Source organism: Lepidothrix coronata, unplaced genomic scaffold (genome assembly GCF_001604755.1).
Source record: "Lepidothrix coronata isolate B3197 unplaced genomic scaffold, Lepidothrix_coronata-1.0 Scaffold18, whole genome shotgun sequence".
NCBI classification, from domain to species: domain Eukaryota; kingdom Metazoa; phylum Chordata; class Aves; order Passeriformes; family Pipridae; genus Lepidothrix; species Lepidothrix coronata.
In genome coordinates, this window is record NW_016690198.1 from 5910795 (window position 1) to 5962160 (window position 51366).

General features: G+C 38.9%; 1 protein-coding gene across 1 annotated transcript; it reads left to right on the top strand.

The window, feature by feature from the left end:
• The first annotated feature begins 10743 nt into the window (after positions 1–10743).
• LOC108493599 (zinc finger protein 474) lies at positions 10744–31346 on the top strand. The gene is made up of 6 exons (XM_017807210.1): positions 10744–10818; positions 10920–11003; positions 20158–20163; positions 20911–21034; positions 27667–27847; positions 31022–31346. The coding sequence occupies exons 1-6, from the start codon at positions 10769–10771 to the stop codon at positions 31171–31173; spliced, it is 597 nt and encodes a 198-aa protein (XP_017662699.1). The 5' UTR covers positions 10744–10768; the 3' UTR covers positions 31174–31346.
• The last annotated feature ends 20020 nt before the right edge of the window (positions 31347–51366 follow it).

Consider the following 51366-nt stretch of genomic DNA (forward strand, 5'->3'; position numbering starts at 1 on the left):
GATGAATCTGCTCTCAAATCCCTTCGCTTGACACTGCTTTGTCAGGGAAGATAATTATGTTTACCACCAGGCTGGAAAGTCCTTCTGTCTCAATAGCTGTCAATGCATTTTGAACAGAGTAGGTTAAGGCTTTCCTTTAAACTTGCCTTCCCCAGTGCTAGGACACTGATGTGACAAGTAGGTAACATTGGTCCAGTCCTTTTCCTGCATCAGGCTGATTTTTACAGGAGTTTCTGATCTCTTAGTCTGACCTTCAGTAACCATTTTCTCTAAAACAAAGGAACCATATGCTGGCATGAGCCCATTCTGCATTACACCACTTTGAAATAGTTCTTAGCAGCAGTACTCTAGCCAAAAATAATTACGGTGAATTCTCCATTACCTGATGGAAAGTAACAAACTTAGCAGGAAAAAATGGATGATGCAAGTACTGGGAGCAGTCATGGAACCAGTTCTCATAAGACTAGCCAGACCTAGGAGTATTGCTGCACTGCATCCCCCTGACACTCCAAACCGGAGGAGGACTTATTCAGACACAGCACTCGAGCTGAACTGCTCTCTGAGTGCACCATATTTCATCAGAGCTAATGAGCTTTCTAGGAATCCAGAGTGCTCTGTAGCATAGTAGGAGCCAGATCATGCTTGATATGGCATGAACACAAGTACCTAAAATCTGCTGGCGTCGAACTGGCAAAGAAGGGCCTATTGGATGCTGCTCCAGAGGGTTCCACAGTATTGATTCAGTGTGTGCAGTGCAGAGACAACAAATTTGGCTGTCCACTGAGTTAATCCCAATCCAAGCCTGTGCTGTATTCTGCTTTAAAACTGCCACACTACTTTTTCATTCTGCCCCAAGGTAGCAATTCAAGGAGAATATATAGGTTCTTGCAGAGTCAGCACTGTCTTGTCTTCTGTGGCACAGTTAATCAGCTGTACAGATCCATTACATGACAAGTAGCCATGTGAGGAAAATATGGAGAATATAGAGAATGTGTTATGCTTATTCTACTTGGCTTCTTGATGTTCACTGTCTTGCCATCTGTGAGGAGGATATGAGAGTCAAACAGCCCTGTGCTGTCTGTGAAACCTTGATACAATGTTGTTGCTCTCTTATTACCTTGTACAACCTACTCAAGCATTTTAAAGACAAATCTGCAAGAGTCTGCCTCTAGCAATCCATGCAAATAGAAATAGGGGAGATGAGAAGGAAAAAACAAATGTGAAAGGATGATAAAAGTAATCTACCTTGATCACATATCCAAAACTGCCCAACTTATTGGTCAAGTTCTCTGATGTTTTATTAATAGACTCAAAACTTTTCATCACGGTATTGCACTGATAATATAACTGATGTCAAGCCAATAAGAACATGAGCCCCACTCTTACTGCTAAAAAATACTGAAGCTGAAAATGCAAATGTGTCATAGTATTTTTACAGTTGACATCTACCTATTGCAAGGTGGCTGTTAATATTTCTGTTATTTGTAGCACAAGCAACATCAAGAAGATGTAATAATACTGAGTTACAGTGAGGTCTGAGCTACACTGCATGTTTCTTCATTAGCACAATTAAAAAATAAACAAATGGAGCATATGCCAATAAAAGCAATAAACAAACAAACAAGCAAACAAAACCATAGGATTTACAAATCCTATGGAGATAGGATTTGTAAATTTTTCAGTGGGATTCTAAACATTTGTAGAGTAAACCTTTCTAAATTATCTGACTGTGCAAAGTTCTTTAAAAATAACCTCATATGCCCTGTTTAATTTGTATTGACAGCATTCAAATCACAGTACAGAGTGAAATTAAAGTGAAATGGCTGAAAAAAACACTCATATTCTCAGTTCCCAGAAAACAATAGCACAGTCTCGAATTATATCTCCTTTAAAAAATAAGTTTCATGTATAGACAATATTTCTCTTTTTCTTTTCAAAACAGGTGACAAAGATTCCACTTTTCCAAAGGCTTGTGGAAGTGCTTGTTTAATTCTGGTAATACCAAAAAGTACTGTTCATACACAGTCAGAAGCAGAGCAAAGAAGTCTGCTGTAGAATTAAGGATGAGAAGAACAACAAGGGGATAAAGAGATACAGAAACATGCTGCCCATACCACTTGTGAACAATTCAACAAAAGGCAACTATAAATTCCTGCCTGGAGTGTCTAAATAATACACAGGTACCCTCAGCCAAGTGCAGAAAAAAAATCAGAGCAAGTAAACAAAATACCCAAACCGCCTGCAAAATGAAGTCAAATACTGTTCTAAATCCTTTATTTTCTTGTTATTAATATTTCTGTTTGTGTCTCCCTCCTCCAACAGTTCAGTGTTGGCAAACACTGAACTTAAAATATTTGGAAAAGTGTTTGGTTCTTCCCACCTCATCCGTGCCTTTTCTTAACTCTCAAAATCATTAAGCATTGTGGTGCTTGCTGGAATTATGTTTACTAACATTGCTTTTTTACGTGAGTAATTTCAAGCTTTCAAAGGAACTTTTTGTTCCTACAAAGTGGTCTCCTCATGCTGCAGCCAAGTTAGCCAAGGTGCTGATAGCCCCCTGCAGTGAAATAACATGAGGAGAGAGGAAAACTGGGGAAACAGAGCAGTCTTTTCAACCGTCAACATTTATTTAAATGTAATCATGAAATTTGGCTGTTCCTTGGGCCATGTGGTGTCTGCCCATTCTGCAGGGTGGGGCTGGAATTACTGCTGGCATGAATTTGTTTGGCCTCCTATTTTCATAACCCTTCAGAGCCACACAAGGGGAAAACAAGAGGCCACATAAGTACATTTGAGGGCTAAATGTTTGTCTGGCATGCTTGCATCATACAGGACTTGGAAGGGCTGAGGAAATCCTCTGACCTTAGGGAACGTGAAGTGAGCTGCTTAGTTGAATATGCAGACAGAGAGATGAGGAGGACAGAGAAAGAGAAAATACTCAAACAGGTACTGAAAGGGGTCAATATGTGGGGATCAACATCAGAGGAGAAAATAGGTAAAAGATTAACTCTGTTGTCTTCCATTATAATGGCTTTAAATCCACTTATCCACTGGTCAGATTATGTAACAATACATCTGTCCTAAAACAAGCTTCAGTCACAAGTATTGAGGCCACGTTGCTGAGAACGCAGCTGCGCTGGGCAGGGCACATCTCCAGGATGAAGGACCACCGCCTCCCTAAGATATTGCTTTATGGTGAACTTGCCACTGGTTGCCACAAGAGAGGAGCCCCGAAGAGGAGACACAAGGACTCCCTGAAACAACATCTCAGCCTTGGCCATATTGATCACCATAACTGGTCTACTCTGGCCTCCAATCGGGAGGTCTGGAGACACACCATCTATAACGCTGCTGATGCCTTTGAGAACGCACACAGGATCACTCTCGAGGAGAAAAGACAATGCATAAAGAATCGTGCCTTGCAGAATTTACTACCTAAGGAGTCTCTCTGTTGTGCCTTTTGCAACCAGACATGCCTGTCTCATATTGGCCTTTTTAGCCACCAGCGTGCTTGTGTCAAACACGGGTAGAGACCTTTCCCTGATCTTCATTTGCGAAGCGCAGCCATGATATGATATTATATGATATATGAAAACCACTTAATAGCAAGAACATAGAAGGGGCTTCCCCTCCTACAGGAAAGGGATAAGCCCCTTCATTTCAGTCAGGCCTCTGATTTGCAGAAGCCTTTTGTGGCCATTTTTATTCCTCCACAGACCCTCTGGTTTCTCCTGTAGTACCTTGGCCCCTACCTTCTCAGAAACCTTGTGGTATATCACTCACCTCATCTCTTTGCTGGTCCCCTCCTCGTGCTTAACCAGATTGTTGTATTCCCCACTTTTCCTAATTAGGCTATAAGGAAGGGTGCAGCTGCTGCTCCTGCTTCTCACCAGACACAAAGGATGACTTAAGCAAGTGATGGCAGCTGGAAATGGCTCCTGTGGTAGTTTGAGCCACATTAGAAATTCAAAAATCCAATTTCCAGGCTTCCCCCACCCCTTCCCACAATTTATCCTAACACCAGAGAGAAACTTTCAGAGCAGAGGCTTCTGTAGGGGAAGGGGGAAGTATATACATTTATTTACAGAAATAAATATACTGTACAAACTAAAAGCATATATATATATATATATATATATATATATAAAACATTTCTATCAGTCAGTCCTTTCAAGCCCCTCCTTTAACTTTAGTCCAGGAGCAGCTTTTCAAGGCTGATATGTAACACAGTCTTTTGCTGTGGGAGTGTTCTGGGCTCCTGAATGCTTCCCCCTCACCAAGTTCCAGTTGTTTGTTGCAGTCTCTCCTCCTCATGAAGTCCAAGAAGATAGCTTTGAGTCCTTGCTCTTCTGCTGCTGTGTGATTTCTCTCTCTTGTTGTCATACCTCGGTTCATAGGCTGCTGCAGTGTAGTTCAGGTTATCAAGCGTCCACATCCTGGAATGTTGATTTCTCCTCGGGTTTTCGGTTGTCCTGCATTTTAGTTCACGCCAGAGACATCCTCCGGGCCCCCTTCTCTCTCTCTGGGGTCTGTCTCCAATTTCGCCTGGGATTCCTTTCCCGAGCGCCAAGCTGATTTATCAGCCTGTCCACTTGGCTCTGCTTAAATGCTGAGCCTCACATCCACTCTCACTAAACAGCGGGAGGGAAAACCAGCCCTCCTCTGCAGCTTGGCTGCAAAGGTGGGGGAGAAGGAAGAAGAGGGCCTGGCCGCAAGGCTGGCCTCTCTCTCTGTCTCCCACTTACCAGTTGTTTGTGAGTCGCATCCCTCACAAACATGCACTCATTCCAATGCTGTCTCTAACTCTGGCCTAGGCAGAGTTAGGGGGGCCACAGAGCTCCCCTCTTCCCCCCGTAGGGGGAGAGAGGGAGCCCAGCCACCCCTGGCCTTCAACACCTACACACAGCAGAAACCAACAGCAAAACAACCAAGACAGAACTGCCAACCCCTTCCGGTGCTGTGATATATGATTTTGAGCAGAAGCGAACAACATGGATGGTGATTGGCTCTCCAGGGAACACTGCCCTGGCACTCAATCACCTCTGAGCCCCCTCAGCCTCTCAGGGGGGCCAATTTCAAACTATGACAGCTCCCATGCTATGTTTTTGATTCCTCAATTCCTGCTTCTCTCCAGCAGCAAAAACTGTGTACAAAATAATGAGGAGGATGGAAAATCCTTAAGAACTTGTGGGCTGTGGTGGTATCTAGAAAGGCTGAGAGAAATCTAGAAGATGACTGAGAGGAAGTAGCAGAAATACTGAAGGACAACTAGGAGTGTTCTTCACATGGGTGAATTAGGAGATCAACAAAGTGCTCCCAGTTACAGGTTACTCACACATATTGAATAGTAAATGGATATGGGCCTGAAGAAAACAAGTGCCTAAAAGAGTATCCTTGACAAAGATGGATGGCAGGTGTAGATGTCTGGGGACATGAACATGTGACTGAAATAGGTGAGTGGATAGAAAGGAGAAAAAAACTGTTCAAACAGTGCAGCTGGGCAGTGAACACAAAATGGTGAACATGCTGAAAAGTGAAATGAGAGGGAAAGCAAACTGTGGGAAGACAGAAAAGAGGATGAAGAAGGAAGCTGGCACTGACAGGTGTGCCACAGAAGAGAACATTAGGAAAGTCAAGTGTTAGGAGGATATAGAGTACAAAAATAAACAAAAAGTAAGAGACAATGAAAGATTGCAAAATGGGAAAGGAAAGAGGAGGCAGAGAGAAGAAACAGAGATAGTGACCAATGTGACAAAGACAGATTCTTTCATTCATTATTAATTCAAAGGGACTGCTGATCTTGCAAAGTGGACACTCTCTGCTTCTCACATGAAGACTTTGTTTGTCCTCTTTCAGAATATAAATCCAGGTTCTCAGAAAAGACCTCGTTGGCTGTTTTACATATTTGGCATATGCATACTCTGATGCCTTGACAGACTGAACATTGGAGGGCCTTCAAGTGTTTTCAAACCCATCTGAAGACTGGAGAATCTCTGACTTTCTCCACTATTTGTTTGAGTGCAGAGAGATTTTAGAGTCCATGTTACATTTATAATATGCAGCTGTTGTTTTAGTGACATCTTGGCTTAGAAGTATGGAATGAAAACTTATCTAAGTGCAGTTCTTGACTTTTTTTGGCTGTAATTAAATTCTGGATCTTACTTGTGAGGGATTTTTAAGGAAGATCTGGAAATCAATCCTTTTTGTTGGCATTATTCATGGTTTATTTATTTCCAGTGCAGTTAATGAATGGAAAAAGAGAGAGGATAGGATATCACTTGCAGCTATTCTGCTTGTAGACCCATTTTAGTGGGGGTGAAGAAATTGGAAGAGAAAGGCTGATAGATTAAAAATAAAAATCTTTAGCATGTAATTGCAGAAAGAAGTGGTAGGGATTTAAGTCACAGAGGCTCAAATCCCTTGGGGACCACTTAAGAAGAATTACTGGAGTCATAGATTTTAGAGCCAGAAGGGATCAACAGATTGTTAGTTTGACCTACTGGGTAACATGCTCCATAGTATTTCATCCAGCTAATTTTGCTGCTAGCCTAGAGCTTGTCTTTTCTGAAGTCAGGTGAGCTTCATATGGAGGCTTAAGGTGATGAAGAACTCAATGCATGCTAACAGTTTGTCCTCTAGTAGTTCCTTCCTTGTTGCTCAAAATATGTTGATTCTATATTTAACTTTACTTTATATAGCTTCAACCTCCTTTTTCTTTTTGTTGTCGTTGCTGTTTTGTTAAGCTTTTTCTGCTCTATTAGAAGCCTTCATTACCTATTATTTTCATGATGTGAAAGATGCTTATGAACTGAAGAGTGTACGCTAGGTACAAAAGATGGATGAAACAAAGGGCATACTTCCAGACGGCAGTAATATGAGTGACTGGAAAGAAGAACATCTGTTGTCAAGAAAATTGCCTCATTCTAAAGTATAGTGTGTGTAGCTGGGCTTCTTTGCAGCTGATGGATTGCTGTTTCAGTTTGCTTGTAGGTATTGATGCCAGCATGCCAAGGGCACTGGCTCCCCTGTGGCTCGACACTGCAATATCAGAGTAAAGAGGGCTGCCCTGGAGACAACGTGATTCCAGCTCTTGGGACAGCTTTTGGCAATGGTGGCTGCCTATTTGGGATGTGATGCAAAGGGAGAAGGAGTGAATGTCAGACTGTGTGAGGCTGCAGTGAGTCAGCCCCTCCGAGAGGGCTGGAAGAAATGTATAGTCTGTATAGAGGAGCATTGGGCTGCCCTGAGCGGGAGGCGAGGAGTTCAGATTTCTGCAAATCCAATTCATCTGAAGTTCTTGGCAGTCAGGGGAGGAAACTTGCAGCAGAGTGCTCTGGTGTGTGTGGAGTGATGACTGTCAGGCTGCCTTCTGGGAAGGCAGGCCAATAAATGTGGTTACCATGTCCTGCAACAGCAGTCCTGAAGAGGGAGCATAAACTAATCCTAGTGTTCAGGGCAATATAAACTGCCTCCTTTGTGATGGAGTGAGCAGTGTAAAACTAATGGCTGAAGTATTGCACAGCCATTGACAGAAAAAAATTTATATATAGGTGTCTTTAATAACCAATGATTTTATCCCTTTTTGCCAAGAGAGAGAAATTTGATGCATCGATTAAAATTGTTCTTCCTGCAAGATTTTTTTGAGAAGTTCATCATCTTACAATCTTCATGCTGCTATTTATTCTTCTGTTACTTCTAAATACTGGATTTGTTCTTTTTGTGTCCAAGAACAAGGATCCTTCCTGTCTCTTGCTGCATTTTGGAGTTTCAAAATTCTTTCTCAGAATTTCTCTTCCTGTTGTTAATGATATTAATTCAGAGGATCTGACATTTCTCCCACAATTCTCTGTTACTGAGAAGTATTATCAGAGGTATCATAGGAGTATAATTGTGAGGTAAATATGGTTTTGTGGAAAAATAGCACAAGGTATTTTCAGGTGGTCACACAGGGGAATGTCATTAGCACTGTGTAATTTGCTTGGAATAGTCCGGCCTTGGAATGTGTGGCAGTATTTCACTGAATGAAAAATGATTGTTGCTTCAGCTGCAGCCATATCTATCTTCCTGGAAAACTTCCAGCTTCAAAGGGAAATCTGGTTGTACAAGTTTGAACTGTGTTTTTAGCTGCAACATCTTTTCTGTCTTCTGGTTATCCATTGGAAATGGTAATGAAAACATGGCACATGGTCCTTTCAGCCTCAGAGTAACCTATCTGTTTTTCAGGAAAGAAAAGTTCCTGAACCCGGAGGGTAATTCATTTCCTGATATCCTTTCAGATGTCAGTTGAAGGTATGCTTTGATGCATACTAATCTGTAGAGTAAAGCAAAAGGATGGCACCTACCAGGGCAATGTCAAAAAATAAATACACTTGTCTCCTAAGTAATGCCTTCACAACAACTGAATCATATGAAGCACAGACTGATTTAATGGGTTGAATAGTCAAGTTCTTAAATTTTTAGTTAACAAAACATGTTGTCATAGGAAAATCTTCAGAGAACTTAACATTGCTGCTTTACACATAGGAGAAAAAAAAAGACTGGTAATGGGAAAGACATATAACAAACATTTCCAAACTTTCAGAAAAGCAAGACGGAAAGTAAAAAAAAATGTATAAGAAAATGGACTTTCCTCATTTGTTTTTTCTTCATGGGCAAATGAGCTATAATAAACAGTGAAAATAAAGAAGTCCTAGCAATTGATGACCTCTCACCTTCACCCCATCGAAGCTGCTCTTTAAGGCATTTTTCATACTCATAGTTTGTTTATTGTTCCTCTGCTGCTTCCAAGTTGACCTTCAGGATCCCACTCAGAGTTTTGCAGGAAAAAAAATAGGGCAACAGAAACAAAAGAGTTATTAATTTAAATGATGGTTACAAAAATATGTGCAAAGTAATTATATCAGAGCTGTTCCTGTCTTGCTGAGATACAAATATTTTTATTGATGTTTTCCTCAGACCCTTTGGGAAATTATCAGACACATTGATATCCTTTGATAAGTTTCCCATGGCTTCTGTATTACCCTCCCAGTGTTCCAGGATGCCCTAATTAAATATGGAGATGAAGTGTAAATTATTTCATATAATAAAGCCTTTTCCAGGAGCATCTCATCCACTATGTGATTGAGTTTGGCTTGAAGAAAATACGCAATGGAAAGCAATTCACTTATGCTGTTTTTCTTCCTCTGGTAAAAGTAATTCCTGTGTCTATTGTTTGTATTCTATCTAGACAGCAAGAGCTGACAATGGAGTACTGAAAAGATACAAACAGAAAGAGATTAAAGGCAATTCTGTACCATAAGTGAATGTAGGTGTTTACAAAATGCAAGCATACTTATATTTCTATTCATAAACTTTCTGTTAGATCTATGAGGCAAAGGGTAACTTTAATCTTCCTGAATTTCAATTCTGTAGCTACACTATTCTTTATTATTTATTTACCTGTCACGTACAGTGATCACAGTTTTGTATACCTCAAATAACTTGAAGCCAACAGTCTTTGGTGATAGCATCAGTACCGGAGGTGAAATAATTTTTTCATGTATTTTTCCTGGCATCAAAGCATTCTGAAAAGACTGGTAAAAAGACCATCTGCATTTTAATTGTGTTAAACAGTATGAGCTCTGTGTCATGCTGACAACAAATTTTGTGCAATACAAATTTTGTTTAACCCCTAAGGCCAAGTGGAGGTTAAATGGTATTTACTTTTGATCCAAGTGCTAGTCATTTGATAAACACCTTTTGCCATACATGGCATAAAGGTGAATTAACTGTTGATCTTACTGGCATTGCGGTGTCAGAAGGCCTAGCCTACTATCACTTTCCTGCTTTGCATACTGGTTTTTTGCAATGCAACTCATTCTGATCAGACAACATGATTTTACTTCTCTGAAAGCCTTCTGTAATTTTCCTTTTTGTGTCTCCAGCCTGGGAATTCACATTGTTGAAGGATGCAATGTTGTAGAAGCCCATTTGACAGGTTTGCTTCATATCTGCTTTAGCAGCATACCTGCCACACCAAAAGTTTCAGTCTGAAACAGGTACTAAAATTTGTTTGCAGTAGATCTCTGTTGCTTAGCAGAACACACGACACTGGTCTTGCCAAGACTGTAAGCAAATGATACATGTTCTGCATTTTAAGGGTTTCAGTGACAACTGAAGTTTGTTAAGCAGAAAGGGGTAGCATGGAAACAGTTTTGGCTTGCTCTTAGCACCGCCATCAGAGAACACTTGCCATGGGAATGTTTGAACCAGTAGTGTTTTCGTGTAGCAATTATTTATCATTGTTTCTGTAGAATTAATTTCCATGGAAAATATGAGTCTTGCGGAAGTTAAATTTCAAAAAACGTGACCAAAAACTGAATTTTTGCATGAGAAATTTTGCCTCTGTCGAAGATGGAGTTCGGGCTCCTTATTCTCTTATTCTTGTCTGTTGCCTGAGCTTCACGGCGATGCCATTTGTCCCTTCTCACCTCGTCAAGAGCAGAAAAGGTTTGAGAGAGGGGACCCCGCTCATGGTGCAGAGCTTGGCTGGGGACCCTTCCCACGGAACAGCTCGCAAGTGTTCGGTCGATCAGACTTTTCGTACACACATACTCCTGCTTCTCTGGCAGGAAAAGCCCCATTTCCCCCAAAGCCGAGAGCTGCACGCATCCCTCCAGAAGGACGCCGAGGAGCGGGCGGCAGGATCCGAGGGCGGGGCCACCTCCCCTGCCGATGAGCGACAGCCCCGCGGACCAATCAGCGGCGGCGCAGCCGGCAATATTTGCATATGTTTGCGCGTTGCCGTGGGAACGGCGCGGGCGCGGTTCCGGGGTGCGGGTACGGCGGGACCGGGGGTGGGTGTGGGGGCCCTAAATGTGCCCCGCGCCGGGAAATGTGTGCCCGACTGTGCTGCTTAACTCTCTTCTTCCTTCCGTAAGGGGCAAACTGAGCCAAAGCACAACATCAGAGAAGCCCGGGTCTTGGGGACATGAGGGAATTTTGACCCGCCCTTTGGAGCGAAGGTAATGGGAGTTTAGGACGCTAAAAATGCGGTGCCTTCCACGGTCTCCTGCGCGTTGGATCTGAATAAGCCTGTGGACTTTTTTCAGGCAGTGGTTGGGTGAGGAGGCACTGTGGTTTTCCTTCTCTCCTGAAGTTCAAGCACCTCTTGTCCCTGGCAAGTAGACAAGGGCGGATCCTTGGGATCCTCAGCTCACAACCCAATTCTGCTAGTTTTCACCTCATTTCCCTATAAAACTGTAGTGATGGTACTGGTAACAGTCCTGGCCTGAAGGTCAGTCAGCCAAGGCTCAAACAGTGCAGTCCTGCGTGTTGCCCTCATCCCACTGTACCAGTGCCTGCTCTGAATGCCAGATGACTGAATTCCCACAGAGATAAAGGACCCAGTTATAAATAACTAGGTCTATCAACAACGATTTGGGTGACTTTCACCCCTCAGACCAGCCAGCTGGTAATAAATGCATGTGTAACAGTGCTTTCTGCAAGGATAGTGCATTTATTCTCTGGATTTTTTTTTTTTTTTTTTTTCTGCAGAGGTTTGCCTGGCAAAAAGTGTGTGAGCATTTACCAGGTCAGATGTTCTGGCTACCTAGTTCTGCACTTTTCCAGGGAAGTGGATAGAGTTAATTTATAGGTGTGTTTTAAGGACAGGAGAATACAACTGGAATAATCATGGCCAACCATTTGGATATTGAGAGCTAGAAATGTTATCTTTGTAAAAGGTAACTCTACCTGACACATAATTACTGATTCTTCTGTATAACGGAAGTTATCTCTTCCAGTTCTGTTCCTGGAAAATATGTGGTGCTCAACAATAATGAAAAGGTTTACTAAAAAGCCAGTTTGTTTTGCTTTATTTTGTTTTGTTCGGAAAGCGCAAGTGAAACAGAAAACTTTACTGTCATTTCCAAATGGTCTGCCTTAAAGCTTATTACAAAATTTATTTGTGAGGTACTGTCAGTGAACTGATTGCTCAAGTTACAAATTAACACCATTGCCTTCATAACAAATTTATATATTTTACTTAAATTTACTTTTCTATTTACCAAATTCCTTGGGGCAGTGATCTATTATAGGATGCACTGGTTTCTGACCAGGTGAAATTATGGTTACACAGTAAGGAGCTCAGACATACATATCACTTCCTTTAAGCCACATTGTCTGAGGATATTTCAGGCTTATATTCCATACCATATGTATTTCTATTGGCTCATGAAATTTAGTCCTGTTAACTAAAGATTTATAAAACAGAAAACAGGACTATATGGACAGATATGTAGAAAACAGCTGCAAATACAAAGTGGGAAAAAGATCATCATTAAACATAACAAATTATATAATCATCAGGACCGAGGGGTACCAGGTAAAACTTGACATTTTTCCACCATTTCCTCTCACACCAATTATAAATTACTGTTGATTTAATCTGGAGAGAAGAACAATAATGTAAAAGAGTGATGTTTTTTGAGATTTGTTACAAATAAGAACCTTAAAAATGAGTGATATAATGCTGTCAGGTATCTTGCTGGACATGATGGATGTTTTGATAACGCTCCTAGCATGCTGTTGTCTCTAACAGATTCAGTATGTGGCCATTTCTTTTTTGTAATACTGTGTCATGACTGTTCTGCAAAGTTTTAAGATGTGCTGTACTGTTCATGCATAATACAATGATGTCTTGTTAGGTGTACCAACATTTCACAAAATAATTGGGTTGTCCAGAGTTTTGTTTTTCTAGACATTTTCCAGTTTGGATAGTTTCATCTGCTTGTGTAGATTCCCTCTGATTCTTTTCTGCTGTTGTGGCTTTCTGTTCATCATTTAAGTTTCATATTTTAATTGCTGGTGTGTCTTGCTGGGGATACTAATTGCCATGGTAATCAGATTATCTGTTTGAATATCCTGTTCATAACAAAAGTAGCAAAAATCTTAGTTACAGAGTCATTTATCAGCTGGATCACTTTCTTTCTATTCAAAAATTATTACGGTTGATTTACACCATAAAAGATGAGAACATTTACCCTTACTGATTATTTTCTCCTGTGTAATGTAACTGTGTTACTGCAGATAATTGAAAAAAGTGTCTTTCCAATACTGAATCACTTTACACTTCAAGTGATAGGCTCTCAGCACATGTGCAGTGTCATCCTTCTACTGATTTCCACTGACTTGTGTCAATTTGTACAAGCTGACATGCCTGGCTTCTATTCTTTTGTTTCAAACAGGCTGAGAACCAATTATGAATTTATCCATCCACCTATTTTTTCTCCCTAACAATTAGCATACTTTCTTGAAGTAATTGCATAGTCATCATCAAAATCACTGGGAACCAGCCTGATTCTGTACATATAAGTTCCAGAAATGGAAATGTTGAACAGAGACATGACCTAGAAAGTACAAGTAGCTCACTTTGAGCTGTGTAAACTCGCTTGCTTCAATGCCTGCTTTTTCTCATACTCCTGTGCTGTGTGCAGGTTGAACATACCCAATCTATTCATTGTTTGATCCATATCCAATATGCCATTTATGATTTCCAGAGTGTTAGGTATCACAGATATACCTCATTAATTGAAGATTTTTAAGAATATGATGCATAAGTATCCCTAGTGTCACACATATCGGGAATATGTCTGTGCTGAGTTTTGCACAAGAGCAAGTGGGAAGGCAGAGTAGAATTTGTTTAAAATATGAGATGTGTGTTAAAGAATTAGGAGCCAAACAAAGGTAATCCTCACCCTGGTGAGTTGTGATGCATCACTAAGTAAAATACAAAAAGCAACAACTTTATTTGTAGAGCATAAAGGAGATCTGAGAGAGAATGGTGTTATTGGAGCAGGTCCAGGATTTTGAATGTTGAAAGTCTGAAAAATTACATTTTTTTACTAAAAATGTTTCATTTTTCCCATATATTTTAATTAGTAGGAATCATAATTCCTTTATGTAAAGGATTTCAGTCAAATCAAAGGAATTATTTCTTATGTTTGGGCAGAAGACATAGTAACATGAAAGAATTTATGTGTCACTATAAAAAGTCTCCAGCTTTCTCTGGTAACAGTGTCATCAACTGAAATCAAATAGAGCTAATTAAATAAAATAAATTTAATTACTGCATAATTATACATAGGGCCTTCTTAAATGCCAAGTATACAATGACTGCTGTTGATGTGATTTTTTGATTGATCCATAAAGTTTTAGGTAGGAAGATTATCAGATCCAAAGAAAGACATGGTTATTTTCACAGGTCAGAGGAAAATTACAAAAAACTTTGACTAGGGTGATTGTCTCATCACAAAAATCACCTTAAATGTATCTATAGAAAACCTCTGGGGTTTATATTTTTCTTTTCTTACATTGTAATGAACCCACAGCTCACAGACACAGACTTCTCTCTTGTGTACTTCATAGAAGTACATCTTTGAAGAAAGTTTCAGTTTTGTCTAACCAACACTTCAAACAATGGGAAAAATGTTCACTAGAAAATTCCCAGACAGTTCTACCCTGTTTGTATATGTCAGAAAACAGTGGCTTTTTAGCCTGGTATATTTGGGGTTGAGTGTTTTTGCCTTGTCTTGTAGCTGGCTGCATCCATGTTTAACGAAGGCGTAACCAACCAGCCTCTGGGCTGCAGATGGTATGGGGGAAAAGGTATTACTATATGTGCAGCTGATCCCCTAATGGAACAAGCTCCACACTTGGATGTTTCTGAGTGTGCATTACTCATAAAACATTTAAACCAGGCTGCTGCAATGTTAGATTTTACAGACTTACAAAGTCTTGAAGCTGCCAGAAGTGGGGGTGCATGCCAATACTTGTATGTTCAGAGATTGCAAATAGTTTTTTAAGATAGGAGGATGCATAAAAGTATGGATCATGCTCAGCTGTGACAAGATGAAGCATCCTGACATAAAAAACTATGGATTTCCTGCATCTCAGGGGTTTTTATTTAAGTTCAATCAAATAATAGATTATTCTTTTCACATGACTGAAGGAAATTATTAGTCTCTAGGACTAATCAAAGGAGACTCCTCCAGCAGAAACTGTGGAGAAAATGCAGTGCTGAACTGGAAAAATGTGAGGTTTTTAATGTGTGGTTAATTTGCTAAAAATATTGTTGGAAACATGAGAATGTTTTTTTTCCTTTTATCTTTCAGTGAAAAACAGATCCAACAGTAAGATGCTACAAATTGTCCAATATTTTAGTCCAGCTTATGTTTGAGTACTGTGTCTTAACAGATTTCTAAGATGATTTATAATTGAGTAATACAAAACAATATTTAGTACAAGAAAAGGTAAAGCTTAAGATGTTGGTTTAATTTAATTTGCTTTCCCTTAGAGAATAACAGGAAGCCTCATAGAAGACGTTTTATTTGGAAAGAGCCTGAAGCAAGGCTTTTTGGCACTCAGCACAGGATGTCAGTTTGGTCCTTTCTGACACCTCTTTTATATGTAAATATAATGAAAACCCAGTAGAGTGGAGAAAAAAGACTTACCTTCATCTTGACTGTAAAGTTAGGAATCAGCCTTAGAAAATCCTGCGACTGGCCTGATTTAGTATTAGGGTGCTAGAAAATCTAGATTAATTTCCTTCTTTTTCGGACTTGCTCTGTTATGCTTAGCAGATCACTTACTTCATCTCTCTCTTTCTGTATCTCTCATCCTGAGTTGTTGTTTAGACTGAGTTGTTGTTCTCCTTTGTCTTTATAGACAGTCCATCCCAGACTGAGAAACCAGGATATTTGGGTACTATTGTAGTGCGGGAAGTTTTGCTTGTTGCTTCTTATATAAAGCTATTTGACATATTTCAAATTTATGTAACAGTAAAGTTAGGTAATACAACTGAAAAACTTTTCCTTTAGAATACTTGCAAATTTAGTCCAATATATATGAATCATCCTTATTAATTGACCCACATAACAACTGTGATGTCACAAACAGAAAGCTTATGGCTCCAAGCAAGGCATGATGAACAGGCAGAATGAGTATACAACCTTAAGTGTAGTGTTGAAGAAAGGGAAAACAAAGGGAGAACTCAGAGTGAAGTGGGGCTTTGCTTAAACAAGGGTTTACACAGCCAAGAACTCTTGAATCCAAGATACTGAATTAACCAGTATTTTTTTGCAAGCTAAAATTAGTTTCTTCTTTTTTTGGCACTGACAGCATGATCTATAGCTAGGCTTCCACCAGGCTGTTTTACTCAGATGGCACCATTTTGGAGCAGTATGTTTTCCACTTCATTTAATGTATCTCTTATGCCTTTCATACTCTTCCTCGGGCAGATCAACCAATGCTGACCTTCTCATAACTCTGTTACAGGAGTCCTGATTTTGTAAGTACTCTCTAACTATAGATGAACTCTTCAAAGAGCCTCCTGGATTTAAGCCACTGTAACCTCAAGCAAGTACTTCATATAAATCCTTTTCATAGCTTTTTCAAGAACTGTTTTTAAAAAAAGTAGTAAAGGAATCAGTTGTTCCCAATTTTTATTTTGCTTGTTTATGGTCTTCTCTGGAAATTGTCTCTGCTTTTAGATGGAGTCAAACATAGTTAAGAGGGGTTTGGGGTTTGTTTTGGTTTGTTTTTTGACATGTATAAGCTTGAAAGCTGTGTGACCTTTGTTTTAGCTCTATTTTTATTTGCTGCAAGGATTTATCTCATTCCTTTCTGTGCTGGCAGATGAGAACAATGACAGTAAGCCAGCCATATAGTTTAAACAGAGTTTACAGTCTGTTACAGCTACACATGGAAAGTCTGTGATATCAGTCAGCATCCATAAACTGTACAAAATTGTCACAACTGTTCTTTTATTTTGTCCATTTAATAAGCATGGTTATGTCCTGGTAGTAGGAGGCTTCATACAATGTGTTCTTCCATAAGGTAATCTCTGTTTTTTTCAGCTGAGAGGTCTCAATGTGGAATTCTAGCTAAGTCAAAAGCAGTAGTGTTGAGAATTCATTGGAAACAGCCAGTTTAATTCCCCAGCTAACACAAGTATGTTTTCTTCAATTCAGTCAAGGAATCCAGGCTTATAAAATGACCTTATAATGGGTTTTGAGGAATTGTTTACATGAGAGAATCAAGAGAGATGAAAAACAGAGAGGGTCGCTCTTCAGAAATGGGCTGCATACAGGAAATAGGAAACGTATGTGTCAGCTTTGCTTCCAAGTTCCAACACTGACATAAAAGAAGACATAAAGAAGGCCATTTCAGGGAAGAAGTTTCCACTTACTTGTATAGGTTGAATCACACATGGCAGCTAAGAGCGGGCAGCATTAGTGAAGCATGGATAATAATGCTATTGCAATTTCTGGTTAGATGAAGCTCAAAAACAATGTGCAAGAGTTCCAGTTCCCTCTTCAGGACAAGAAGATTAGAGATGTACTGAGATATTTGCACTCTTGTCATTCTGTTCTATTTTGGTCAGAGTGAAGCTCTCAGCCTGGTGCTGAACTAGCCATAGTATTTCACTTGTTTTTAATTAAATTTAACTTCACTAGTTGTAAATGACCTATCACTGCAGTTCATGAGATTGTTTTTAAGTATTGTCCTCAGTGGAACTGCAGAGGAGAGAAATGTTTTCCCACAGCTATATGCAGTGATCAACTGTACCTTCCCACTTTATTGAAAAACATATCGCAACATTTTTAAAAGGAAAACATAAGGAACTTTTATGTTTTGAAATGTAAAATCACAGTCTGACTTACTTCCACAACTTTACCACTGAGCTCAAGAGAAAATTTGCACTGCTCATATTCCTTTTCATTTCACACTGAATTTATAGGAAGTTTCCAAATAATAACAATCAACTTGGCAGGAATAAATGTAGACCAAATGGTGTAATCCCCACAAGGAAACATAATTCTCTTATGAAGTATTTACAATAGCAAGCTTGGAAATCCAACAATAAGTTATATTGTTAATAGATTGTTTATAACATCTTTTATTGACTGATTCATTCCTAATGGCAACAGATTTAGTCACCTAACATTCTTCATGTGGCAGGCAGTTCAGTGTTCACTGTTGCTTTAAGAATCCTCTCAGGTAGCAGAAAGTTTCGGTCTGACATAAATCAATAAATAGGACATAAATAGGACCTTACAAAGTTCAGAAGTTCCCTGAAATGTAACTGAACTTTCTGATGCTCTCTTCCTGTGACCCGCCAATAACCCTTATCTCCCCTGCCTTCATGACCCTTTAATGTTTCCCTGGCTCTCCATTCCCTTCATCCTCCTAAAGAGCTTGGCTACTTCCCAACTTGGATTCATCCAACAGGCCACCCTCCTTGGAAACTGTCCCAGTCTTTGAAACAGCATTGCAGTACAGTAGCCTCAATACTAGTTTGCAGATTTAAATTTCACATACTGCTGAACCTGTTATTTTGATATCTGAACTAAAAATTCCAGCGCTACAGTTTTGTGTAACCTTCAACATACATTGTATGTGTACCTGATAGCTTGAGACATCAGAGGATACTAAATCCTTGTACATTACCGTATTTTTCCCCAAAGTGCAGTTATCTAATAGAGTTTTAGATGAGGTGTTAACTTCGAGTGCAAAGTCCCTCAAGAATATTATTTTTAACAGCTAAGTGCAACATATTTGTTCACAGAGATTCGTTCCAGTACAAATCACACATTGGGTCTGATGGTCTTCACATTTTCCAGTTTGCCTTACAAATAAATCTGAGCTTCACAGAAGATTTTTTTTTTTAAGTAAGAAAGTATCCCAGGAATATGTAGCTTTGTGAGTATTTAACCAAGCAGCGTCAATGCAGCAATCTAAACACTTTTTATGTGCCTGGCAAGAGGATGATTATGCACATGAACCTGTGTGATGACTTTTTTCACTATTGCCCATGTCCTTAAGACATCCCTTAGAATATTTATGAGAGACTAGAATGAGCTGAGTGCGTCTCTGTGGCACAGATAAAGTTTAAGTTTGTCATTTGAAAAACTGCATCATTTCCCTTGCGGATAGTAAAATTCAGCCCATGGGTTCAGAGGTGGGAGTGATAAGGGTGAAAAGGCTGTTGAGTGGAAACAAAGTCTTCCATGGTGACAACAATACAGCAGTAAAGAGCAGATCCAGGTTGGTTGGTTGCAGCTCAGAAAGTGAACCAAGACAGGTCAATGGAATCTCTGGATAAGTTTGTGAGTTAGAAACCCCCTAAAAATTTGGAAGGAATGAGATGAAGTTTGGAATATTCGGTAAGGACAAGGTGACCATTTAGCCAGCCATTTCTTCTATTACAGAAAAAGTAGACTGTCCTTGGCAGTTGCCTACCTATGCAATGTGCTAGCTACTTTTTTTTCTTGCAATAAAGCAGTAGCCTCTACCATACATGCGTATGGCCTGAATTTTATTTTCTGACCCTTAGAGGACCAGGTTAAAATATTATAAGAAATGAACTTTTAAGGGATACAGCATGGATTTATCTGTATACAGGGATAGACTGCACAGTGAAAAATTGAAATATGTTTAGTACTGTGTTGAGACTAAACAAATGCAGTGGCCTTACCTTCTCCTCATATTTCATGTGCTTCAGCCCCCAAAGCATGTCACTAGCTCTTACTAATAAACCTGCTCAATTTTATTAGTAGCTCTCCTGTACTGGGAGAATCAAGACTGGTTAGAGAATTTGAGCCACCACCTCACAAGTGCTGAATAAAGGGACCTAATAATTTCCTTCAACCTACAGACTGGAAACGTTTTCCTTTCTGACGGTCCCTTTGTAGATTGGACACTAACATCCCTCTGCTAAAGGACTTTTTCTTATTTCTCTGGAGAAAGGGAAATTATGTTTAACTATCAACATAAAAGGCTTATTTTTATAAAATTAAGGACTGTGCTAGAAATACCAGTTCTATCAATAACTCAAAATAAATCCTATTGAGTATACTCCAAACCACTTGCATTTCATCAGCTTCACTTTGTGCAAATCCATCTTCTTTCATGTCCTTCACGACTTTCTGTCCTCTGAGACTAGAATTTTAGATTTACTTTGTTCAACTGCGCGTTAAGGGTAAGGATGTATTTGATGTTATTTATCTGCTATTTAAAAGTACAAGAGTATTAAGGTTCCTTGTGGTAAACCACTGGTTGGTAACCTTAACAAGGAAGAAGACATTTATTAATATGTACTAATTTCATTTGTTTCAGGATCAGGTAAGAACAGAAGACAAACGGAAAACACACAGAAACCCCCCTTCTCTACTGAAACAGCTATTAGGTGTAGTGTTCCAGCTTTGAAGTCCCTAATATATGTTGGCTCATGAAAATGGATTAAGAAGATGTAGAATCATTCTGAATAGCAGACTTTCCCAAGACCTTTATGTGCAGGAGAGGGAGAAATTTCCCAAAATGTCATACCCTTCATGGAAACAAATGCCAGGAAAAAGAATGTGAACAAAACTTGTAGTGCTCTGTCAAGTCCTGGAAAAGCCCCTACTAGTATCTCTAGTACCTTGTCCTCAGAGCATCATCTGGCACCATCTAACAAGGAGATCTTCCCAGACATTTTCCCAAAGTAGTACATCTAGAAGCTGGACCCCAGTAAAGGTGACCAGGCACTGCAATAGCATCAAAACTGTCAGATTTTTCAAACATGTCTCAAACGCCCTTCCCACCAAGGAGACCTGGCTTGAAGGTATGCTATATCTGTGGCAGAGAATTTGGGTCACAGTCTATTTCTATACATGAATCCCAGTGCCTAAAGAAGTGGCATATTGAAAACGATCAACTACCAAAGCACCTTAGAAGACCAGAGCCCAGGAAACCTGAGGTCCTTCCTGGTGGTTCCTATACACTTACAGATGAAAATGAGGCAGCTTATCAGAGTGCTCAAGCTCAGCTCGTGCCCTGTGGAAACTGTGGCCGAACCTTTTTTCCTGAGCGTCTTCCTGTGCATGAAAGGTGTTGCAGAGGAGGTAGCAGCGCTCATAAATCTGGTAAAGGACCAAGATCTGGAGCTGGCTCAGAAAGATATGATCAGTCTGAGAACCATCAAGGAATGAGTGGGGCTGCATCAGCTGCGCAGGTAAATTGCTAAGCATGTGCTGTATGAAAGGGTGTGGATGCATCTTGATGCTTGGATCTCCAGGGGAGACTGGTTTCCCATCAAATTTAAAATCACTTCCTTTCAGAAAGACCTTTTGGCTCCATGAAAAAGTTTATCTGCTGAATAGTAGAAAAAGAAAAGTGGAATACTTGGTGCATGGGGAAACTACTTATTCTTATTTGTTTCAACTTTCTTTTTGAAAGGGAGTAGTTGGGTTCTCCTTCTTTGTGGTCCTGTAAGAGTTATGCCCCAAGAGGGACCATTGTTTGCTATAGCTCCCTAGACAATTCTATTGAGTAGCTTAGGCAAGGTTTGGATGTTATTTTTTTAGCAGATATTAGGTATTTTTATTTAATTAACATGAAAAGCAGTGTTTCATTGTCCCGTAAGCACTCCAAAATATGATTTTCATATTTTACCATTTTTCTTAACCTTGGCATGGAACACGAGTTTACTGAGGACTGCATGTTCAAAGGCAGCAGCTCTGGGTCTAACAACAACAAAATAAGTAGGACTGCACATTTCTTTCCACTGAATTTTATTCAAGATCCAAGAATAAAGAAGCTGATTCACATTATCCAAAAACTATACAGAGTTTTGGAAAATGGCTTATTTTTTTCTGCATTTTTTTCTGCACAAGCTGTCTTTTGGCCAGGAGTTTTGTAAGATAGTTGTCTAAATTTAGGCCCAGTGTCTAAATTAAACAGCTCTTTTTATTTTTTTTTTTAAATGGGGATTGAAATCCTGTTTGCCTACCTTACTTTTGAAAATGAGATTTAGCTCTTTCAGTCACCAAAGGAATGCAATGGTATGCAGAGCATTTCTAAAGATGCTTTAGAAATCAAAGGGTGTTACCTGTTAGTTTACCAGCTGCTGAATAAAATAAAGATAATAGCATTACCCTAGCTTACATGAGACTAAGACAACAGGAACCATTTTTTTATTATGCTATATGAGGCCACTAACTGATAGATACTGGCAAATTAAGGTTCACTCCTTAGGTCTTCTATCAGCAAATTTCAAATAATTCCAAGGAGTTCAAAGTGCTGCACAGCTGCATCTATAGCTGTAGGAAGGGTGATGTTCTTGTTTTACACTACATTGTACCCTTTACCAAAGAACTGGCTTTGCTCTAAAGGTGATTGTTCAGTGAAAGGCATGGGTGTGAAACAGAGAATTTAATCCATCGCACATAATTCTGTAGTTTAAAAAAAAAAAAGGGCGTGGGGGAATTGGCTATAGTTATAATGCCATCAAAAAGAAAAAAAAGAAAAAAGTTTAGAATGTGGTTTGGCAATGACAGTGATTCTGTAAAAACATTACCCTCTTGCAAAACATATCTGCTCCCTGTGTGGATTCAGTCACATCTGCTGACTTGTTGAACAACAACATTATTACCACTTTTTAGTTCTGCGAGCTCTGCAGAGCCAGAGTGAAATCTGTTCAAATCTGTTCTTCCTTCTGTGTGAACGACAGGTTTCCTCATTTACTTCCAAGCAGTTACAGTTCATCAGTTGCAACAGAACTAATGAGGCTGTACAGCTTGCAGTTTGTAATAGACTCTAAGGGACTTTATTATTAACTATGACTTTCAAGAAGGGGGTGATGGATTTTACCTCTCTGAGGTCTTTCATTTTAATATTTTTAGAGCTGTTCTTTTGTGCAGAGGCTCACCTTAAAGGCAGAGAGCAGAACAGAAAGACTGAAAGAAATATCCTGTGATCCAAGTGGTTCTTCAGGACTGGTAGACAGCTTATAGGAAGTGGTCAAAAGAAGCCTCTTTTCCATAGGTTTAAATTCTCTGCATGAGGCTCTCTATTTACAGTTGAAAATTTTGAAAGGTCCACAGATGGAAGGATGTGGAAAAGCACTAAGCTTATGGAAGAACTGCAGATTTGCTATGAACAGGGACAAGGTCTGTGTCCCCTCTACAGTCTTCATCTTTTTCCAACATATGTTTTTAGTTTTGTTCACCTCACCAGCTCCTCAGCTACTTATAAGTTCTGTTAAAAAATAGTACTCCATTAGTGCTGGAGTGAAATGGCAATATGTTTTGGTCCTGTCTGGAAAGCATTTGGGGCAGCTATTGTCTCATTTAACAGACTTACTTGCTGTGATCGTGAATTATTTAAGTACTTATTTAAAGTCCTGATTCATCAAAACATCAGAGGAAAAGACTAACTGAAAAAAACATCCAACCCTTGTATAAGTGTATTTAAGAGAAGTAATGCTGCAGTCAAATTAATTTATGCAATGAAAGATGCCCTAAATGAAAAAGCTGGATTTTCTTCATTTACAAAATAAAAGTTTTGACTGATTTAGTAGTACACCATGTGAAGGGCACTTTAACTTTACAACTGCAAGCACTTTTGTCTGTGTACCTCTGTCCTGGAGCTCCCTCCCCTTTAGCAAGTGAAGGGCCAACTAGACCAGTATCATTACTGACAAACTCTTTCACAGTTCTGCGTTAAATGTCTTTAGAACTGGAGGCACAACAGTCTCTGTAAACCATCTCTTCCACTTACTGCCCTTGCTCTCAGAATCGGTGAACACATCTGAGTTGATCGTGTGTGGCTTTGTAAACCAAACCACTGCCTATGCTTAAAGACTCAGAAATTCTACTGTGATACCCCGAAAAATAGAAGTGATGTCTGGAGCTACTGAAACTGAGATTTGAACTATAACAGAGTCTGTGTTTTATTCTTTCATAGAAAAAAATGTGTGGTACGTGTAAGTGAGCACCAGTGACTTGCTGTGTGTATATGAGTTACGGGTTTTTTGACAATAGATAACGCTGATCTTGGAAGCCTATTGATGTATCGCTAGCATCTGGTGCTGCCATCTGCTGTTTTCTTCTTATCAGGTGAACTACCTAAAAAGATTTCACTGATCTTCCTTTGCTGTATTGCAATGCATTTTAACACAACATAAACCTTGAAAATTCATGTAGCAACAATGTTGATGTTGTATTTTGCTCTAGCATAAAGCCGTCTAGGCATTTGGTAAAAGGAAGACTCCTTCAGATGCTGTGTAATTCTAATGAAGGTGGAAAGTCAATGAAAAGCTTTGTGTGCCTTGATTGCAGTGGTTTTGAACACCTTTTTAGGAGAATACTGACCAACAAATTTTCAAATATGAAAAGTTAGTTGAGAATGGATAGTGAACAGATGGTTTGATTGCAACTTATCACTGGGAGTGATTGAGTTTCTTGCCTTTCTTTTTGTACACAAAAGCCATGTTCATTATGCTGATGTATTTCAATTAAAATAAAACACATCAGGAGCAAAATGGGATATTCTAGTGCTCCCAGTGTAGTAAAATCTTTAATTACCAGCATCATCTGGCAAAATTACCTTGTTTTTCAAAGAAATTTTATACACAGGCATATAGGACACCAGTCCTAACATTTGAGCTGTTGTGTTGTGGCTGAAAGTGCTCCAGTGGGGTGTGAAATGCAACTTTGGATAGTCATGAGCCCCATGCCACAGCTTGTCCCTGTTCCTTACGCAAAATGCTTTCTACTTTCCAGAGAGGAGTGTATGAAAAGGGCTGCTTTCATACAACAGAATGGTGCTGCTAAATGTTTGCATCAATCTCGTCTTGAGCCTCTGTTCCCTGGGCAACTCAAGTCTATGATGAGAGCTCTGTCCTAGAGCAAGATGCTTCCCCATTTCCCATTAAAATACGTGGATAACTAAACAAATAGGAGAGGCAGAGGTGTGTGCAGTCCTGGATGATAAATATTTATGTAGTGGAGTTTGGGAGACAGTCTTATTGTGTGTACTTAAGAAGAAATTAAAAGCTTTGTGCAGTATGGAAGGATTTGACCTCATGTAACACCATAACAAGCAGCCTGGGGCTAACCTCAAGTAATGTCAGGTCTATTGAAAATACATAGTTGCATAGCCCTCTGAGCTAAATAACTTCATTCATGGTCACGCAGACATACTTAGCAGTCTAGGAGAAAAAAAGAAAATACTGAGACACCAGAGGAAAGCCTAACTACACTGTTAGGTATTTGTAGGTATTTTTATAATAACACATATCCTCAGGAACAGACCTTCCCTACAACCCTTTTTAAAAGTTAAAAACAAAGCAGTGAGCAGACAGCCTAGCCACTGGCCTGTGAGTAGTTTGGGTTGGAAAATTGTGGTGTTTCCAAAAATAGTTTCATTTCAAACTGCAGGCCTCCAGATGTGACATTTGGGATAAGCACACTCTGAAGAGAAAAAGAAATGAAGGGTAAATATCATCAGCTGTAGAAATTCCAAGTAAAGCTTATCATATCTTGGATTCCACAGTTAAAAAATGAAAAACCTGTTACTACCAATTGTAAGGCTAATCTCCTTCAGGTTTTATTTTTCATGTTTTTACCATGTGTGCAGAGAAGGATTTGTGAGTATAATTTTATGTGTGGTGATGATTCAAACTCACTATTTTTCTGGAAAAAAAAATAATTCTATCCTTAGAGTGACCTGATTCCTTTTAATTAATTCTGGTCTCTGCTATTGTTTCTGTACAGTTTTTTATTGTGGAAGTTACAAAAGACAGACATATCTACTTGAACAGAGTTCTACAACATTTGTACCAGGATTCCTTTTTCCCTTTCTGGTGGTATATAAAGAGTACCTACAGACCGAATGCAAATCAAATTGCTCTTTCCTAGTTTTCAGCCAATAGATAACCTATTTTAGTGAATGGCAGGAACCTAGCTAATAACACTAGTGAGGAAAATGTGTTCCCAGTGATTTTACACATAGCATTTTTTAAGGAAACCATTTCTAAAATGCTGTAACATGCCCAAAACAGGAATGCACAATGAATTGAGTCCCCTGACCTCAAGAATTCAGATTATAGTATCCTTATCTAAACCTCTCCAGAGCCTACAAATAAACACATAGTGCCATCAAACAACTCTATCTGGACCCAGAGTCTTACCTCCAAATCAGACAAGATTTAGCTCAAGACTTGAAGCAAAGAAGTAGGTGAAAACTGATGGTGAAAAATCAGAAGGTGTTCTTACAATAGCTGTTGATATATTCACCTACAAATAGGAGAAGGATATGTTTTTATATTTATTAGAAAATATACATGTATAAATACTGTGTTATCAAAGGTAGCTAAGAAAATTCCATTTGAAAGTCAAGAGGCTGAAAATCTCCTTGGAGAGACTGTCTTTGGATGTTGTGTTTCAAGTCACTGTGAGAACTTTCTAGATTAAGTCCACCTTTTCCCAGCAAAAATACACTTTATAGAGTAGTATTCTTGTAATTGAGATTACATGTGTGATACAGGAAAGCAAGCTTATGCAGATTGTTCACTAATGACATTTTCAGACTGTAACGTAAATGTGAGAAGAAATGCCCAGAATTTCTTGAACACACTGATGGGCTGACAGAGTCATAAATACTGGAACAGGTTACTCTTTGTCTCAAACAGCAGCAGAGGAAAAAATTAAATCCCCACCTCCCTTGTTTGAGTGAGAAAGGCTTCCCATGTTTGGTCTGGCATGGCTGTCCTCTAAGTTTAGGAGGGCAGGGGATAGCTCATCTCTTACTGGTATTCTGCAGTCAGAAGTGTAGGAAGCACTGGCAGTTGTGAGACCCATCTGTGTGCCTCCAAGTTCTGTCTCTACAGTGTGTTTTTACTCTACTTCCTGGAACAGGGCTGGTATTGACACCACACCTAGTCCGGGACATGCCTAAGGACACAGCCGAGTCCATAATCTGCCGTACCACAGTAATTATACATTTTTCAGCCTTAGAATATGTATTTGTGAGGTCTGGGGCTGAGGAATCTTTTTCTTCCATTGTTGGGCTGTTTTTTTTCTGAGAACAATAGCATATTTGAAGTGTGAAAACAATAACTTGCTTAGAGTCCAGTTCTGCACTCGGTACAGTCACTGGCAAAGTTCACACTGAGGCCTTCGGGATAAACAAACAGCAGTTCCTATTTTGCCCCTCATCCTGAAATATCCTGGGTTGATTTTAATCCTTAAAGGCCAAGAATTCCATCAACTAACTGACCTGTGGCAAAAGTAACATAGGGTAAGGGACCACAGTCACTGCTTGGGACAGCTGCCCTCATTGTCCCACTTTAGAGAGACACTAAGGCTGGACACAGTGGTTTGAGCTGTGTTCTGCCAGAAGATGGAGTCTTTCTGTTACTGCGGCTCTGTTCAGCTGAGGAAGCTTTTGTTGCTGCTTTACATGTTACTTCTGCTTGGTCTGTAAAAAAGGGCTTCAACCATTTAAGATGGATGCTGCTCCTCAGCAACTTGATGAAGCAGAGTTGTTTCTGCATGTGAAGACTGAGCATTTCCATGAATTTGAAGGTGTGAAAATAGGAGATGAAACTTACATAGCTAAGTATTAGTCACACACATGAATTTTCAGTCCAGTATCTGCAGAATGAACCCACCTGTTAATGGGGCGATATCTCTTACAAGCTTCAAGACTGAATCCAAACAAAATGAAATTGATAGAAACGGTTACACTGATTTCACAAGTATCAAGTTCTTTATCTACATGACTGTTTTCATCCACAGTTATTCTGATTCAAAATTAATGTTGAAAACAGTATTTATTCTTCTTCACCATTGTTACTTGCAGGCAAAAGTGATAAAACGACCACCAACAGTGATTTGTTACATATGTGGTCGTGAGTATGGAACAAAATCTATTAGTATTCATGAACCACAATGCCTGAAAAAATGGCACCAGGAGAATGACAACCTACCCAAGCACTTGAGAAGGCCAGAACCTAAAAAGCCTGAAGTAAGAATTGTGCAAGGTAAGATACATACTAAATTAAGATATGGGATGAAGAAAGTGGGAGGAACAAAAAAAAAAAAAGAAAAAGTAATTTAAAGTAGTAGATAAACAGTTTGCAAGAACTGCTTTCTTCAGTTTGTTTTAAGCTTTTTATTAAGTATCCAGCTGTTCTGTAAAGTATCCATGAGAAGTAAGAGTAGTCACTGACTCTGGAACATGGCTTCTGGGGCAGTCTCCTTTATGTGTCAGTATGTTCTGAATCAAAACACTACATCACTACTTTTTGACTCCTTTCAACACTGTAGATAGGTATGTTTTGAAATAAGCAAAAACACCCAAGAATAATGTGCAGACTTGACACATACAGTCATTAAAATAAAATACTCTCAGGCAACATAGGTATAGATGCTTCAGCTATGTTCTTCTACAGTCAGCATACAGTGGATGTTATTGTTCCCTTTTATTTAAAAGTATTAGAAGCTTTCATTGTGAGATATTATAATATAGACACGGTGAAGAAAAAATACAGGTAGTAAAAAAAAAAAAAATTAATTCTGCCAATTTGGCATGTTTGTGTTGTGGATTCTGTTTTGTAAGATTCCACTTCTTCGAATCAACAAACACTGATGATCCCCAGCACCCACAGAGACAGGCTCTGGTATGTATTCCAGGGGGGATGTGCTCACTGTAGGACCAAAACCAAATCCTTATCTGTGCATTGCCTGGAAGCTGTTCCCAGGACTTCCCTATTCCCATGTAAAGTTATTTCACCTTTTCTTCTGGATGCTTTTCCTGGCTCTGCCAGCTGGTCTGAGCTACTTTGGGCCAAGTTTGGACCACTTCCTCACAGGCGTTTAATCCACACATGCTTTTTTTTATATTCCCCATAATTTCCCTCAGCTTCCCCTAATGTCTGGAAAAGTAGACAAAGTCTGCTACAACTCACTGTGAACGAGTCATACACTAGGTCAGTTTACAGCAGTATAAAGAAATATGTCCTCAGAAGACACACAGAGGAGAGCAGGATCACGAAGAACACTAAACAGCTGTTCAAAATAATAATCAAAGATCAAATAATAATAAATCAGAACTTGGTTAACAGATGCCAAGTGGCAGAGTTGAATCTGCAGTAAAAGATATGTTCAAAAGATGTTTTCATTGTATTTGCTCTTTAAGATGTTAAACACTTTTTAGTTATTACACGTTTTGGGGTAAAACAGATTGGAGAAAATGAGAATTCCATGTGAAAGAGAAGGATGCAAAAGGACAAATCTGGTTGGTTTTTTTTTAAATACACTATTCTTATTTTGAAGGAGTGGAAGCAGAAAGACAGCAACTCTTTGAGAAAACAGTCTAGCAGAAAGCTCCCAGATATGAATCAGAAAGTTGTCTTATGCAGTGAGTCATATCAGGCGCCTCTCATCTCCTGTGAAGTGTTGTGTGCCCATGGTTCCCCAGGGGACATTGACCTGCTTCCAGCATATGTCCCCAAATGCCTGCTGATGCAAGCCTGATCAGTTCTGTACCTTGAGCTAAAATTGTTGTTCCCCCTGCAGTTGCCTCATACTTCTGGCCTCAAGAAAATAATCTCAGTGTTGTTCTTTTTCCGTAAGAGTTACTCTCGATCATCTGGTAAATGCTATAACTGACCTTGAGACCACATGCATGTACTGCATGTCTCACAGTTTCTCAGCTCAGGGAGAAGGGATTACCCCTGTTGTTGAATGAAACAAATGTTGTTGAATGTTCAAAAAAAGCTCAGAAATATTAACTGCTTACATAAAACTTTTTATAACTTACATAAATCTTTTTCTGAAAACTGAAGTGTCACGAGAAGACAACCACTGCCCTCATTACACAGTGTTTTGTTTATGGAATGCCTAACACATGCCTGCAAGGAGAAAGTCATCTCTCTTTCTCCCCCCCTTTTTTTTTGTATTCCATAAACTCACCAAAGTACAGAAAATACACATTCATTTCCTGCAAGCAAAGGGGATATTTGTCTCAGCCAAGAAAAGAAACACTACTTGGTTGCTCTTCTAACAAAAAGAACATTAGGAACAGGCATATTAAGAGATCTAAGGCTTATTGTGGTTATGTGAACCACTGGATATGAATCATATTAAAATTGTATGGGCCTTTAATGAAGGGCTCTATCATGTGCCAGTGACAGAAACCATGGAATTTTTTTTAAATGCACAAATGCCTTTCTTTTAAAAATTGTCCACTGCTAAAAGTTCAAAGCAAAAACCAGATTTTTAAATCTTTCTCTATATTGTCATACTATTTGAGAAGGGTGAAGCAAGTACATCTTCAAGCCATGTGGATTTTTTTCTGCATGTACTTCAAATGAAAACTCTTAAGAACTAAATCCAGGTATTAAGCAACCTGCCTGGCCTTTTTGCAAATCAGTTTGAGACAATAGTATGTGAAAAGAAAAGTCAATTTCAAGATGAAAGTAAACAAGATTTTTTTTATACCCAAATAAAATCTTGAAAATACATCTGAGTGTTTGAAGAATGCTCCCGTGTTTTCGAAGCAGTCATTCTTCCCACAGTGGAAAATAACTGAGGGTAAGACTGGATTAGTGTTTAGATCACAATAGATGCATCAGTGCAATGACCTCACAGGAAGTTGTGGCTTAAAAGTACTGTAGGTTTTGTCTGTAAGGTTTTGGCCTTATCTAAGATTTACTCCAATTTTTAGCAAAACTTGCATAAACTTCAATGGGAAGAAAATTGAGCCCCTTGTCCAGAACAGTGCAAAAAACATATTCTCAAATATGATACATTCCCGCCCATAGCCATGGTCAGATAACACATGCTCATTAAACAGAACTTGAAATGAAGCCAAAAAGTGAATTTGCTGATAATAGTATGTGTGTAAAGATGTTAGTAATTAACTTAGAATGCACATCATAACACACAGCATGATGTTTTCTCTGTACTCTCATACAATACAAAATTATTCAGTTTGAAGTTAATTTAATTCAACCCCTGGGACAAAAAACAGAGTTTTTTTATGTATTTTTTACTCTTTTGCTTCTTTCTTTTCTTTTTCATTTGCAAAAGCAATATGGTTTGGTTAAACTGAAAGGCTCAGTCAACAGGTATTTCCTGAAAATATTTTCCATAAAGAGTTGAATGTGGGTCTCCAGAATGAAAGCTGATACTTTCTTTTTCTAATTTTCCAGCCAAAGGTTTCTATGATCTTGATTCTTTAAATGAGGCAGCCTGGAGCAGCGCCCAGACCCAGCTAGTTCCATGTGATATTTGTGGGCGTACTTTTCTTCCAGACAGACTGATCGTCCACCAGAGGTCCTGTAAACCAAAACCTGCAAAGTGAAGTGGATGTAACACACATACATACAAATACATGCCTGCTAACACACAAACACGCATCAATAAAATGTGTGTGTGTGTGTGTGTGTGCATGAAGGCACACACATGCACCCATACCTTTCAGACAAACCACCAGAGAAATAAAATTCAGCTGAGAGGCGTGACCATCAAAACTGTAGTGTGTAATCATATCATGTGCTCCAGAAATCTCTAGAGTAAAAATCAGCAGTTGCTACCAAAGGATAAGATCAAATACAGAAAATTATTTCCTTGATAATTTTGTTTCCCCTCTACCAAAGACTTCTCCAGTTAGTGTAAGGAACTGTAGCTGAACTTGACTAATCAGAGAAACCAAGTAGCTCCTTTAATTAAGTTTGTTCATTTTTGTTAAAGTTTTGGGGTTTTATGGGAGCCAGGGGGTGTCTTTGTCCATTTTCAGCACAAGACTATTCAAGGACTCCCACTCAGAACTTAAATCCAAGGAGCACTCCAGGGTTCATATCCTTGTGTGACAGTGCATCGTGAAGACCTTGACTGCTACAAGTGAAACATTCCCATATAAAGGGACCCAGTCATGGGCCATAGAAGCAGAAATTGGCTGCTTTTAGAATAGACCCCAGAAGTGCCCTCTTCTTGGAGCATTTCATGCTTAAGAATGATGCTGACCATTTGATTTATCCTCAGCTCAGTAAACTGATCATGCCAAAAATATTATAAGTCAGAGAAGCATATCTTTGTCATGACCATTGTAAAAGGAAACATATTTTTATGTCAAGATAAAACATGCATAGTGTCTCAGATGGTTGGCATAAAATACCACCCTGCCCTCTGTACAAAATGTGGCCATAACGGAGTGCCAGTATTGGCAAGAAGGGTAGGTATACTACAATAAAGCTGTGGGGAAGGTGTTTGATGGTGCTATTTTGTTATGTAGAAGAATCAGTGCCAAAACACATCAATGAATAGGCTAAAAACATAGAAGAAGTAAGACTCACTTTTACAAGGTACAGCAGAGAGCAATTATTATTATTTTACTTACTCTGTAGCATTTTATTAAGTGGTGAGGTTATTCAAAAGGTATGACAAAATCCAGTACAAGTTGTGGAACAGCAATCTATGCTTCCTGATATTATAAAAGAAACTGTATATCATGTATGTTTTTGTCTGCAGGCTTAAGGCCCGTAATTGTCTGTTATGTATTTTGTGATCAGTGTGACTTTTCTCAGAGCATTCACACTTACTATTGTACTTAAAAATCAGATGAAGTGGATGCCTTCATACACACTAAAATGAAATATGGGTACCAGCAACTTTTCTTTTCCAAGCTATCAAGCTGTGTGATTTGTGGAATAAGTAAAATAAGAAGTAATATCATTGTTCTGTTATTAGAGAAATGCTCCTGGCTCCAGCCCTGGCGGTCTGTTAATTCAGATTGGAGTGGTATCAGCATTCTTTGGTGAAAATAATTTCCAAAACAATCAATGGTACCTCAGCAGCCCTTTCATCTTCAGAATGAGGATTGTATAGTCTGAAGATAGATATCTTCAGGAGTCAAAGGTTCAGTTTCTGTTCTACAGAACAAAGCTGTATAAACCCTGCAGATCTGTCCTTGCTAGTGTCTCCAGCCATGAGAGGTGCTGGCAGAGCTGGACCAGTGCCATCTCTCCTCCTTTTGGCTGGGAGAAGGCATGTGGCCTGAGGAAAGAAGAGCTAGGGCACTGGTTTGTGATTGTTAAACTGGCTCCTTGGAGCTGTTGGCAGGCAACATACACCATGAGACCCTGAAGCTGTTCTAAGTCTGGCCTACCAACTGCTGGCCTGCTGACAAGTGGTTTGGTAACTGGAGGATTATGGGCGTCATCCAATCTCACCTTTATGTCCCCTCTTCCACTTCTTGGAACCCACTTTCATTTCTCAGACATGATAAGCATTTTTTGGCTACATCTCCCTCAGTGGGTCATCAAAGTTCACTAGAGTCACTTCAAGAGAAAAAGCATGTTTTAAAGAAACTAAGCCTTTGCAGAGTCACTGCAGTCCTTGGCATTAAAAATTTAGCTCTTCCTTTTGGTGGGATTCAGATGTCAGAGTCTGTGTCATTCTAAAAGTTGAACTCAGTGATGATTTTAAATCTGTCAGAAATTTCACCCAGAACAGTTTTTTCTGTGTTTCATTGTCAGCTCTACATGTGTATGTTTTTTATTTTCTAGAATTTTATCCCAGAAAGTGATAAAATCTGCCTGATGAGCTGAGCTGAATATTTATAAACAACAGAGAAAGTACCAATATTAACTGTACTTTTAATGCGCTGTTGTTACCCAGAAATACCATTGTATGGGAGCTTCTGAAACCATAAGCCTGGAGTATGGTTTCCAGGTCAGCTTTTACAAAAGTCAAATGAGGAATTGGTAAATTAAGAGCTGTCTCTGCTAATACATGATTGCTGCTGAGCTCTGAATTTAACATGGGATTTGAGAAATGATGAGTCAAGTTAGCACTGGGCTGTGAGGGCTGATGGTGAGACAGGAGCACGCAAAAACTCAGGAGGAGGCAACAGCCCTCAGAAGGATCTCAAAGATTGTACAGTCCTCTTCCCTCCACAAGTTCGTGGGTACAATGATTTCCAAAATATGTAGAAATATAAAAAGCACTGACATAGAAGTGCATATTGTTCCATTTCAAAGACTCTCACTCACATCCCTAGGTTACTCTGTCACAAGCTTCTCTGCTGAGCTCACCAGCCCCAGTGTTAGTTTGTGCCAATGATGATGGTGAGTTCTATTGCAAACTTTGTTCACTGGGAGAAGCACTGATAGTACCTTCGTGGTTTGCTCTCAACATAGTTAAAATGAGATCTTATGAGCATTTTTCATTATTGCTTGGCATGTATCATTCGGACTTTTTTGCAGGAGAGGAAAAGGAAATGAGAAATTGAGCTACATTGCCTCCTTTGTTTCCGTACTTGAGTGATTTGTCACTTTAACCTTATCTCATCCACTGTTGGCTCAATGTTATTTCCAGCTGAATCCCATGTTTCCTACTGCCACAACACATTTAAAGAGCTGAAAAATGTCTTCCGGTACTTCAAAACCAATGATATTCCATCTAGTTTGCCACAAATGTGCTGATAGCAGCCAGAACTATTCCTGGACAAAATATACAGAAAGTGAGAACATGGATTGACAAGAAAAGTTCGATCACATTAAACAAATTACCATGCAGTTTGAGATTATAAATAAAAGCCTCGACTCATCTTTTAGTTCAGCCATTTAGTTCAGTTCCAAATAAAAAATGGGATATTTTATAAAAGCAATTCTGAAGATTGTAGTCAGTTTAACTGCAGACATCAAAGAACCCGTACCTGCAGAAAAGTATTATGTGTAAAGTTGAAAGTCACAGTCCTTTAGTTACCATACAAACTTCAAAAAGTCCTCCATCTTTAAGGGCAGTAGCAAAAAATTCCTGGTAGGCCTTAGCAAAAAAGTTTCTTGAATTGTTTTTCTTAAGGGCTACCAGTACTTAGTAGACTACAGCTTGAGGAACAAAAAATTTGTAAATGCAATGTCAGTTTCTATCTAAAAGATAGTGAGAACATACATGGATCTGTGAATTCTCTCTGCATGGCACAGACCTGGAAAGCATATAGCACTATATAGAAATTATATTTTTGGCATTGCCTCTTGACAATGACAATTTAAATGCTTAAGCTTTAGTTCAGAATTTGTAAACATAATTTGATTCTGTACTCACTGAAGCCAAATCCTACAGTAGCAGATGGGTACAGGATGGAGCCAGAAAATCTAAGAGATTAATCAGATGTTGACACGTATATGTCTTAATCAAATTAAGTCCTGCAGTTTTTTATGATGGCGCACAAGCTTTCATAGCCTATGTTCATTTAACAATAGAATTTCATAGTTGAGAATTTTGGTTTTTATACCCAGGGAGGTGGTCTATGCACAGAAATTCTAGGTGGGCTTTTGTGTGGATCAGTATTTGCTTTGAGGGTCCTGTCTGCCTAAGTGATTAGTTTGGCTTCACTGTTGAAGGTTTCTGAATTCTGTATTTCTGAGCTGTATCAACCACAGTGGGTTCAAATGAGTTTGCTCTGCCTGGAGACATGCCACCCTCAGCTACACAGTAGCTACATCATGCAAAGGCAGGATTCAGCAGAGGCATGAAGTACACCAAAAAACAAAACCTACTGGCCTGGAAAACCCTCCAAGAAGTTGCCTGATGGACCATCTAAATTCTTGCATGCTGTTACGCATTTATTCCTTGGTCAATGTCATAACACACATATCCAGAGTATTGTTGACTCTGGAACGTGCAAGAGTAAGGGACTCATCCTAAATCTATATTTCTTAAAAAACTTCTGTCATTCAAAAAAAAATTTATAATTTTCATAGAATTCAGAAGAAAGAATTGACAACAGAACTGGAAAATTTACCTGAAAAATTAGTCTCCAGGAGCCCAGACTGTTTAACTTTTCCAAAAAAAAAGATGAAGTGCCTCGCTGATAGCCTGTACACATCCAGATTACAGAGCCTTCTTTCCAGAAGAAAAGATTAAATAATTTCCAAAGTAGGAATTTGTTGCTGGTCAAACTCAGAAGTAAGAAACTTAGATCATTAAAACAGTGGAGCAGTTTACTGAGATTTTTGAGAGATTGTCTATGATGGGATTTTTACAAACATGAACTTCTTTTTAAAAAAATAATGCATAGGCATAGGTCTAATATGAATAAATTTAGGCCAGCCTTGTGTTACAGTACAGCCTGTAGGACATTGGACTAGAAGACTCTAAAATATTATCATTAAATGTAATAATTGACACATAATTTTCAGGATAAAAAATTGCTTTAAAAAGTTATGAAAAATATTGCAAGTAGCCAGTGCTATCTCTGAATTAGGTACTTCAAAGGTAGCAGTTAAAAAGAAGAAACTGAAAGATGCATATTTTTTAAAAGTAGTCCCATCTCTCCAAGAATGTGGGCCTAATAAAACAAATAAATAACGAGAGTAAACTGCTTCTTAAGGTAAGAGTATTTGACTTGGGTTATGATCTGTACCTGTATTTGGAAGTTGAATCAGATGCCAAGTCAGGTTGTAATAATGAGATCTTCAGAGCAGCAGTGAGAGATCTCTTGACAAAAAGGTTTTGAGATACAGTCTCAAATGGAATATAAGTTGCCAGTCTCATCAGAAAGAGGAGATTGATTTCAAAACAAGTACAGGGTTTGCCTTTTTTGCTTTCTCTGGCACCTTAAGGGGAAAAAGATTTACCTAGTTAGCTCATAGGGCTTGTAAATCTAAATGGTTAGGAAACTGGCTGTTCATGTTTCACACTTTATTTTTGTAATACATCCAATTGAAAACGAGTTATACTCACTGCTGTCTATTTAAAGGCTGTTTAAAGGCTGGAAAAAAGTAAAACAAAGGTCCTGCCAAATATAACTTTTGATAAAAGCAGATATCCAAGATCTCCTTCTCCAGTCTACTCTCTCTTTGCACAAGTGCTGGTTTGTTAGCCACCATAGCCTTCCCTGTAGTTCTTTTCCTCCCTGTGTCCCCTCCTCCACCATTTAGCCTTTTCTGATGCATTTGGACAGAGGTATCTTCTCTAAATACCTCTTGGAGAAGTTACACTTCTCAGTATATGGCCATGACATATGTGCAGCATGGAAGAAGCTTGAGTCAGAAACATGGATCACACTGCACACTCCCCACTACAGAATGATAACCTGGATGCACTCAAATAATATAGCAGAGCCACATGGAGGGTTTTTAATCCCCTGATATGTAATATTTACATTGCATCGCTGAGAAGATAAGATGTAAAAGGAATACATTTCTTGAAAAACATACTTGTGGCTGTGAGAATAAAGAGGCAGTCTGTTCAGATCTTTGGTCCATCATGCATGCCATATTTCAGCTCTGAATTTTCAAAAAACAAACCAAGTTCAAGGGTAGAAATGAGTATTTACAGAATTTCAGTTCTGCATGCTTAACTGTGACATGCCCAGGATCTTGTGCATGTTTTACAAACTTATCTCAATTAGGCAACATAGCAGACTAGATACCAAAGTCCTCATTCATGTGGCATTAAAAATACCCAGTACAATTTCCAGAATATCTGCTTTAGCAAAATTTAGATTTCTAAAAAGACAAGGCAGGACATCCAGGTCAGCTTATCTCAGCTCTTCTGAAAAAGTCAGTGAAAAGTACCTGCAGGTCCTTTAGTTTTCCATGCAGTATGGTCTGTGAAGTTGACCTGAATACCAGAGAGACTAGACAGTTGTCAGAAATGTGACTATGGTAAAGAGTGGTCTGGTCAGGCAATTTCGTTTCAAGAGGACTTTCTACTTCCCCTGTGAGTCTGTGGTCAAAGGAGTTAGGTGCTTTCCTACCTCAAGAGATCCAGCCGTGTTAACTAGAGAACTGTAAGCTGTCTAAATGGTGGAACAAGCTGTTGGCTTGCGCAGAAGTTTGGCAAGTGTTAGGAAGGATCTGAAGAAGATCTGTGGGCTTGATGATGGATACATGACAAGTATAATGTTAGGCAGCATAGTATTTCTAAGACTGAAGAATGAAGAGAGCTCTATCGAGTAGAGTTCCAGCAACAATATATATGTGTTAAAAATGTCTTGAGGTTTTTTTATTAGACCTAAGAGGTTTCTGGAGCGTTATCAGATCTATAGTTTGATTTCTTCCTGAATGTGATTCTCTCAAATATTGGTAGACTCTGCTATTCCAAGGAAAAACCTGTGTGTGGAGAAGAGGAGGCAGTAGCATACATCCCAAGGTCCTTGATAAGTGACCCCAGACTAACTAACTTCCAAGTCTAGGGTGCACACAATGTCAGCATGTTCCAGGCAAGCCTGGGAGTTTCACAGCTTAACACTGATGGTTTTGTTGTTGTTTTTTTTTTCTCTGTGACTCTATTGGTTCATTGAAATGATTGACGACCCCATATCTGCAAGAGGCATTTGAAAAACCACACATTTGTGGAAGACCTTGCTGATCTGCCTTGTATGCTCATGAAGCGATGAAGCCCAGCAGGTGGCAATATAAGCACTTCTCGTAATTTGAAATCCTTAAACTCTTGTCATCCAATAGCATTATGATGATTTAGTCATTTATAGCTCTGACTTGCATGGAAAATAAGCCTCAACACTGATAATGATTTTATTCACTAAAATAATGCAAATTCCATGTGTGACAGTCTGGCGTTCTTTCCATCTCTGGATCCTTCTCATGTCTTTGGTATTACCAAGTACTATTGCATTCATCTGAGGTGGAACAATGTCTTGTAGCTGCTGAGAGCAGATTACATCTAGAAACACACATCAGATATTTTATTTATTTCTGTAAGTTGACAGAGTAAGCTCTGACTAGATGTTTCTCCTAAAATGCTGTTCTAAGCAGGTTTTACATATGAGTCACATGAAGTAAAAGTTCTCATCTGGTTAAGGTTTCAAAAGGTTTGCTCTATCTGCAATTGATCAGCTTCCTTCAAAACTATGAATCCTTCCTCAGTATGACTTCAAGATTACATCTCCTGATAGGCAACTGATTTCCAGCTACATTTGTATATGAATGTATATTGTTTAGGAAGGAGTGAAAATACTTGAGATTGGATTAGGACTCAGGAGTCCTAAGGAAAGAGAGGAAAGAGACTCAAACAAAGAGCTTATGGGAAAAGGCTTGTGTAGGTTGCAAAGGCTATATTTAAAGAAGATGTTTCTAGCTTTAAACTACTTTTCCTGAAGAGTCCTGAATATCAGTATATGCTTAGAGAAATATATTAAGAAAGTGAGTCTAGTGGATATCCAGTTTTCTTCTGGGCTTCTGGGTACTGAAGTAACTGGAAAGTCCCCCAGGGTGAAATTAAGAACTGTAAGTGCTGGAGAGCCTCTAAGAACTCTACACGGACTGCTAAGGGTTCTGACAGACTCTAATAACCGTAATACTTTGCACTTCTACTGCATCTTCCATTCAGAGCTCTCCAAGTACTTTAAAACCAGTCAGTAGTTAAGGCTTACAGCCTTTGCTGGGCAAGGCTCATTAGTACCATTTTAAAGTTGGTGAACTGATTGCTGGAGTGCAACGTTACAAATCACTCCTATTTTCCTCTGCCCGCCGTGACCTCCAAAAAGTGGACCCTGACTCTGTTGTTTGCTAGGAACTTGAGGTTTGCCAAGAAGCCTGATCTTCTGAACTATAGCAGTCAATCTAGAAGTTAAAATTAATCTTTAATATTGCAAACCAGTTTTAGAATGTCAGATGCAGATAGATCAATCGGACTACGTAAAATCTTTGGCATTTTCTGAGGAGAAACAGATCTTTGCAAATGCAGTCCCAAAGAGGGATTATGGAAAACAGAACTGGTTGCTTCTGCTCACAATAGTACAGTTGCTTGACAAATCTGTTAAATAACCTGCTCAATGAGAGGTCCTTTATTCCTCAGTTATATTTATGTAATACCTGCTACTTACACTCATGTCATGCATCTGGAGGAAAGATGCCTGCACCACAGATCAGCAAAGTATGAATGACAGGCTAGTTCACTGCAAGCTTTCCTCAAGATGCCCCTACATCTCAAGAAGGAATCTTTCAATAATTTTCCAAACCATGATGTGCCAGGGAAGCCTAATGCTTATACCCTTATGCTGTATGAGAACAGTTCCAAGGATGCTTGGCATAAATACACTCAGCATTTTCTTAACATTTAGACACTTAGCTTTCTGGTATGGTATTTGATCTTTTAGGTCAAATTATGGGTATTTTTTTCCCTCTTTTGCTCTTTCATTTAAAAAAAAAAAATATAAAAAAAAGAGGGGGAAGGAAAAGCAGAATATAACACACCCCCCCAAAAAAAGGTGCACTCTCAGGCCCAGTCACAGTCCTAATCATACATGAGGTTCAGAGGAGATCACTGTCTGCCTTCTGGCCAGGCTATACCAGGAGAAGAATAATGGTTTTCTAGTTCAGAGTTCTTTCTAGAGGCAGCACCAGGAACCTTAGCAGGTCACTTCTGCTGGTTGTGACAGGCCCTGTCAGTGAGCTCAGGCCCTGTCAGTGAGCAAGATGAAGAGCTAAGTCAGGCTGTCTGATAGGTCTCTCATGAGAAGAGACCACAGTCTGACAAGCCAGAATCTCCTGCCAGCACTTTGTCATAATGCTACTCATGGTCTGTGACACCCTGGCCTTGGGGCCTAGCCTTCAGAGGCAGACCCATGTGGAAGAAAAGCAGCAGGACTCTGGCACACATCACCATCTAGGTTTGATGAAAACAACTTGGAGGCAAGGCCACCCATTAAGCTCTGGGCATGGGCACCACCCTTTGCCCAGTTATTCAACACTACATCAACCCTCAGCTGGCAGGGCAGGAGCCCCATGCCAGGCAGGATGCAGCTTGGCTGGCATGTTTCAACGTGGGGAAGGAGAGGTGGGAGGTGCCTGGGAGAAGGAGCACATTTTGGGGTTGCTGGATGGAACATGGGAATATGTCAGCAGCTTCCAGAGGAAGCACAGAGGAGCTTGCTGGCTCAGTGGCAGCTCTCCATGCCCAGACCTGCCACCACTGTGTCGCCACTTGGCTGCCCCCAGCCCTGAGTAATGCACACAGGGACTGTGGTGATTTCCACTGTATGCAGGTCTCCCTGACATTCCTGACAGTTGTCCACAGCCTGACACAGACCAGGCACCACTCCTACACTCAGGAGACTGCACAGCGAGCAGTCACAAGGGGTTGGATGAGCATCTCTAAGAGGGATTTGGATTCCCAAGTTTTGAAATATATTGAAGGATCACAAAGTCCATAGATCACTTTTCCAAAGAAGGGGAAATGTCAGTAAGGCTCAAATCTCTTGGTGCCCAACCTACATTTGTTTAGGAACCTGTATGTCTGTATAAAACTTAAGACATACAAGTAATGCAGACAAGGAGGTGAAGCTTTTGCATTCTAGTACGTATTGATTTTATCTTCTTGCTACATTCTTTGAGCCCTTTCTGTTTCATCTTTTCTTTCCTCCCTTCTATTTTCATTTATTATCTATGTATCTGACCATGTCTATGTTATTCTGCTGTAAGTTTCAGCAGACATACTTTAAATGTTGCCAAATCTTGATGAAGAGAGTTTCATTGTGTATGCTCCACTACAGACTTGGAATGTTTGTGATCAGAAACTTGGTGGAATATCATATTTTGAAAAAAAAAAAAAAAAAAAAAAAAATAGAAGCCTGAACCTTGGTCTTTCTTACATCAGAGAATACAGTGAAATTATTTTTGATTTCTGTGTGTGTAACTGAAATCAGACTTTGGCTGTAGCCACGTATTCTGTCAAAGGCAGAAGACCACAGTCACCTTTGGGATAATGATTAATTATAACCACCAGGCTGTCCTTCCTGTGCAGGTGGTGCAATGTCATATTACGTGTTTGTTCTCTCCAAGAGATCTGCAAACTTCACAGTCTATGAATGTTCTGTAGTGAGGAAGAAATTAATGGTCAAAATCAGCAATGAGCCACAGAGCTCAAGTCCAGACTGGACCATTGTAAGATTTGGGGCAGGGCAGGAAGGTATGGTTATAAGGTGTCAGCTCATCAAATTACTATGGAGAAGAAATGGATTGGGGGAAAGTGTTTGGCACCTGCAGGTGTCTGCAGGTGCTCAGCACTGATTTAGGTAGGGTCCAGAGTGAGTACCCACAAGTGTGAAAAAGAAATTGGAATATTCCCTACACACACACAGAGGATTACAGAGAACAGCAGGAATAGTGTTTACAGAATCCTCCTGACCTTGAATTCACCTCATCCTTTTTCAGTACATAAACTACTGTAAATATCAGATGTGACATACTGCAGTTTGATGCAAGCCAGTACAAAATTGAATTTAAAGAAATATCTCCTCTTTTAGTAACTGGATAGAATCAAAGATGACCCCATTTCCACTGTTTTTTGCATGCACCAGCTACTTGCTTCTACAAGGTCTCAGTTACTACTAGAAACAAAGCATATTTTTTGTAGTAACGACAGAGAAGAAAATGTTTGCACTGTACTGAAGCACAGAGATGGTTAATTTTTATCCTGGTAATACAGTTCACCTCAATACCTACGGGAAACCTGAAGCTGAATATTATTTTAAAGGGTGGTGCGAGCTACATTTAAAGGTAAAAGGCAGCCTTCCTGATTTCTGCCCCATTTCCTTACTGAAGAGAGGAGTGGAAGACGTGGTTCCTGTGGTGTATAGAAGGAAGGCAAGGCCCGTGAATATCCCCAGACACTGCTTGCAAGTGTATAGACACAGAGTTCTAAAAATGCTGAGCGCGTACAGTGAAACCCCTGAACCTGGCTTTGGAGAAGAACATGCTAGATACTGGATAAATATCTAGATAGAAGAAGTAACTGCTACAAAGTGCGTTAGTTGTAATTCTCCAGAGTCATCCTGTATTTCCTTCCTGTGCAGTATCTCAGGGTGCCAGGAAGAGCAGCTGCAGCTGTTGGAGGCAGGCATGCGATAACCAGGTTCGCTTCTGAGACCTGTCCCCAGTTTTCAACAGCAAGAACGGCCGGCCTCTCTCTCTGTGCCAGAGTCTCCTCTAGAGGGATAATATTTCTCTTACTCACCAGGTGTCCGAAGAACTAACACCTCCTTGATCTGCTGCATCAACCTTGTCCGGATGCTAAAACCAGTAGTCAGTTTCAGCTGGTTTGGGTTTTTTTTTCTCACCACACACATCAGTCAGGCTCTGTCTCCCAACAGTCAGACACTCTCCATGTGCTCTTTTGATGGCCCAGCACTGGAACAGAGCCTTTGGGTCAGATGTCTGAGATGGAGACAAAAGAAAGGTCCATAAAATTTGAAAGTGATTCCAAAAAAAACCCTAATAGATATTTTAATATAAAATGCATCCTCTTCCTCCTCAAGAATGTTGACTATATGTGACCTAACCAGTGAAAAATACATTTAAGAACCAAACTTATCCTCTCACAGGAGTTCCTGAAAAAAGAACATGTCCGCAAATATAGTGGCCAGTGTCAGGGTTTTACAAGTGATAACCAGTTAAATATTTTGCAAAGAATCAACCGAGAAGGAGACCGGATATTAAGAACACTGAATTACCAGTTAGCTTTTGCCAAATCCTTGCCTTTTATCTTTGTCCATATCACAAGCTCTGAATTCCAGTCTCCATATCTATAAAATGTTCTAGGAACAATAATACTTTAAAAAGTGCAGGTACTGTGCATCACTAATGTAATTAATATCTGCCAGGCATATGGAAAACTTTACATGAGATGCTTTCAAGTTTACAAAAGTATTATTTTCTGTTCTCTATCTCATGCCTGAAAAATATTTTTAATTTGCAGTTATACAGCTTCTTTTTCTAAAATATATATTTTTTATTAATCAGTTATTACTAAAAGCCAGTAAATATCTAAAGAGAAAATCAAACAACTGCCAGATTTAATAGATATACCCCTGCAAACAAGTAAATACACAACAGTACTGTGCCTCTGTGTATTTGTGTAAGAAAATTCAGCAAAGAACAGGAAGAACCAAAGATTACTTTAGAAATTACTATGAAGATGAAATATGTATGGTAGGCTTTTTTGTTTCATCATCTCCAAAGTGGTTTAACATAAAGTTAATTTATTACATTTTCACAAAGTAAGAAATATGATCACAATTATAGTGCAACACAAATGTGTTATTTTTAAAAAAGTTGATACTAAGTATCAGGAAACACCACAAGGGTGGATTTTACCAAAAAACAAGGACTGGGTGAATCTGGCAAGTTGAAAAGCATCAGTAGCCAAAAGATTATCATTCCCTGGTGGATTAATTTTTACAATACCAGCTCCATTTTATTTTTGCTCTGCTGGAACATAAGCTGTATGCTGTTGCTGGAAAAGGATACTCTAGTATAAAAACAAGGACAAAATCTCCGTGACAAGCAGCAAAAGACTGTTTGTTGATGTTTGGAGCACTCCAGGAGAATCTGATCTCAGCTCCTTCACTGGTGTGCCATGTAAATTTACATGGCACAGTAATTCAGTTTCTAATTGGGATATTGCTACTTAGCCTTCACAGTGATGTTATTTCGCTGTCTCAGGCATGTCTTTTAATGAGGGGATTGTAGAAGTTCAGTTTACAGTGCTGCTGTTGTTAGTCACAAAGCATAACAAACTAAAGTCCAATGGTTTTCTGGTGCCAGTGAAACGACCTTTTCCATTCTTCAGGGCCTTGGATTTTATCTTTGTATCTGTTGTGCCTTTGTGTAAATTTGTTTAAAGTCTCTGTAGCAAAGAACCCCTAAAGCTAAAATCCTGACTCTGGAAGCAAATAAAAAATTGCCATTGATTTTGTTGCAGGGAAAAGATTCTGGGGCATTTACCAAATGTAGTTTTTTAAATAAGATGAATTTGGCTTAATTTGTATTAATCGATTATCCTGTGATGGTTAAAATAATATTCTGTGTTTCTATCAGGGAAGTAGCCATTATTTTCTTCTGTTGCATGGAGTTGCAAAACAGTCTTTGTTCATTACACCAAAGAAAATTTATTATGTGTTAGCAATAAATGCTTAAGTGAAGCAACTCTAGATTTGCAAAACAATACTCATAATCTGTGGTTTTGGAAGCTCAAATTCTGCTTTTTCCTGTAGACCCAAATTTCTCACCATATAATTTCAAGAAGTTTTTTAAAAATTGGTGTATTTATATCACCTCTAAAAGTCAATTTATTTAGATTGGTGGATGGCTTGATATAAAATTTTTTTACTTAAGTGAATACTTTGTTCCTTTAAGCCAAAATTCAAATCCTAGCAGCATCAATTCACCTACACTTTTCAAATCAAATGCAATTTCATGCCTTTTTCTTTGTTAGAAAATGATGAGTTGCATTATTTATTCTCTGGCATTTTATGCAAGAGATTTTTCAGTACCTTTGAGCACTCTTCATTTCTTCTCTTTATTGCCTAATGTATTTCGTGTGGATTAGTTTTCTCTCCTTCATGGCAGAGTAATAAAAGAACTGAGGATGCTCCACAGTTATAATCCCTAAAGTGCTTTGTAATAAAACACAAACCAAAGAGTTACTGCTATGTGAAATTAATTTAAAATATTGGTCTGTATAAAAATTGTTTTGCAGCACAATAAGAAACTTCAAAAAGAACATTTTTAAAAGACAAAATAAGGAAGGAGGTGGTGAAGGATTATCTCATAATTCTTCCCATGCACTAGTGCCCTATATAACTCATGCCAGCCTTTAAAGTACAGTTCTGTTTTGATCCTTTTTATTAGGCCTTGTTATATTCCTAATTTACCAGTGCATATACAAGCTGTATTCCAAGGCTTGGAAAAGAATAAGACTTGTTTTCTTTTTATGCTTATACAGTGTTTATGCTGTCCTGGAATGTTTCTCCAAAGCATACTTGTTTCTAAAGGATAATGATACTTGGCATTTCCCTTAGTTAAGTGGGCAAGCTGAACAACATCATTTCTCAAGGAAGCAGCATAAAAAAACCCCAAACACAAAAAGCCAAACCAAACCAAACGAAAACCAACAACAACAAAAACAAACAAACAAAAAAAACACACACAAAAAAANTTATTTTGCTTAGCAGTGCCTAAAGCATAAAATTATTTTGAAAAAAAAAAAAAAAAAAAAAGAAACTGAAGCCTGAACCTTGGTCTTTCTTACATCAGAGAATACAGTGAAATTATTTTTGATTTCTGTGTGTGTAACTGAAATCAGACTTTGGCTGTAGCCACGTATTCTGTCAAAGGCAGAAGACCACAGTCACCTTTGGGATAATGATTAATTATAACCACCAGGCTGTCCTTCCTGTGCAGGTGGTGCAATGTCATATTACGTGTTTGTTCTCTCCAAGAGATCTGCAAACTTCACAGTCTATGAATGTTCTGTAGTGAGGAAGAAATTAATGGTCAAAATCAGCAATGAGCCACAGAGCTCAAGTCCAGACTGGACCATTGTAAGATTTGGGGCAGGGCAGGAAGGTATGGTTATAAGGTGTCAGCTCATCAAATTACTATGGAGAAGAAATGGATTGGGGGAAAGTGTTTGGCACCTGCAGGTGTCTGCAGGTGCTCAGCACTGATTTAGGTAGGGTCCAGAGTGAGTACCCACAAGTGTGAAAAAGAAATTGGAATATTCCCTACACACACACAGAGGATTACAGAGAACAGCAGGAATAGTGTTTACAGAATCCTCCTGACCTTGAATTCACCTCATCCTTTTTCAGTACATAAACTACTGTAAATATCAGATGTGACATACTGCAGTTTGATGCAAGCCAGTACAAAATTGAATTTAAAGAAATATCTCCTCTTTTAGTAACTGGATAGAATCAAAGATGACCCCATTTCCACTGGTTTTTGCATGCACCAGCTACTTGCTTCTACAAGGTCTCAGTTACTACTAGAAACAAAGCATATTTTTTGTAGTAACGACAGAGAAGAAAATGTTTGCACTGTACTGAAGCACAGAGATGGTTAATTTTTATCCTGGTAATACAGTTCACCTCAATACCTACGGGAAACCTGAAGCTGAATATTATTTTAAAGGGTGGTGCGAGCTACATTTAAAGGTAAAAGGCAGCCTTCCTGATTTCTGCCCCATTTCCTTACTGAAGAGAGGAGTGGAAGACGTGGTTCCTGTGGTGTATAGAAGGAAGGCAAGGCCCGTGAATATCCCCAGACACTGCTTGCAAGTGTATAGACACAGAGTTCTAAAAATGCTGAGCGCGTACAGTGAAACCCCTGAACCTGGCTTTGGAGAAGAACATGCTAGATACTGGATAAATATCTAGATAGAAGAAGTAACTGCTACAAAGTGCGTTAGTTGTAATTCTCCAGAGTCATCCTGTATTTCCTTCCTGTGCAGTATCTCAGGGTGCCAGGAAGAGCAGCTGCAGCTGTTGGAGGCAGGCATGCGATAACCAGGTTCGCTTCTGAGACCTGTCCCCAGTTTTCAACAGCAAGAACGGCCGGCCTCTCTCTCTGTGCCAGAGTCTCCTCTAGAGGGATAATATTTCTCTTACTCACCAGGTGTCCGAAGAACTAACACCTCCTTGATCTGCTGCATCAACCTTGTCCGGATGCTAAAACCAGTAGTCAGTTTCAGCTGGTTTGGGTTTTTTTTTCTCACCACACACATCAGTCAGGCTCTGTCTCCCAACAGTCAGACACTCTCCATGTGCTCTTTTGATGGCCCAGCACTGGAACAGAGCCTTTGGGTCAGATGTCTGAAATGGAGACAAAAGAAAGGTCCATAAAATTTGAAAGTGATTCCAAAAAAAACCCTAATAGATATTTTAATATAAAATGCATCCTCTTCCTCCTCAAGAATGTTGACTATATGTGACCTAACCAGTGAAAAATACATTTAAGAACCAAACTTATCCTCTCACAGGAGTTCCTGAAAAAAGAACATGTCCGCAAATATAGTGGCCAGTGTCAGGGTTTTACAAGTGATAACCAGTTAAATATTTTGCAAAGAATCAACCGAGAAGGAGACCGGATATTAAGAACACTGAATTACCAGTTAGCTTTTGCCAAATCCTTGCCTTTTATCTTTGTCCATATCACAAGCTCTGAATTCCAGTCTCCATATCTATAAAATGTTCTAGGAACAATAATACTTTAAAAAGTGCAGGTACTGTGCATCACTAATGTAATTAATATCTGCCAGGCATATGGAAAACTTTACATGAGATGCTTTCAAGTTTACAAAAGTATTATTTTCTGTTCTCTATCTCATGCCTGAAAAATATTTTTAATTTGCAGTTATACAACTTCTTTCTCTAAAATATATATTTTTTATTAATCAGTTATTACTAAAAGCCAGTAAATATCTAAAGAGAAAATCAAACAACTGCCAGATTTAATAGATATACCCCTGCAAACAAGTAAATACACAACAGTACTGTGCCTCTGTGTATTTGTGTAAGAAAATTCAGCAAAGAACAGGAAGAACCAAAGATTACTTTAGAAATTACTATGAAGATGAAATATGTATGGTAGGCTTTTTTGTTTCATCATCTCCAAAGTGGTTTAACATAAAGTTAATTTATTACATTTTCACAAAGTAAGAAATATGATCACAATTATAGTGCAACACAAATGTGTTGTTTTTAAAAAAGTTGATACTAAGTATCAGGAAACACCACAAGGGTGGATTTTACCAAAAAACAAGGACTGGGTGAATCTGGCAAGTTGAAAAGCATCAGTAGCCAAAAGATTATCATTCCCTGGTGGATTAATTTTTACAATACCAGCTCCATTTTATTTTTGCTCTGCTGGAACATAAGCTGTATGCTGTTGCTGGAAAAGGATACTCTAGTATAAAAACAAGGACAAAATCTCCGTGACAAGCAGCAAAAGACTGTTTGTTGATGTTTGGAGCACTCCAGGAGAATCTGATCTCAGCTCCTTCACTGGTGTGCCATGTAAATTTACATGGCACAGTAATTCAGTTTCTAATTGGGATATTGCTACTTAGCCTTCACAGTGATGTTATTTCGCTGTCTCAGGCATGTCTTTTAATGAGGGGATTGTAGAAGTTCAGTTTACAGTGCTGCTGTTGTTAGTCACAAAGCATAACAAACTAAAGTCCAATGGTTTTCTGGTGCCAGTGAAACGACCTTTTCCATTCTTCAGGGCCTTGGATTTTATCTTTGTATCTGTTGTGCCTTTGTGTAAATTTGTTTAAAGTCTCTGTAGCAAAGAACCCCTAAAGCTAAAATCCTGACTCTGGAAGCAAATAAAAAATTGCCATTGATTTTGTTGCAGGGAAAAGATTCTGGGGCATTTACCAAATGTAGTTTTTTAAATAAGATGAATTTGGCTTAATTTGTATTAATCGATTATCCTGTGATGGTTAAAATAATATTCTGTGTTTCTATCAGGGAAGTAGCCATTATTTTCTTCTGTTGCATGGAGTTGCAAAACAGTCTTTGTTCATTACACCAAAGAAAATTTATTATGTGTTAGCAATAAATGCTTAAGTGAAGCAACTCTAGATTTGCAAAACAATACTCATAATCTGTGGTTTTGGAAGCTCAAATTCTGCTTTTTCCTGTAGACCCAAATTTCTCACCATATAATTTCAAGAAGTTTTTTAAAAATTGGTGTATTTATATCACCTCTAAAAGTCAATTTATTTAGATTGGTGGATGGCTTGATATAAAATTTTTTTACTTAAGTGAATACTTTGTTCCTTTAAGCCAAAATTCAAATCCTAGCAGCATCAATTCACCTACACTTTTCAAATCAAATGCAATTTCATGCCTTTTTCTTTGTTAGAAAATGATGAGTTGCATTATTTATTCTCTGGCATTTTATGCAAGAGATTTTTCAGTACCTTTGAGCACTCTTCATTTCTTCTCTTTATTGCCTAATGTATTTCGTGTGGATTAGTTTTCTCTCCTTCATGGCAGAGTAATAAAAGAACTGAGGATGCTCCACAGTTATAATCCCTAAAGTGCTTTGTAATAAAACACAAACCAAAGAGTTACTGCTATGTGAAATTAATTTAAAATATTGGTCTGTATAAAAATTGTTTTGCAGCACAATAAGAAACTTCAAAAAGAACATTTTTAAAAGACAAAATAAGGAAGGAGGTGGTGAAGGATTATCTCATAATTCTTCCCATGCACTAGTGCCCTATATAACTCATGCCAGCCTTTAAAGTACAGTTCTGTTTTGATCCTTTTTATTAGGCCTTGTTATATTCCTAATTTACCAGTGCATATACAAGCTGTATTCCAAGGCTTGGAAAAGAATAAGACTTGTTTTCTTTTTATGCTTATACAGTGTTTATGCTGTCCTGGAATGTTTCTCCAAAGCATACTTGTTTCTAAAGGATAATGATACTTGGCATTTCCCTTAGTTAAGTGGGCAAGCTGAACAACATCATTTCTCAAGGAAGCAGCATAAAAAAACCCCAAACACAAAAAGCCAAACCAAACCAAACGAAAACCAACAACAACAAAAACAAACAAACAAAAAAAACACACACAAAAAAAACCAAAACCAACCAAACAAAGAAAACCAAAACCAAACAAAAAACCAACCAACCAAGCAACCAAAAAACCAAACCAAAACCAACAAAAAACAAACAAAAACAACCAAAAAACCCCAACAACAAAACAAAAACAAAACACCAAAGCCCAAACAATCAAACCACAACATTATGTGGAAATTACCTGATTTTTCCTTTCAGCAATCCTGACTAAATATTTCTCCTGATTTGATGATATACCCACTGAGACCTCAGTTCTACAGTCTTCTGTGTGGTTCAGATACCAACTGACAAGCAAACATCAGCACAGCAGAAGTCATAACATCCTTTTTCTCTATATACAGCATTGTTCTCCTACATTAGTCCATCACATTTGAAACACTTCATTTACAGTATATGAATAAGCAGTTTTGTAATTGTGACTAATGTCTGCATGTTGAAAACTTTCAATAAGAATGATATGGAAAATAATTCACAGAAATAAACTAAGGTGCTTTTCATCTGCATTTTTAAACTATTTCCAAGATTGCTAGATGAGAATTTATATTATTACCATGATACTCATGTAAGCTACAAGACATACACAGTTACCTTTACCCCAGCTAGTGGCTTGTCCTGGAGTGTCATGGTTTGAGAGCTCCAAAATCCAATTCCCTAGTCCAAACCCCCTCCCACATCTCAACCCAGTGTGAGATGGGTTTTCCAGACACCACACGAGACTCAAATGGGGGAAAGGGAATATATTACAATGACTATACAAATAAATACTACAATACATTATATACAATCTTAACTATTTCTACCATGACATAAAAATATTTACAATGGATCAAATCTCTTCTCCCCTCCAAATAAAAGTCCAGGAGGGAAGAAGGAAAAGATCTTTTCTACTTTCAGAGCAGCAATCTCTATGGCAGCAGGTTCTCTGTCTCTCTCTTCCATGCAGCAGCTGTAGCTGGATCTCTGCCAGTACACACGAGGGGGTATCCAAGCCCTCGTGGCCCTTTGTCTCCAAGTGAGGGTCTTCTCTTCTGTGGGCTGCGTTTCCCAGGAGAAGGGCGCTATCACCACGTCATATCACGAAGCGCAGGGGTCTTCATGACGGTCCGTATCTTCAGGGGATTCAAGTCCCTTTGCAGAACTCTGTGCTCTGTCT

Bases quoted from the DNA above. Each gene is read 5' to 3' on its own strand.
- LOC108493599 (XM_017807210.1), top strand. From the start codon at position 10,769: ATGTTTGCGCGTTGCCGTGGGAACGGCGCGGGCGCGGTTCCGGGGTGC. The intron at 10,819-10,919 runs GTACGGCGGGAC...TCCTTCCGTAAG, and splicing joins GGCGCGGTTCCGGGGTGCGG to GGGCAAACTGAGCCAAAGCA. The intron at 27,848-31,021 runs GTAAGATACATA...CTAATTTTCCAG, and splicing joins TGAAGTAAGAATTGTGCAAG to CCAAAGGTTTCTATGATCTT.